The sequence below is a fragment of the Pseudochaenichthys georgianus genome, chromosome 19 (assembly GCF_902827115.2).
Source record: "Pseudochaenichthys georgianus chromosome 19, fPseGeo1.2, whole genome shotgun sequence".
Lineage (NCBI taxonomy): Eukaryota > Metazoa > Chordata > Actinopteri > Perciformes > Channichthyidae > Pseudochaenichthys > Pseudochaenichthys georgianus.
Window position 1 is genome coordinate 21,228,486 of NC_047521.1, and position 72,089 is coordinate 21,300,574.

Sequence of the window (72,089 nt, forward strand, 5' to 3'; positions counted from 1 at the left end):
CCTCTCCCCTGATGACAAAAGACTTTTAAGGAGCTATGGACAGGGAAGAGCCAAGCCGGACCCAGCAGACCCTTTCCCGGAGATCTACCTGAGCCCAGGGCTCGGAAAACTGACCGGCCCCCTGCTCAAGGTCGCAAACCAAGGACAAATGACCATCCACACAGTTGACAAAAAAACAATATATATGAACATTGTAAAGACGACCAACAGAAATGCACTGAAGGACAGGGCCTCCACTGTGTGGAGCACCAGACTGGGTGCAGGAAGCGGACCAGGCCCACAGTGGAGGATTTTATACAAACCTCCCATAAAAAAACGTACTGCCGACCTCCAGTGGAGAATTTTACACGGTGCCATCGCCTGTAATTCTTTTATCTCCATTATTAATCCTGCTGTTTTTAACAAGTGTCCATTTTGTGGTTTTAGAGAGACTGTTTTCCATGTTTTTACAGAGTGCAAGAGACTCACGGGTTTCTTCTCTCTTTTAACATTGGTTTTTAGTCTTTTTAGTATAGCTTTTACCGAGAGTGTTTTTATCATGGGGGCTCCATATAAAAAGACGAACAAGGAAAAGTGGCAGCTCCTGAATTACCTCTCTGGCGAAGCAAAAATGGCCATTTATTTAAGTAGGAAAAACAGGGTTGAAAATAAGAAAGGGGAAGAGGCAAAAGCGATCTGGCTGTGCAACATCAGAGCCAGACTCTGGCTGGAGCATCGTTTTTATAAACATATTGGAGACTTGGATGCTTTTAAACAACGTTGGTGTTATGAGGATATTGTGTGTTCTGTGGTGGATGAGGATTTGCACTTTGCACAAGTTTTTAAGACATAGGTTTTAATGTATTATTTTAAGTGATTTGTTAATTTTTATTGCACAATGAAGCACTTTATTGATCGTATGTAAATAAAGTGTTTTTGCAAAAGTCAAAAAAAGTCTTCTTCTTCTTCGTCTTCTTCGTCTTCTTTTTTTACCCATGTATAGGGCAGAATTAGGAGGGAATTCCGTCTCGTAGCGTTTGTGCACTGTTTTGAAATGCCGCTCCTAAATTACCCTTCTTCGATAAAGCCACGCTCGCATTGCAGACGAGACAGATGGACTTTGAATTGGAATAGATAAAAAAATAATCATCCTTCCACTCGGAGTGAAAATTATATATGTTGGGCTTTTTTGCTTCTGCCATAATTGCGGTCTTGTGTGTGTGCGGACTGGCACTCCTGTTGACACAGACAACGTCAGCGAAATAGTGCCCACTGCCCACCAGCCACGCCCCGACACATGGGGTCACGCCGGCCAATCACAAAGCTTTGATGCGTTCAAGTGCATTATTCTGGCACAGGAAGATTATGTTATAGGACATTAATGATAAAACTGAATATTGTTGTTCTATTTTTAGACACATATCGCGATCGACTGGGAATCTCCCCTCGACTCGAATCGACTGGTTGGGCACCCCTGGTCTAGGGCCTAGGCCAGGGATGGGCAAATGGCGGCCCGGGGGCGCATGCAGCCTCCACCTCCTCTTTTTGCGGCCCTCAGATTAATTTATAAACAACGTAATTAATTAATAAAAAAAATAATAAAAAAACCTGTAGTACTGACACCGTCCACTAGACTCCTAGTTACGTCGCGAGCTGCGTACATGATTTCAAATACCAGCGCTGAGGAACAGCAGACAGGTGTCTGTGTTGACATTCCCCTTATGGTGGAATAAGGGGAATGCAGAGACAGGCTACAAGTGTCTTAGGTTCAAGTTAGACAACTAATGTCTCGGTTAGTGTTCATGACTTCATGTTTATGTCATCTTAATGGTAAATCGATAGTTACGGCTGTAACTACGGTCTATGAGTCCCGGATGACCGCCAGAGGCGATGCTTTAGCACTGGATATGTCCATCGCGCGCATGCGCAGCTCGAGTACCAATAACAACAAAGTCACCTGTGACCCACGTGACACCGGCTATATCAGCCGGTATTGTCAGAGGATCTGTTCCCCGAATCTTCTCGCGAGCACACAAGAATTCTGAGTGACAGGGAACTCTGGCGGTCATCTGGGACTCATAGAACCGTAGTTACAGCCGTAACTATCGTTCTATTTTGTCCCTACTGACCGCCAGAGGCGGTGCTTTAGCACTGGATGACCTATACCAACAATGTCATGAAGAATCCAAGCCCTTGCTCACCACTGGAAGCAAAAGGACCACGCCCAAAGAATGGGGAGTGGCGACATTGACCTGATGACAACTGGAGAATGTGCCAGAAGACGCCCACGACGCCACGGCGCAGATGGCCTCCAGGGGCACCCCTCTCAGGGCAGCCCAATATGTTGAGATGCTCCTTGTAGAGTGGCATCTCAGCCTGGTGGCAGGGGGCGGCCACTGGCCCCGTAAGCCTGTGAGATGGTATCGACAACCCAGTGGGGAAGCCACTGGTTAGAGGGCCTAACCTCCTTTAGTGCCGCCAGGGCAAACTCAAGAGTTGCTCCTCCTGCCGTATACAGGCAGTAGCCTTGATATACGCCCTTTGGGCACCCCCCGGGCACAGCAACTTCGATGTGCCGTACTCCTGAATGTCAAAGCGTGCCAGCTGGGCAGGCTGATTGAAGTGAGTTTGTGGAAGGACCCCGGGCGGGAATGCCACATTTGCCCAAAGGGCAACGCCTGAGAGTCTCACCTCGGGCATGTATTGTTTATGGAGAGGACATGCAACTCCCCGACTCACTTCCCTGAGGCTATGGCAAGCAGAAATGCTGCCTTTGTGGGCAGCCACCTAAGCCCCACCTGGGCCAGGGGCTCGAAGGGAGGAGGTGATAGGGCATCCGGCAGCAAGGGCAGGTCCCAAGCCGGAGCCCTCGGGGTGCAAGGGGGACGCTGCCGTAAAGCCCCTCTCATAAAGAGGGACACCGACCTGTGGCACCCCGCCGTGGCGCCGTCGACCCAAACATGTTGGGCAGAATCGCAGCCACCTAAATTCAGAGTGGAGTGAGAACGTCCACTATCTAGAAGGGACTGTTGTCTAAGCAACAATGTACATGCTGTCCCCAAGGAACACGCACATTCTTGCCCCCCAGTTGGGGTAGAAAGTGCGTGAGTGCAAGCTGCACGGCCCGAAGCTCTAGCACGTTGACCCGGCACGCACTCTGCTGGGCAGACCACTGACCCTGAACTGTCCTGCCCTGCCGCACTGCACCCCACCCTGAGAGACATGCACCTATGGTGATGGTCTCCTGGCGGGATGGGATGGCGCCCATGGGCACGCCTACCAGAGATAGGCCCTGCCCCTCCAGCGTGACGGAGAGTGGAGCAATGCTGCGACACCCTGACTTCACTGTGCCTGTGCCACTTGGCGTCCAAGTGAAGGCTGTTCAGCCACATCTGCATGGGGCACAACGACAGCGGGCCTAAGGGCCCAGCGGCCGAGGCAGCTGCCAGTCTGCCCAAGGGCCGGAGGAACTGAATATAAGGCACCCTCTTGCCCGGCCCACGTGGAAGTAGGCATCCCTCGGTTGGGAACCACTCCACCTGTGCGTATGCAGTAGTCAGCATATAGAATGGCAGCACCTTCAGGAATCTGTTGATTCCTCTGAGGTCCAAGATCGGGCGAAATCCGCCGACTTTCTTGCTCACGAGAAAGTATGCCGAGTAGAACCCCCTGGCTAAGCAGAGGGTCTTACTGGGTTGATTGCGTCCTTGGACAAAAGGACGGACAACTCTTGGCCCAGAGGTAGGGCCCCTGCCGGATCGCTGACGACTGTCAATTAGACCCAGCCGAAGGCTAGGGGCCGGAGCTGTGGTCCGTACCCCTGAGTTAAGGTGAAAACCTTAACTAGCTTAGCCTAGCTTGGGCGGCACACTCCAGTGCCTCCAGGGCAGCTGATCTAAACAGCTCCCCTGGCTCGCGACGGAGGACTCTCCGTCAACCGGAGGAGGTGCGTCAGCCGAAGGAGGGGCGCCAACCGAAGGAGGCGCCTCTTGGCCCTTCAGCCCAGGCTGAAGGGCCAAGAGGCGACTTCATCATGCCCCTATCAGCAGCTAGCCGATCCACTTTAGAGGACAGCCTATTTCTAGTCCTTCTATTGGGGGGAGCACACAAAGCCATCGCTCCCTCAAGTCGCCGGGAACGGCCAAATTGATCTGGAGGAGTACGTGACAAGGAGAGGTGTCTGTTGGCTGCTGCCAGACGTTCCACCTCAGTGATTCGAGCCACTCTGAGCACCCGAGGCATGCAGCTACAGCTCATGCAGGCGTTTACCGTGAGAACCTCCCTCAGATGCTCGAATTCCGTCCCCACTGACCGCCAGAAGCGGCCGAGGCAGGAGGGGCAGCGGTCGTGGCCGTCCTCGGGCTCAAGAGAAACCCTAAAGGCGCTACGTGAATGAACCATTCTGTAGGTAGCCAGATGCAGCGTAGCCGGGAGCGGGTGCGGGAACACAGCCTTCACCAGCTACCTGCTTAATGGAAAGAGTAGAGCGTTGCTGCTACTCGCCGAACAGAAGAGGGATGTAATTACACCCACGTTACGGCAGAGGGAGCGGGAGCGAGATCACTGCCTTCACCTAGCTGGATTAGTAAATAAGGCAGTTTACCAAGAGCGGGGGCGAAAACACTGCCTTCACTGGCTGAGCTAGAGGCGAGTGCCAGATGCAGCGTAACCGGGAGCGGGTGCGGGACACAGCCTTCACCAGCTACCTGCTTAACGGAACCAGGCAGTTTAGCGTCTACCAGGAGCGGGGGCGAGAACACTGCCTTCACTGGTTAAATTAAGACGAATGCCAGATGCAGCGTAACCGGGAGCGGGTGCGGGAACACAGCCTTCACCAGCTACCTGCTTAACAAAATAAACAAGGCAGTTTAGCGTCTACCAGGAGCGGGGGCGAGAACACTGCCTTCACTGGTTGAGTTAGAGACGAATGCCAGATGCAGCGTAACCGGGAGCGGGTGCGGGAACACAGCCTTCACCAGCTACCTGCTTAACAGAAAAAACAAGGCAGTTTGGCGTCTACCAGGAGCGGGGGCGAGAACTGCCTTCACTGGTTGAGTTAGAGACGAATGCCAGATGCAGTGTAACCGGGAGCGGGTGCGGGAACACAGCCTTCACCGGCTACCTGCTTAACGGAGAAACAAGGCAGTTCCGCGTCTACCAGGAGCGGGGGCGAGAACACTGCCTTCACTGGTCGAGTTAGAGACGAATGCCAGATGCAGCGTAACCGGGAGCGGGTGCGGGAACACAGCCTTCACCAGCTACCTGCTTAACAGAAAAAACAAGGCGGTTTGGCGTCTACCAGGAGCGGGGGCGAGAACACTGCCTTCACTGGTTGAGTTAGAGACGAATGCCAGATGCAGTGTAACCGGGAGCGGGTGCGGGAACACAGCCTTCACTGGCTAAAATAATCGTTTCTACGATGCATTGCGATGCGGACGTGGACGATTCGGTCTCGATGCAGTGACGGAAGATAATCGGTTATAGAGTAGTAACGTTGCTTCCTGATTTTCCGGCCGCGGCTTTACTATAACGTTTTTTCTGTCACTTTAATATCAAATCGGTCGGTGACGCAGAGATCAGGGAACATACGTGACAGCGGCACAGCGGCACCAAACACGGAGCAGTCTGCTTTATCCACCAACACAACACCACCAGTCCAGAACCAAAAGCAGAAGGACCCGCTCTGGATCACTCCGTGTCGCTGCGGCACAGGGATTTATGTTTTTCAAAAATAATCGCGTTACAATCATGTCCAGTTTTTGGTGGATTTAATTAAGTCTTGGATTGCAAAGTATGAATGTCCTCTAGCAATTTGCAGACGATATATACGTGTGTAAAGTTTGTGAAGGCAGGAGGAAAAAAGCTTCCGCGATCACCGTCTCCTCTCCGTTCCTCCAAGCCCCGCCCCCTCCCTGAAAATAATGAGTGACAGGCTGATAGTGACCCGATAGAAACTTTGTTATTCACTTAATCACTGAGATATAATGAAGCTAACTTAGTCTCATACATTCATGGGATTTATGTAACAGTAAAACAGAGAATGTAAGTGTGCACCCACATGCAGTATTTTTGTTTGTATATGCTGTTGTAAATACTCCTGTTGTCTGCTGTGTTCAGACTCAAGTCCTGTGTGTGATGCCTCATTCAGGACCTTCAGTGTCCTTTTTTTAACAGAAGACCGTGGCTAGAAGCTGCAGCTAGACTGCAGAAGCATTAGCTTTTTGTTTTTGAGAATGGAACAACTTCACACACGGAGGCTAGACCTATACAATTCATTTATTTTGGTTTATAAATGAATGTCAAGACATTTATGTTATTGATTTCTGAAGCACTTTCTAAATAATAAAAAGAGAGTTCATATGTATTTACTGCATGTATGCATTGATGAAAAATAAGCCATGTGCAGTAATATAGAAAATTGAGGATGCAACGCATTGGTATGAATCGTGATGCACCGTGATGCACCGGGATATCGAACCGAATCGAAACGTTGACAGGATAATCGTAATCGAATCGAATCGTGAGACCAGTGAAGATGCACAGCCCTACCGGCTACCTGCTTAACGGAAAAACGAGGCCGTTTGGCGTCTACCAGGAGTGGGGGCGAGAACTGCCTTCACTGGTTAAGTTAGAGTCGAACGCCAGATGCAGTGTAACCGGGAGCGGGTGCGGGAACACAGCCTTCACCGGCTACCTGCTGAACGGGAAGAGTAGAGCGGTGCTACTACTCGCCGAACAGAAAAAGGGATGTAGCTACATCCGCATTACCGGTAGAGGGAGCGGGAGCGAGAGCACTGCCTTCACCTATCTGGGTAAAATAAAGAAGCTAACAGTATACGCAAGACGTTAGCCGAGCGGCTGCTGCTAACGATCAAGCGAGATCAAGTCAAATAACACACATGTTTAAGACCAGATAACTAGCTTCTAAAGAATAGAATAGCACAGAGCCGTAGTTACAGCAGTAACCATGGCCAGGGCTCACACGGCATCTAACCGTAGTTACAGTAGTAACTATGGCCAGTACTTACACGGCTTAGAACCGTAGTTACAGTCGTAACTCTGGCCAGTACTTGCACAGCTTGGATACTTACACAGCATAGAGCCGTAGTTACAGTAGTAACTCTGGCCAGTACTTGCACGGCTTGGAACCGTAGTTACAGTAGTAACTATGGCCAGTACTTACATGGTTTAGAACCGTAGTTACAGTAATAACTATGGCCAGTACTTACACAGCATAGAGCCGTAGTTACGGTATTGCCTATGGCCAGTACGTGCACGGCTTGGAACCGTAGTTACAGTAGTAACTATGGCCAGTACTTACGGCTTAACCCCGTAGTTACAGTATTAACTATGGCCAGTACTTACACAGCTTGGAACCGTAGTTACAGTAGTAATTATGGCCAGTACTTACGGCTTAGCACCTTAGTTACAATAGTAACTGTGGCCGGTGCCTAAAAGTGTCAGCCAACGGCTGCCCACTAGACAATATAATATTGGGAGGGTGAAATCCTCCTTAATGGCCATACATGCAGAGCACACGGCACACACAGTGAAGATTGTTCTCTGCATATCGTCCTAGTGCTAGGAGTCTAGTACTAGGAGCAGTAAATACCACGATATAGCGCTACTGCAACCATACCATGCGATTACCGGGAGCAGCAGCGAGAGCACTGCCCTCACCGGCTGAGTTAAATAATGAAGCTTAACCGTACATGCAAGGTGTTAGTCAAGCGGCTGCTGCTAACAATCAAGCAACCAAGTCAGAACACAATGTTAAGACCAGATAATTAGCTTCTAAGAAGAGAACAGCCCGCATAGAACCGTGTCTGGTTACAGTAGTAACCGCACATGCCGAGCACACAGCACCCGCCGTGAAGATGTTCTCTGCATATCATCCTAGTGCTAGGAGTCTAGTACTAGGAGCAGTAATACAACGAACTAGCGCTACTGCAAACGAACCCTATGCTACAGGGAGCGGGAGCACTGCCCTGAGTTAATAGTTAAGCTCAACAGCAAGGTGTTAGCCAAGCGGCTGCTGCTAACAATCAAGCGACCAAGTCAGAACACAAATGTTAAGACCAGATAATAGCTTCTAGAAAATAGAAAGTACTTACCTTACTTTCTGCATCTAAACGAAAAACGGGTTTAAAGTATGACACTCTTGGCTTTCCATACTAAATCGAATGAGGGACGCAGCCAAAGCTGGGACTCAAATGCTAATGATAGCTCGGGCACAACGCCACAAGCAGAACTTTCAAAAGAGCATAAGGGCAGCTTTATGGGAGAGGAAGCGGGAACACTGTCGTCACCAGAAAGTCTAAGCCACAACAATAAGACGGTAATCAGGACAACTTGGCTGGGAGCGGGTGTGGAAACACAGCCATCACCAGCAACAAGCTGACACAAACCTGTCTGTCGAGGCTCTGCACAGCCGGCGCAGCTCCTGGAGGACGCGTCTAACGACCCGTAGCCCCGACTGTCAGTCGCGAAGCTTCACGCGGCCAGCTGTTGGCAGAGAAATCCCTCAGATCAAACGTTCAAACCTGAACGCTGTAGGCTACGAAAACGTAGCCACGGTACCCTCGCGCAGCGAGAAGATGAAAAGGAACAGATCCTCTGACAATACCGGCTGATATAGCCGGTGTCACGTGGGTCACAGGTGACTTTGTTGTTATTGGTACTCGAGCTGCGCATGCGCGCGATGGACATATCCAGTGCTAAAGCACCGCCTCTGGCGGTCAGTAGGGACGAAATAGAACTCAATGCACACACATTTTCCGTGCTTTCCAATAGTTTAAAATAGTTTTATTCCTCTGTTAAATAACCTGTTCAATACAAACATGCCACTTGTAAAAATTAAATAATATTTCTGTGAACTGATATTTGTTTAGCGAGCTTATTAAAGGATGTTCCCTGAAAGATTGTAAAATGTCAATGAAGATGTCAGACTTAGTATTTGTTAATAATTACATACAATACATGGAATTTGTGTGTGTGTGTGTTCCAAGTGAATCTGCGGTCCCCTGGTGGCCAGTACATCAATTATGTGGCCCCCACCACCATCAAAGTTGCCTATCCCTGGCCTAGGCGATGAAGCAAAGTATTACTCACTAAATGATATGTAACTTCCTGATATTTCCACATGATGGTGCCATGGTGTCATACATGAATTCAGGACAAACAAACTGGAGACCATTGCCAGTAACTGAAAATTATTATTTTTTAAAAAGGGATTCAGCATATTCATCGTTATATTAATTTGTGCATTGAAACAGAACTGGGTTACACGCATTACATTTAATTGAAAGAGGAACATAAGTGCTATTTTAAATCATTACAACACTTAACATAAGCTCCTATCCCTGCTTGACCTATCAGTCATGTGCACTATAAATATTGGTATCAAGTATTAATGCATTTCTAATACAAAATTCAATTTAAATACATTAAATGTAGATGTGGTTTAAGGTCCCCTTGGCATGGTATTCTTAATTGTCATTGTAATTTAACTGCACAGTATCACCATTAAAGCTAAATGATTCTAGTTAAACTATAGTGTTTTATAATATATTTTGCATAAAGCATTGACAAGTCCAACTATGCAATAAACTAAGAATACAAACAATAAAAGAAGACTTAATGCACAGACATTGTTTTATATACAAGCAATATAATACACACATCAACCTGAGATAGCTATAATTCCCACCAGACAGTGCAATAATTGGTCAGTCTGATGTAAATTACCAAGCTGATTCAGTAGGCAAATACTGCTGCTGAACTTCATGGATAAATGCAGCCGTCTAATTGCAGAAGAATTCAACAAGACTGCAGTTCCGCTGCTCTGAAGTGTATCCAGTGTGAAGTATCAGTTTCTCTCTCTAAGCCAAAAAGGTGATTGTCTTTCAGCACATGACTCCCAGTATTTCAGTTATTTGTGTGTAGCTCAGAGCAGTAACCATACTCACAAAGTCACCGTCAACAACTGCAATACAATCTGTTAAAACAATGTCATAAATTAAGCAGATGTTAAAGATTTGGTTTTCTTTAGAGAGAATGACTGTGCTTCCCTGCAAATTATCTCTATGACTGTCTCTGAAGTTTGCTATCAGTAAAAGTCCCCAGATATTTATAGCTGCCCTACAAATCAATTCCCTTATCAGATTGAAGAGAAGGTTTGGGAGCAGCCTGTAAACTTCTAAAATGTATTGCACCATGACAAAAAAAGTCACCAACAACACGCTCCTTCTGGAGGGTGCCACAAAATGCCAGAATAAAAAAAATGTCTGTATAAATATTTGCTGTGGCAGTCATGAATATGAATGAAAATATTGCGGTGTGAAGGTATATATAATGTTCAACCGAGAGGCAGGAGATAAAAAGAGAAACTTTGGGGACTAAAATCTGTCACTTGAAATGTCTGCAGCCTACAGTGTCTAGATTAACCTTGTGAAATATGAAAGTGAAAAATGAGATAAGAAAAGTTAACATGACTAACGAGACACAGTGTAAGTCAGGACGCAATGCAATATATGCACACTGTATCCCTGACACTGTCCTCTGGGATCTGTCACTTCTTTAAAAACACTATAAGCTAGAATACTTCCCCTGCATGGCATATATTAAGTAACATTCTATTTAAATGTGTAATTGCAGACACTCCATTATAGCCATATCTTCACAGACTCTGGACGAATCATATTAGATACCGATGACGCTAACTGGGGAAAAGTTATTTTCATTATGCCAATGAATATTTATCTAATCACTATCTGAAACATTAAAATACTATTTGAGAAGCTAAACTGTTCAATATATTCTCTGAGAAACTTAATATACATTACTGCCCTTCACCATGTGTCTCTATTTCTTTGCCCACACACACTCACAAAATGTACTCTGCACTTGACGCACAAACACACAGATGCACGCACGCACGCACACACACACACACACACACACACACACACACACACACACACACACACACACACACACACACACACACACACACACACAAACACACTCATTACCATGCTCTTAACTTTCTTTGTGATTCCATTTTCTGCATCAGAGCTATTTTAAATTACTCTCCCTACTTGTCAGTTATGTGGTTTACTGCTCACCACTTCACTGCTCTGTTGCCATCACTATGCAAATAAATGCATGAGTATGCTGGTGTTAGACTGAAGTCATATTTCAAAAAATGTTTGAAACTGGATAGTAACAGGTTAAAAATATTTGTGGGGTGGACACTTGGTCACATTCTTTCCTAGAGAGAGATGTAAAGATGTATTGTCTACTCATCTCAATTCTGAACCAAGGCCAGAGGAAGGGCATTGAAACACATTGTTGTAGTGGCCAAATGATGCTATCACAACTTCCCATTGTCATCACCCAAAAATACTTGACATTGGGAAAAGACATCTGTAAAGCAGCATTTATTTAAGTTTGAGGTAAATCAACTTTGCAGTACTAAACACTTGAATATAACTCATTAAATCAGTAAGTCCAAACAGTGTTAAAATACGCAGTAGCCATTTCCAGTGTTATTTTCCTTTCTCCATTCTCATGACTGAGCTGAAACTAGCTGTGACGTAGTGTCTGGTTTTCATTTAAACAAACCGCCTCCAACACTGTATCTCATACTCTCAATACATTCATGGTCCAAACACTAAAAATCAACCACGCACAGAGAGGCAATTAGCTTACAGCTGAGGAGACATCTACTCATCTCCGTCCAAGTTTCAAAAGTACACATAAAAACACCTTTAAAGCACCAAAGTATTGTTAGGCATATCATTTTTAATGTTGTAGATAGCCAGGCCAGCTGTTTCACCCTGCTTGCATGTATATATTTGCATATAAATGCCAATTTTTATTTGTATTCCATTTTTTATTCCATATTTTATTCCTTTTTATTCCATACCATTGTAAATACTGTTATATTTATATTTTACTATATTTGTATAGTTTTTAATATTTGTTCTAGTTCTCTATCTGTGTTTTAATTGTTGTTTTACTTTTATGTAGGCACCACGACACCTAGTCAAATTCCTCGTAAGTGTAAATAAGGTATATGGTAATAAACATGTTTCTCATTCTGATTCTGATTCTAAATACAGACAACAAGCAATTGAGTGTGTTTCCCAAAAAACAAACTCCTAACACAATTGTAACTACATTCTTGTGACGTAGCAATACCACTCAAAATACTCCATCACATGCAATATACATTAAATATATTACTTTTGTAAAAGTATGCAAGTAAACTACTTGAGATTAAATGTGCTTTGTTATCTTCCACTACTGCAAAGCATGACAAGCTACATGCATGTGAGGGTGGAAAAGAAAGTTGATATTTCAGGCTTGCCTCTGAGTGTGAAGTGATGTGATTACTGTATACATGATCATGAACCATGTACCTTATAAATAGACGCATCAGAGCCCCACTCACCACCAATTTTGCTCCCTCTATGTATCACCTTCATTTTCGAGACATTTTGACCACTCAATATTCCCTAGCAACTGACAACCTGGCTTTGACAAATTCACACTTTCTACCCCATCAGCAGGGGACTCTCCACAGAGGCTTCAGCATTTGACATTACTGGTAAATCAAGGGGTAGCTGCGTCAACGCACGCCGCTGTGTACGGCGACGTGCGTTGACGCTTGGCGGTGGGCGTGTCTGAAGCTTGGGGATTTTTTGCGAGGTCGAGCCTCAAAAGTTGAACATTGCTCAACTTTTGATGCTCGCGATGCTTGCAAAGCCACGCTCCGCTCCCCACAATGCAGTTCGGCGAAGATTCAAAATCAACTACGTCACCCCATTCAAGTGAATGGGCGAAGCGTTGAAAGCATTTTTCGATGCCTGTCGTGTAGACGGGCCGTAAGTCTTGCTGTTGACAGTCTTTGTGCTACAAATAGGATCAGCTTCTTGTATCTTACATTTAAACAAAAATACTAGGACACTCAACTGTATTGGGTTAGTTGAAACAATAATATTAAGATTAATTCAAAAGGTTCAACTTAATATTATTGCATTAAACTAACCCAATTCAGTTATGTGAAATTTGTTCACATAGTACATTTAATTAAAGTCAGTTTCAGTATTCTCGTGTATAGTCAAATAATGCATAAAAAACACTTTTTAATCAAATTTATCTTTTGGACAGCTAGAGTGAATTGCTGCACACAAATGCACAATATTGAATATTTCATTTTTCGTCATGACATTAAATCATCACGTCAAATGTGATGTATTATTTACTCAATATAAGTAGGCCTACCAGCTCAATCCTCTTTACATATCTACTTTTGTATTAAAGGGGACCTATCATGCAAAATGCACTTTTTTATGTCTTTTATACATAAATATGTGTCCCCGGTGTGTCAGGGAACTCACGCAGCATCAGAAAATAAAACCCTCTCTTTTCCTGTGTACCCAAATCTCCAAAAAACGGGGCTACAACGGAGCTGATCTAGATTTGCGGCCGATATGACCTAATATCGGAAATGTGGACCCACGGCACTATCAGAAAGTTGCTGTCAGAAACAATGCATGACTGTTTTGGACGTAATATGGTCGGTGTTTACATTAGCATCGCTAACACTCAGAGCTAACCTGTACTGGAGAGCGTGTGTGTGAAGAAACAGGAAATAAAAAGGAACTCACCTTGTGGTATAACCGGCAAGAGAGAAAGCCTTTGAGCTCCAAACTGTTTCAGAAATAATCCTTAATAATCCATGATATGGCGTTTCATCACGGCAGTATTTAGTTTAGACAGTAGCTGCCGGGTCCCGCATGAGCTCAGCCCCCTCTTTTTTATTTTTATCAATTTTTTATAAAGCTTTATACCCAAAATCAGCACTTTTGAAACAGGAAGTGAAATAGAGGGATATGAGGCATGGCTAGAACGGGTGATCTGTTTGGTATTTTGAGCAAAACACTTCATAGACATGTTTTTCATATATATTGTTTTATATATTTGAGACCTATACTTTTGCCTAAAAATAGCATGATAGGTGCACTTTAATACATACATAATCAAACAACGAGATATATGCTATCATAATAAAACAATCACAGGGACCGTGCATCAACAAGATACTTTCCTTTACTCTACTTTAATCATATCATATTGATTACACTTGTTTACTTTGATTATGAGGTAGTCTTTTTTGAGGTTTGGAGAAACTAAATATGGCATTTTGGTTAGCTTTAGAGGCCTTTGTAGGCATGTTATGTTCATTTTGGAAAGTTCAAGGCTAACGGTTTCCCCTTGTTTAAAGTTGTTATAAGCTAAGCTATAAGCTAACCAGTTGCTGGATCCAGCTACCGTACATATCTAAGAATTATATCTGTCTTCTTCACAAACACCTCCAAAGAGCGAATAAGCCCATTCACAACAATGTCATATATTCTTTAGCTAAATATCAAGATAGATCATCAACATATTATGGATCAACATCTTTCAGAGAGTAAGAAAAACATACAATGTAATGTATAAGGCCATCACTTTAACTGATTAATTACAAAAATAATAGTTGCAAATAAAATGCAACGTTTGCTAACCTGCTCCATGTGTGACCAAATATTGTTATTGTCAAAAGGTGTCATGCATCAATAGCTGACAGTATTATAAACCCCCTTTCAAATACTTAGTTGTATGTCTTCTTTTTATTGATGTATTCCTAAAGCCAATGCAGTCCATCCTGAGGATTATCAAGTGTAGCAGTGTACTAAAAAGAAACCACAGAAACAGATATGCAAATCCTTTTTTTATGTGGGATATAAGAGGAGATGATCCAAAATTAGTGTCACACCAAAAGGCGCTAGATTATGTGTCAACAATTAAGACATTTGTGGATCATTAAAGTTTATTCTGTATTTCTAGAGCTCAACAGGGTTTTTCAGTCTATTAATCTCATCTATAATGTGTTGGCTTCCTTTTTCCACCACCAGCTCACCTTGTTGTCTCCTCTTACCTTAGCTCACTCTCACTCTGAGAGCTCCCCTTCTTGGTATCCTTAAGGGTGTCGTCAGCCTCTCATGCTCTTCGCTCACTGGAGGGTGTGTGTGACTTGAGTGCCAGGAGAGCTTTGAATAACAGAGAGCGGGGGAAGAAATAAAAGGAATAAGCACACAAGCCCTCAGTGTTGCTGCAGCAAAGAAGAGACACAGGGATAACCATGCCTGAACCAGTCCCTGAAGGTATGCAGATACTTTTTTGAGAAAACATTATTCACTGTAATTAGTTTGGAGACTGGCTTTCAGTGGAAATATTGACGCTTGCATTTGGATTGCCTGGTTTGAAATACATTTGCTTGTCAAACTTATAACATACTTTATGTTTGAGGATGTTACAGAAATGTATGGGTTGTTTAAGATATCAGATTTGTTTTAATTATTGAAAGATAATTATTTTATTTTGTTTTATGTCTAACATCAATTATTAAATATGCACTTTTATAATATTTAGTGTGTCATAAAAGATGATCTGATCAACAACAACAAAACATAAATTATGTTTTAATGAGACAAGATGTATTTGGTGAATAGCATGATGTCTATATACTGGCACCAGATACAAAGGGATGAGAACATTTGGTCGATAAAAGGTGAATATGTTATTGTTAAATTCAGGCTATTATACTGGGAGGCTCAAAAATAAGCATCAGATTTAAAAAGATAAACCCTGTGTGACCCACAGCAGCTGTTAACTGCGAAGGTGAGGAAAACACAAACTATCAGTTGACCTCATCGATTACTGTCATGACACGTGTTGAATTTCCTTATGCAGACAGTTTCACAAAATTCGACCTCGTCTGGGAGCAGAAGTGATAGGAGACTCATAATAAAATAACATTTTGTCAAATTAATTCAATACGATTTTATATTGAAAATACACTACTCAAGTTAAATCATGTTGAAATGTTTGTGTCAATATAAAAATGAAACAAAACATACTAAACACTTTAAATTGTGCAAAAACATTTTGTATACGATTTATAACAGTGTTCACTTGTCCGTTATAATAAAGAGTAATTCATAATGACATTACAAAGGCTAAACAAATCCGGCATGTGATGAGGACACATGTCCCTTATTGGCTACTTGCTGTTTTCTGACCACTAATAATACTTAAAATCACATAAATGATCACGGCCAGCTGCTATGACATAATCCGTATGTTACTGACTTCAGACCAGACAGAGCGCCATGCTGCTGACTGAACTGGAAAGTTACCAAAAAAAATACAGCAGATACAGCAGCTATATTTGTACTGTGCTGTATGGAGGTTGTGTTTCATGCTAGCTGCTGACACTGACATGCCTCACGTACTGTTGTTTACAATAGTTAAACTTGGTATCACTTTGAATACAATACAGTTTATACTGTAAGTAGGCTATTCTGCGTAAAATAACCCTGAAGCACATTTTCTTAATGTTTAATATGAATGATTTTTAAAAACACTTTCATCATACATAACAGAGAGTAATCTCATTTAATGTTTGCTAATTTATCTTGCTGTTGTGAAAGTCTCTCATTCTTGGGTGAACACTACTTTCTCATAAATAGTTTTCGTTCTTTTGTGGAGACACCCATCCTCCACTTCGACCGTGCGGGGCTCTAAATCACTGAATTGACGGAAACCTAAGCTTACTGACTGTCATAGCGGATGAGTCCATTATAGGAGCTGAGTTTTACTGGCCAAGAAGAAAAGTGTTGAGCCTCTCAATCTTATTTCTAAGTCGACAGTGCTCTGTAAATGAATTGAAAGGGCTTTGCTGGACTTATTAGCACTTTGCTACTCATTTAGCATCTGTCTCTGGTTCTCCTCACAAATCTAAGATAGGCTTTTTATTTTTATCTGAGGAACATAACTGGGCACTTCTTTAATTCACCATATATAGCCAGTTTATTCGTGTTATATGGATAGGATCCCACTTTCCTCAATGTCTGCACCTCCTATCTCTCTGTCATTCAAGGCCAAATTCAAAACCTTTGAGCATAAAGGTCGGTTTAAGAATCAGTCTAATATAATATATAACATAAATTACTTTTGAATTTACACTCGAGAAGAGTTGAAATGTTTTCTTTGCTGCTTCACTTCAGCCAGATCTCGCTCTTAGCTATAACCGCTAAAAATACTCCCTAGCAACCCCTGACCTTTTTGAGTCTGTTTTTTTGTATTCCCCATAAGTTCACAGAGTGTCACACATCCAAGCGTATCAAATGTTGGCTGTAAATCCTTTGCAGTCCCAGCTTGAATAAATCATTATGCAATATGTCACTTCCATCCAGAACGTTACCTGATGCAGTGAGTCAAGCACATGACAGTTTTGTGATTGTTGGTCGTAATTGCTTTCAACATTATGACCTGATGAAAAACGATGAAGCCAAAGTTGAACTGCTCTCTAAGGTTTAACTCAACGCTGTTTATCTTTCTGAGGATACACGAACAATGGCATGAAACGCTTTTTCAGAAAATAAACCATGGATAAAGGCACTATGTGAGATCCAAAATCCAGTCACCAGCCCACTAGATTTATATACATCTTTCAATATTATACTTTCAGAATAATAAGTGGTTCAAAGACACCTCAAATAAAAATGTTCCACCTGTCAATCCCTTAACTACTTCAAGATGTCTTCATTACATCTTTGCTGCATGTTGGCAACCAGAGATGTGAGATGAGTCACACTTACCTTAGTTAATGTCTGGAACATTACACACACTGTAAATCCAGTTGTGGTAAACACGGACATGTACACTAACTGTGAGGTGAAGACCCGCAGTACCTTGAATGACCCCGGATAACCAATAAAGATGGAGCAACAACAAATATAATACATATTCAGATCTGGTTATGCTTCCAGAAATAAATTAAAGGTAACAGTGGAAAAATACAGTACTACAGAGAGGTTGTTTACACAGAACAACAAAAGAAGGAACGCATTTAAAAAAGGAATCCCCCTAAGGAAACAAACAAACAAACAAACATATCTAATAATTATACATCTACAACCACTTTGACAACTTCGCCAATATATGAGAGTGCAGACAGTCTCAGAGGGGGACATTTAAACTGTGAGGAACAGCTGTTCAGAAAGTTGATTACCCCGCTTTATCACAAACTTGTTGAAGATGGTAGAGATTCTCACCCCAAGTGGATTGAGTTAGCAGATGCTGATGCAGAATAACACTCGATGCATGTGTTAAATCCTCTCACGGGAGAAATCAAGTATTTACACTGAAGTCATATAGTATGCACATTTTCTCTTTCGTACAGACAAAGTAACAGTCTGTGTTACATTTTTTTTTTATAGACTTATCCTTGTATGTAAGAAGCCATGTTAGCCTGGGTGTATTCAGTATTTAGTATGTAAGTCGCTTTGGATAAAAGCGTCTATAACAAGTAAAATATAATGTAAATGTAAAACATTTAATGTAATGTAATACAATGCTAATAAGATATAAAGTATGTATATAATTATAATACGAAACTATACACTTAAACTTCTCTAAAAGCCAAGTGGATACAATGTAGCTTCAATTTTAGCCGTAAATTTGGCGATCATAACCGCCTGCAAGGTCAAGTGGGTCTGACTATTCAAGGAACGTGGCATGACCTCAGGGTAATCACAAGACACCGTTCCTGGCCTTTAATAGCTACTGCAGTGGCCTCCAGGGAGACACTTGAGGAGTTTGGTATATTATACGCCTCTATTTCAGTTGAGAATTTCCTTTTACCAGTTTTAGGTCCAACAATCCCACCCACAGTGCGCCATCATCATATCATATTGCCTATTTGTCTCTCACAGCTCCAGCATGGCCGTAATACTATTTTCACAAATCGGTAAAGACGTTGCAGTTTATTTATGTATCAATGGGTGTTGAAATAGTTACTGGTTAAGTCTTGATTAAGGCTTCAGTTTAAGACTGGAAAGTATAGAGTTATGTTCTAAGATTACTAGCTACGCAATTAAACTAGATAAACATTCGATATACATTACATTATTTTAAATAAACCCATCTGTTTCAGACGAACATCCAGCAAAATGTAATAAGCTATAGGTTTATATAAGAGGCAAAACATATCCATAATTGCCTCAAATTATTTAAGATATAAAGGTCAACCCAATTAAAGTAAAACATATGTTGTTCATTTGTGTCTGTACGATAGTAGTTTCTAATTGCCTTCTTTTTCTGTTTCTCAGAGAAACCGGAGGAGCAGGGTAAGTTCACTCATCCACACCATTTGTCCACTGGCCTTTGGTGGGCTACATTATCACGTAGTGACTTGATTATAGCTCTCACATTTTCACTGTTGCCCATATAGGCCTATGGGGTTGGGAACCGAAACTCGGTTCCAGATGAGAACCGATAAGAAAATGCCGGGTACCGGGTACCCATACAAAATACACAAATTCGGTTCTGCTTAACGGTTCCTAAACGCGGTAGACCCTGTATTCCACCGGGTCCGTCTGCGCTGCGGTGACCCGGTGGAATACAGGGTAGGCGGACTGGCCATCTGTGTGTTCTGGAGAATCACAGAACGGCCGGTCGTCAGCGGGCCGTTGACGGCCGGCTCGGTACGCTGATGGCCGGCACCGCCCTTCATTTTGTCCTTCAGTCATTTTCACGGAGGATCTGTTATTCTGTACATTATCAGATTACAGAAGCTGTTTACTCAACTGTCTTCAAAGGTTGTAGCAACACAGATGGCACAAGAGGAAAAAATGCTTTGATTTTCACAAGCCATATTTGAGTGTGGTCATGTGATACCCGTCTGGATTTGATGTGATCCCCACCGATAAGATCTGTTAGCTCAGCTGTTGGAGTGTATATGTTTTTAAAAGCGGTGACCATGGTATACATTTTCATGTCTAACAAAAATACACTTATTTTAGCACCAGAGGAGCCAACTGCAGAGGGTGAGGGACAATTATATTAGTTTTTTCCTCTTTTTGTTACATTGAGTGATTTAGTGCACTCACACATTGTTAATATGTGACATGGTGTGGGATTGAGTTGAGTTTTGAGAAACGCATTTGGACTAATAAGTCCGGGTACTTATCTGAATAATACAGGTTTTGGTGTAAGTTGATAAATTGTATCATATGAGACAACATGGAGCGACTTAAGGGAGATAATGCAATTGTAAAGCTGCTTTGATTCAGCGTATTACCAATTCTTAGCTAGCCCACAGCATGTCACATATGAAAGGAATCTTGAGTGTGTGGTAACAGATTTTCTTTCCTTAGTGTATTTTTTAAGTCTACTGTCAGATATCAGCAGTGATGTCATGCACATGTGTGTATCGTGTATCACAGCATCATGTCTACCCTTTACTTTTTTCCTTGTGTTTTGGGGACCAATTTAATGGGAATTCATGTTTTTGTTTCCTATTTTTGTTGTTAAAATAAATGAGTTTGTGTTGTTTAGCATGTTGGCCCTTTTGAGTTTTAGATTGTATAACAATTTTCTTTATGTAGACAAGACAAGCGATTTGTGTGGATTTCAATATACACTGACTGACTGCAACTCTCTGAATTTCCCCCATCTGTGAACTTTCACATTGACCTTTGGGTCACAGTTTACTGCAGGCATGTGAAGCATGAACAGATATCTGCATCTGTTCTGTGTGTGTGCGTTTTGGTTGAGTTAATCCCGAGAAATGTAAACTTGTCCAGATGTCATCATCATTCCTTTTTCCAATCACTTAACCATGATTTTTATTTGCCCAGCTGAACCACAGCCAGCGAACGATGGTAGGCACCGCTTAGTGTCAGGAAATAAACCTTCAATTAACTTTCTCATCAGCTTCCTCAATTATGACTAGATATAATGAATATTACATACGGGGAGCTAATTGTTCCTTCATTTCCCATAGATGAACCCCCCGCAGATGGAGGTAAGGCAGAATCCTGTGCATTGAACGTCCTAGTTTAATATGTCTGTCAACATAATCCATACCATGTATTCACATAAAGTGCATACATGGCTTCTCAGTGTGGAAAATAAGTATCAGCATGACTCTTGTTAACTCTTGTTAAATACGATACGATATTACTTTATTTGTCAGATCAAGTCTGACATTTGACTTGCGTCACAGCAGCTCCATGTCCAACATCAACAGACAAATATCCAGACAAAAATACATGAAACACAATTCATATGCAAACTGAATATGATAAATATGTAAATCAATTATTGCAATATGATCCTTAGTGTGTCTGGTCCAATGTAGTAATAGACTGTAATTAATTACATGGAAGGAAGGAAGCAAAGGGAGGGAATCACATCAACGAAAAGAGGATAACCAGAAACCAGAAACTGTGGAAGGTCGTGCTCTGATTTTCACTCACGTAATTAACTTAAATAACTAATTTTGTCATTTCTGGACTGATATATACATATACTCCGAAGTATATGGTGTGTGAATTTGAGCCTGGTTTGCTTATTTGTTGCTCGTGCAACATGGTCAGTTTTGTAACAATTTTTTTGTTTAAGTGTACAAGTGTATATTGTACTTTACATTCTAGTTTCTGTGCTTCTAGTTGTTATGTAATTTCATGTATTTCTATTCATCTGTGTACATTTATTGCATGCAGTAACATTAAATATGTCAAAGGAAAACCCTGAAATCTGATGGTGCATGGTGCTTCTGTTTTCTGTTTGTTCATTGGTCTCTGTTACAACTGTACGTGAAATCACGTGAAACAAGCGTTTCCTTCCTAGTTGCTTTTTTCAGTTAAGTTTGCTTCCTTGTCTGCAACAGATTCAGATGCTGATGGGGATGGTAAGGAAAGACTGATGTTTTTAGTGAAGTGCATACTGAAAATTAACTTTTGTCCATTCAAAAGTATGGTTTGAATGTTTATAACATTTAGTAAGATGTTGGTGTTATGTGCTAGTCAAGATGTCACATAATATATAAAGTGTTGAGTGGACCTGAGTATATCTTATTATTTGAAATCAGTGTGATTTACTTCGATTTGGACTGAAATAACAACATTGTTCAATAGCTTTTTACGATTCAAGCAACCGTAGTTGTAATCGAGCCATCTTTGACTTATGTTCGAAACACGGTTCTTATTTACCTCTGTAGGAAACTTGTAGATTCATGCAGTGTGGCTCCACTTGGTTCAGCACTCATATCTTACAGCTCCCATGAAAATCCCCCTCAGAGCCTGCAGCTTCGTGCAGCTCTGCAGTAGATACCCTCAGAATAAGCCACACCTAAGGTCTAAAATTTACCAGATCCTGGGCCGTGTTAAAGAGACGTGAGGGGCTGACTAAAGTGTTACAATTTGCTGTTCAGTGTGTGCTATGAGCCCTGTTTCATTCACTTCTGTCCTATGCCACTGGAAACCCTCACTGACAAATGATAGTGTTTATGTTCTTTCGATTCAGAATGTGTTTCCCCATGTGCAGAGTGTTGCACATCCCATCCCATCTGTGAGCTATGATACCAGCTCCCCTTTGCCTTTGTCCCTCTGGCAATTTTAACAATGAGAGTGGAAACACAGCTGTGCTATATGTGTCACAGTCATCGACAAACCACAGCAGCTGTTGCAGTATACAAAGTGTCAGCTTATTAAATGACACTTTTATTAACATTATGCTGTGCTAGGAAATGGCAATGAGAGCTCAAGAAGTGAGCTCATCCAATATATCATAGCCAGCACATCAAAGTTATGGCTCCAAACTGCTCACGGAAAATACATGCCAGTGCATGTCACATCCTATATCTGAAGGCCCAAGGCCTCTTTAGGGTCTACTCACCAAACCAAGGTCTTGTATCACAGCCTTGCAGTTGATCATAAGTCAGAATGTTGGGGTTGCACTACTACTCAGGTTTTACACTTCAAGAGCAACATGAAAGATTAAAGCTATCCATGTCTGCCATGGTCTTTCAGGGGCCCAGCTCCCAAAGTGTAGTGGTTGATGTCTGCTCTGTCTGGACTGATCAGAGTAGATGATGGAGAAAGGATATGGGTAACAGGATATGTAAAATATCCTTTAACTTTTGGCTTAACCGTGCCTTTATAGCAACTAAGACGTCTGCTATCTTCTGTGCAGATCACATTGGGACATGTTTAGGAGAACTGTGTAGCATTTATCAGCTCTGCAAGTCTCGAGGCGACGTTACCCCATATAGCCTGGCAGGCCTAGAGGATTGTTAAATTCTCCATCATGGCTGCTTCCTTGATAGGCCAGTTGACACGTTTGGCAAGACTTGGGTGATGGACTTTTGAGGTATGCAGGGGAGAGGTGGTAGGCACAGACCCAAATAATGGCATTGCTGCTTTATGTCCTCATAACCCGGCTGCTATATATGGGGAGGGGGAGTGACTTGAGACCAACAAATTGCCCTGAAATATGGCCTGTTGACGTAAGGAGAGGTTAAGTTAAGGTCATTATGTTGGGTTACCGACTTAAATTTTACAACCGTACATTTCTTGTGGCATGGGTCCTGTGATGCTTCTGGAAGCTTCTTCCGATCCGTTTATCTCTTTTTTGCATTTATGAATGTGTATCTCATTGTCCTTCACGCCTGGCATAAATGTCCATCAGTGAATATTGGACTCAACAAGCTCCTTCTGCAGTAGAGTACCATTGGTTGCCCAAAGGGAAGAAATATATACCGTTTGGCAGCTGTTCCAGGGGGAGCTCAACATAAGAATTGAAAAGAAAAGACAAGCAAGTGTGGCAGTGCATGATTAGGGACAAACTGGAGCATAAGTAAAACGGCTCAGCAAGTGAAAAGTCTGCACAATAGAAACACCTTGTGGTTCTCACAATCAGCTTTGTGCTTACCCCAATGGGAGAACTCTTTCTCTTGGGCATGCTAGGTTCAGCAAAATGCTAATTTTACATGGTGAAGAGATTGAATTCAACATTGTAGCCGGCTTGGTAACATGGCTAGCACGCTAGGCCTAATCCAAAGAGAGCAGCTGAGGAAAGTTCAAAGAGAAACCTGAGGAGACTTTTCTCTGGTCAGAACTCGTGTTTCGATGCCATGCAATCCATATCCAATTTTAGCCGCTGGAACAGGCTTACACTAAGACCAATCTGCCATTTACCTTAGTTCAATAACATTGTGTTAAGTGACTCTTGGGATACGATTTTAATGAAAAAGTATATACACCCTGTGGGAGGAAATGTGAGATACACAGCATATATTGGTTTCGGTTTTATTTTTCATGTCTAACATTTGTTTCCTCGGTTCATTCCCTCCGTGTTTATCAGAGAGAATTTCTGTGTAGGAAGTGCTTATCATAGCAAGGCTGTTTCAAGCCATACCCATTGGGGGAATAATTTGTGTGGGAGGGGATTACTAATAGTTGGCCAGTTGCGACTGATTAGTGGCACTTGCACCAGTATTGGAAACATTTTGAATATTTTAAGAACATCCTGTACAATTTGCCCAGAGTTGTATCTTATGGTATCTTCAGATAAAAAATGCGACAAACTTTGATACGAATGATTATGAAATGTATTTTGTGTGATACTTGAGTGGTAGTAGCGGCCAATGTCACAAATGTTCTGTATGTGGTCAAGTCAAGTAATGGCCTACGTTGTGACGAGTATCCCTGCAATATCAGTCCAAAAGAAGTAATCACCCCGATTTCAATGTATTACTAGTTTGGTGATTAAAAGTACAGTAATCAACTAATTTGATTACTTTCTGTTTTGATTTGATAATAACAGTCACGATCTTAATTCTTAATTGTTACCACTGTGTGCAATATTAATGTAATAATTCTACAGAATTGAAAAGTGTTCTCTTCCCTTGGTTTGCATAAACCTATGGTACAGTATAACTGCAAATTGTTATACTTCCATACGTTTTTTTTCCCCTAGCTGAGGCAAAGAATGCAAAGGAGGGTAAGGGCTAGCTAAAGGCACTGAGTGGGACTGTAACCATCTAATGCATGCAATAAAATGCAATGAAAGCATATGTATGCATGTGTTGTTGAGTGTTATTCAATATAATGCCAAATAATGATACAAACTTATAATCAAAGTCTTAATCAATATACATTATTGATTGATTTGCACCTTGAATGTCAAATGCAATGTTTGTTTTCTGTAGAAAGTGTTGTACTGTATCGCTGTCGACCGGTGTAGATGTTTACTGTACCTAGCAAAGTCAGATTCTGCATTCTGGATCTTCTAATTGGTAATGATACCAATTAGTTTGTGTCTAAGTACGGATAGCTTCGACAAAGTGCTGATTTGTGATATGATCGGATATTTCGTAATGATTATTTGCAGATGAAGGCCTTTTTGCTGTACATGTTTTTTTCCTTTAGTTCTTTGAGCCAAATGCTGTTGGTTGGTTCAGTGTTTGCTGAGTTTCATTATGCTGTATGTGCGCAGTCTGTGTATGTAGGTGTGATAAGAACATGTTAATGGTTCGTAAAAATGTCCAAGTTTTTCAATGTGATCGTTGCACTTCGTTTTGTTGCACACTGTGGACATTGTTAATGCCATTAAAGGGCTTTTTTGGTTTTTTAAAGTCTTTTAAAACCTTTTTCTCCTTCTTTCAGAGTCTGGGAATACCTCACTCAGTGGGCTCTTCGTCGAGAAGCCGCCAGAGGCTATAGTCGGTGTTGCAGGTTAGAAACGTTAATTGATGTATGAGAGAAAACCGTAGCAATTCATAATGTGTCAACTTGTTAACATAATGTTATACGAGTAAATTGTTCATTGTTTGTGAATTGCAGGATCGGATATCACTATCATCGCCAAGGTGGACTCGACCACCCTGACAAGAAAACCCACCATGAAATGGCTGAAGGGCAAGTGGATGGACCTTGGCAGCAAAGCTGGAAAACATATGCAGTTCAAAGAAACCTATGACAGGAATACCAAGGTTGGTGTCGAACAGGAAATCGTATCCCCTTATCTAAAAAAGAAACAAGAAACTAAGAAGTAATTAAGCAAAGTTAATTTCATCCCCCAAGATCTATACTTATGAAATGAAGATCATCAAACTGGTCGCTGGAGATTCAGGAGGCTTCAGGTGCGAGGTGACGGCAAAAGACAAGTGTGACAGTTCCACATTTGAGATCTCTGTTGAGGGTGAGTGAAAACGGACTCTAGCCTGCCGAGGCGGCCACACGTTCCAAACATGCTGATGTTTTTATCTGATCCAGCCTTAATGTGCGCTCTCTGCAACTTCTCTTGTTACAGCTGCACAGCAGGACACGCAGCAGGCAGATATCTTGTCAGCCTTCAAGAGAGCGTAAGGGCACAGGGGCTTGCATTTCAACCTCAGTGGTATTAGTGCGCATGTGTGTGAATACACAAGAGTGTAAAAGGATGCATAGACTATTTATAACATGTGTGTTAATGTTTCTTTCAGCACCAGTCAATTTGAAAAAATAGTACATCTAATGTGTCATTGTCATGTCATTAGATGTAAATTGTATGCTTTGTATATGTGTCTTTCCCTACACGCAGAGATGGTGGAGAGGACGACGGAAATCTGGATTTCAGTGCTCTGCTGAAAGCCACTAAGTGAGAAGCTGAGCGTTGTTTGGTTTGCAATATTATCAAGTACACAGAATGATTGTTCCAATTTGTAAAGCTTCTCTATTCCAAATGACATATATCCCTTTCCCTTTACTAACAGGAAGAAGAAAAGGATAGAGAAACCAGAGATAGACGTGTGGGAATTGCTTAAGAGTGCCCATCCGAGCGAGTATGAGAAAATCGCCTTTGAGTATGGCATCACCGACCTGAGGGGCATGCTGAAACGTCTGAAGAAGATGAAGGTCGTCGAGCCAAAGCACAGCGAGGGTAGGTTAAGCAGGAGTGGAAGAGAGGGGAAGTAGTAGAGGAGTGTTAATTCATTTAATTAAGGGGTGAGGGTTAACCTAAGGAGAGATAATAGGGTAGGTTAGCAGGGAAGGGAAGTAGGCAAGAGCAAGGGCACCATGAAACTGGACACAAAAGAGATGGGAGGTTTTAACTAACTGATGAGTTGCTAATTCTTAAAATGTTTCTCTTTTTTCCTGAATTCCCAGCTTTCCTGAAGAGGCTTGATTCTTGCTACTCAGTACTGAAAGGCAAGAAAATTGTCCTGACGTGTGAGGTGATGGACCCCAACGTCCAGGTCAAATGGTTGAAGAATGGCCAGGAGATCAAACCCTCAGCCAAGTACACACCAAACCACACACACACACATCAATGTATTTCACGTAGACCATTCCAAGTGTCTTTTGTGACCTTATAGAATCCATGCAAGACATTTGCTTAAGTTTGGGTGTATGACATTAATCATTGAGGTTAGATGGACTTGAAAGGCAGCGTTTTAAAAATACTCTGCTAAAATGATCTGCGCCAAAAGTCATGCTCAGAAATGACGCTGCCATCAACACGTTTTATTTTTAGGCGTTCATAAGGATCCTCCCAGAGGATTAAGCAGGTCTCACTTCCAAGACATCTTATGCCTCCTGTAAACCAAATCTAGATACACCCCCCAGGATAGAAACACCTAAAATGTTTAAATTGTAAGGCCTGAATGTGAGCCAAATCTATGGCTTATGTGAAAATGCATAAACTGGGTCTGTTAGACAAAAGCCTACTCTTTCAAAAATAATGATCAACATGAACTTAAGTAACATCACGTTTTTTATCATTTCAAAACATTTGTACTTAAACATGTAAATTGTTTAATAAAAGAATACTTTCAAATGATTTCAAGGTACATCATGGAGTGTTCAGGAAACGTCAGAACCCTCACCATCAATAGGACGTCCCTGGCTGATGATGCTGCGTACGAGTGTGTTGTTGGAGAGGACAAGTGTTTCACAGAGGTGTTCGTCAAAGGTACATTATGTAAACATTGTGGCATTAACATTGAGTTCCTGCTGAATTTTTTAATTCTAACGTCCATCTCTGCCCTGCCCAGAGCCCCCTGTGACCATCACCAAACTGATGGATGACTATCACGTGGTCGTCGGAGAGAGAGTGGAGTTTGAGATTGAGGTGTCAGAGGAGGGAGCCCACGTCATGTGGTCAGTATATCTGCAATTTAACAATAAAGCCTCGACAACTTTACGACTTGATTACATTTAGAACCAAAAGACAACTTTGCAAAAATCAACTTGTTTTTGTACTTTAGAATCTGTCATTGTGCATGTCTCATATACAATTGTTTCACGTAAATGTCATCCCCCAAATATATGGATATCAAAGTGTGAAGTTCTTTCAACAGCGTAATAGAGACACCAGCATCATTGTGGTTCATTTGAATCCTTTCATTTTTTAAACAACTGAATTCTTTCAATTTTCCAAATGTAAAAAAAACGTTTTATATCATCCACCGTATTGTATATGAACACTTCCAACCCAAGTCTAGATATGGCTTTTGTAATGTGACTCGGCACAATTTCGCTTTGCAAGTATACCTACAAACTGAAAGATCAAATAAATAAGGGGAATAAGCACTTAGCATTTTCACAATGCAAAATGAGAGATTGATTGAAAGATTTAAGTGTGATGGAAGATTTATGTTTGTGTGTATGGTTTGTATTACTTAATGTGTATGTGTTTGTATACTGGTAATTATGACATTATGGGGACCACAGTCTGTTTACAGAATGACGTCCAAAGGGAGAAACCTTTCAAATGAATACAAAACTCATTCTGATTGTGCCTTTGTTTCATTGGACATTTTCATCAATATGTCTATCTGTTTGCATGGAATTTGATTTAATTGATAATACTAAGAATAATATAAGGAAACATAGTATCTTTTTAAAGGTGGGGTAGGTAAGTTTGAGAAACCGGCTCGAGATCGCTAGAATTTGAAAATACACAACCGGAGAAAATCTGCCTCTTCCTTACAGAGCCCCTCCTCCAACACACACGAACGCGCACATGACCAATGAGGGCACGAGATAAGTTTGTGCCCCGATGGGAGGCTGACAGGCAGGTTGTACTTTTTACAGTATTACGGCTTCTACAGATGACATTTTTTTATGGATTTTTTGTCAAAGCACTTACGATATTCATTGCTATCGGGATGTTAAGAGCATTCCATGGAATATAACAAAAAGTGTATCTCGAGCCGGTTTCTGAAATGTACCTACCCCACTTTTAAGAGTCCAACCAGTACACTTTTTCCTTGATTAATCCAAAACCCATTCATGCATTCCAAAGCAATCTTCAAGCAGTCACAGAATGTTGACAAAGCACTTCCTGAAATCATAAGACTTGTGCTCACCGTTATATTTAGTATTAAATATTTAGCAGTGGCCTGTTTCACATATTTTCAATTTTTTTCCAGGTTCTTTGAGGATATAGAGCTTGTCAAAGACCACGATTGCCCAAACTTTCGCTTCAAGAAAGATGGAATTAAGCACACTTTTATCATCCTGGAGGCGACACTGAATGACATTGGAATGTACCATGCTTGGACAAATGGGGGGCATACCAAAGGAGAGCTGGAGGTGGAAGGTACCAACAAATAATGTTCTTCTGAAAAATTATATGAGTTTATAAAATATAAAAGGTAGTTTATTTTTAATTATATTGTTAAAATAATAAGTGAACAGACTTCATTCTATATAGATTATACTGTATTTAGTCTCTTATTTAAATGAAGATGCAGCTGAATTTAACTGCTGGCTTCAGGGCTTAACGCCTCTCTTTACAAACAAACTAACAACGCATGGCAGTAGGTGTCAAGGTGTTGCCATCATGAACCTTGCCCTCCCTCCCCCTTTCACCTTCACGCACTCTTCTCCACCGCCTGAGCTGTTGTTCCAATGTCTTGTTTAGAAAAACAACTGGAGGTGTTGCAGGACATCGCTGATCTGACAGTCAGGGCAACAGACCAGGCTTTGTTCAAGTGTGAGGTTTCCGATGAAAAGGTCACAGGAAAGTGGTTCAAGGATGGAGTGGAAGTCGTGGCAAGCGACCGCATCACAATGACTCACATCGGAAGGTAAACCGACATATGATTAGATTTAAAAGCCTTGTTAGATGTGTCATCACTGTGATGACACATCTTCCTTAATATTGTCTTTAGATTGTGTTTTCTTTACGCCATATTTTTCTCTCTTGCTTTTTTCAGGTTTCATCGGCTGCTTATCGATAATGTGAAGCCAGAGGATGCCGGAGACTACACATTTATTCCTGATGGATACGCTCTCTCAATTTCTGCCAAACTCAACTTCTTGGGTGAGAAAGGGTGATTTCAACGGTGTTCACGGATGCATTCATCTTTAGCAGCCTATAACATTCTCAACATGTTTTTCTCTCTCTCAAAACAGAAATTAAGGTCGACTATGTGCCTAGACAAGGTAGGTAGCCGTTAATTATCTCAGTTCACAAATACGTCAAACTTAATCACAATATCTCAAACCTAAGTCCACATGCACTCTACCTTTGCATGTTGTACATTCGCCAGATCCTCCAAAGATCCACTTGGACACCACCGGAAACATGGTCTCCCAAAACACCATCATTGTAGTGGCAGGCAACAAGCTCCGTCTGGATGTGGAGATCACAGGAGAGCCAGCACCCACCTGTGTTTGGACGAAAGGAGATAAAGTAAGAAGTGAAAGTAAAGGGTCAGCGCACATTTTGAATGGCATAACTTGTCAGTATTGTGCACATGTATCAGGTCCAGAAGGCAACACCTAGCTAACACAACAGATTTCCTCAATAGGAAATCATGTTACAGAAATGACCACTTCATGAACATGACATCCATTATATTGTAAGGTCAGCCTAATATGTGTGTGCTGCATTACCTGTTATTTTGGTTTGTCCTTACTCTGCCATCCCTCTGGGCCTCTGGGCTTCAGTTTAATGCTAGCTCACCAGAAAACAAAACTGCTGCTCGGTTGAGATTCAATTCGACCCAACCCCTGGGAATTATTGTGCCAGCTGGCAGTTAGGGCCAGAAACGAGCTAATGAAATAGTCTGTCCATGATATTGACCTATTTCAGAAACAAGATATGCTTGGGCCTTAATTAGATAACCTCATGCCACTTCTTTGGCCTAATGTCACATACATATAATACTTTAAAACCACTGGTAAGCTGATGTGCTGACAAAGTGCCCCTCTGGTGAAATCAAATGACCCTCTCTAATTGGTCCAAATGCCTCTGTGATTTACCCCGAAAGCTTTTCTTGTTAGCAGGTTAGCCGCGCTAGGAGGCATTTAAGGTCAAACCTGCTCCAAACCGTGCACATACTGTAATAGAGGTGGTTTTCATCCTGTTTTTTTAAGTGTCACGTTCAATGCCACCCAAGTTTGTTAAAATAAAAGTGATTCTAAGTAACACTCGACCCATTTATATTTAGAGCCAGATGTTGTTTTCTCAAGATTAAATTGTGGATTCCATCTTCAGAAAGTCAGATGAACTGTGCCGGTTTGAATTACTTGTGCAAAGTAAGGCACTTAAACACAGAATTGTTTCTGCTTGTTAGCAAATCACAGAGAGTGAAGGGCGCATCCGGGTGGAGGCCAGGAAAGACCTGAGCTGCTTCATCATTGAGGGCGCAGAGAGGGAAGATGAGGGCAACTACACCATCTGTGTGACCAACCCCGCTGGAGAAGACAAGGCTATGATATTTGTGAAGATTGTGGGTAAGTGATTTTGTTTACAACCATAGTAACGCATTTGCAGAAATGTGGTTTACAATTTACAAGTTTTCAAAGTTTTAATCTGTGTTTTAAGCTTTTCGGTAACACTTTATTTTGATATAGTTAACACTCTACAAGTCATCAGTTGACATTCAACAACACTGTTTCAACAGACAAGTAACATGCATTTAACTAACTGCCAGTAGAATATAAGGTACATCTCAAGTGTTGATCTACAGTATAGATTTTACAAAAAGTGTCTGTTGACTGTCGACAGGTTTTTTGCAACAGCTTATTAACCGATATGCAACCTTACTATCTGTAGATTGTGAGTTCTTGTGAAAAACCTTTTTTTCTCAAGTGAATGCATTAGGCTTCAGTATTTATCTTATAAAACAGGAACAGGTGTTTCTAACTCAAACATTACATACATAATGAATAAATAAAGTTTGTGATCAGTTGTGCAAAACATTTCGCTTTATTCCCATGTCTGTTGCATATAATTAGTGGATGAATGTATGTGTTCTGTTGATAGGTTATAGACTTTCTACTGTTCTCAACTGTGTTTCACTTTAATTGGATAGTCCTAACACATGCCTACAAACGCTTAGTGGAGAATGCCTACTAAAGGTATACTGATAGCCAACTCTAGATTAGTCAACTAAACTCTAAAGCTGCTTATCTGTTGATCATCAACTAATGCCTAATGTAATCTTTAGTTGACATCTTGACTCTCAACAGATTATCAACAGATAGTCAACAAACCCTGTTGACTTTCAACTGACAGATTGATTTTGAGTAGTTGATTGTCAATTTTGAAGATGTTGACACAATATACAGATAGTAAGGTTGAATATTGGTTAATACGCTGTTGACATGCTACTAAATGTCAACTGATGACTTATAGAGTGTTAAATATGGACTATCAAAATAAAGTGTTACCAGCTTTTCTGGTTTGCGTTAAAACTACAGTAACTGTGATCTTATTTAAGATGTGCCCGACCCCCCTGAGAATGTCAGATGCACATCAGTGGGAGAGGACTGCGCTACCATCCTTTGGGATACTCCCATATTTGATGGCGGTGCACCACTCAAAGGTAAAGGATGGATTTTAATATATTTAATTATATTAAACGGCCTGGCCGTACAGAATGTATTTTCACTGCTGTTACTTGTTTTAAATAATTATTCTGCCCATTATGAATGTTTCTCTTTTTTTCCCTCCATCAGGTTATCTCATGGAGAGGAAGAAGAAAGGTTCCTCCAGATGGACAAAGCTTAACTTTGATGTATATGAACCAACTACATATGAGGCTAAGAGGATGATTGAAGGTGTTTACTATGAGATGAGGGTGTTTGCTATAAACAGCATTGGTTTATCTCAGCCAAGTCTCACCTCCAAACCCTTCATGCCCATTGGTACGTAACCCTAACCTATTTGCACTCAATCTTCCTCAGCTACTTCCCTTTGTGCATCCTGAACCTTTAGTCAACTCAAGGACCCTCCTAATCTTCTTTCTTTCACCTTTAGCCGCAACTAGCGAGCCTATTCGTCTGTCGGTGCACGATGTGACGGACAGCACATGTACCCTGAAGTGGCTCGCCCCAGAGAAGATTGGAGCTGGAGGCCTGGATGGCTATATAATTGAATACTGCAAGGAAGGAGGTGATGACACCAACCATACTGCTTACAACAACATGACAATAACTGGACAATTTAACAACATTCTCAAATTCAGTCATAACTTATGGACATATTTGACAGCTCAGGTCAGTTTTAAAAATGGCACAGTACACAGTCATAATAAGGGAATGAAGGTCTATAATAATCAATGAAATGTTAAATCTTTAAACCTACATAAAATAGTCTATTAAACATAACAAGTCACCAGAATTGAATCCCACGCACATTGTGATTTACTTCATGTAATTCTCTTTTATTTCAGATACTGAGTGGGTGGTGGCAAACCAGGAACTCTGTGAGAGGCAAGGATTTGTGGTGCGTGACCTCCCCGTGGGAGAGAAGATCGACTTTAGAGTGGTGGCAGTAAACATTGCTGGCCGCAGTCCTCCAGCTTCACTGGGACAGCCCGTCACCATCCGAGAGATCATGGGTGAGTCAGGACAGGTTGTGAACAAACAAATCTACTTGTAGACCTTTTTTATCGATTACATCTCATATTCAGTTAAAGTATTTGTAGGCCTTGTCATGGTATTTAAAGACACATGCTTAGTACTATCATAATATCATAACATGTTTTTTAATCAAATGTATTGTTCTGCTTTAGAGTATCCTAAGATTCGCCTCCCCCGCGATCTGAGAACAAGATTCATCAGGAAAGTTGGGGAAAAGATCAACCTGACCATCCCCTTCCAGGTTAGAAACATATACGAGCTTTTAGATTTAGATACGTTGCGCAAAAAGCTGTATGAAGATAAAGACCAGTGGTAAAATTGTGTGAACTAAAACTATTTGTAATGTAATGTAATGTAATGCTTGACAGAGGTTGGAAGTATTTGAAATAATATAATAAAAGCATTTTGTGGCTCAAGAGGGAGCTGAAAATGTATCTCTGGTTTTTCTGCATTTTTTTAACTGGCAACGTTTCGTGCCATCATCAATCTTTTTCATCACCGATGAGTTATGAGCAAATCCTCTTCCTGAGCAGTGGGTCGTTTGTGTGTCTAATAGGGTAAGCCTCGCCCTGTCGCAACCTGGTTCAAGGATGGTCAGCCCATTGACCCCACTATGGTCAGCATCCGTAGCTCAAACGTGGACAGCATCCTCTTCATCCGTTCAGCAGAGAGAGAGCACACTGGGAAATATGAGCTGGTGCTAAAGATCGAGAACATGGAGGACAGAGCTGCCATCCAGATCCAGATTGTTGGTAAGTGTTGTCTGGGCTACTTGTTAAATGTTGTTTGAAGAAAAACACACATTGGATTATCTCAAATTTGTTAAAACTAAAATTGCATTTCAAATCTGACATTTATTTCTTTAAGATAAACCTGGACCTCCTCAGAAACTTCAAGTGACAGAAGTGTGGGGCTTCAATGCAGCAACGGAGTGGGAGTCCCCAAAGGACGATGGCAACTGTGAGATTACTGGATACACCATCCAAAAGGCAGACCTGAAGACTAAGGTGTGAGAGGAAACGGGGGTAGCGTTTAAAACTTAAAACTCTATGGCTGCTTGGCATATTCTTTATTTTCACACTTTTGTCAAAAACATTGTTTCTTCACTGTTTAATTCTGAGAGTTTGGGCTTTTGTTCTCATGACATAACCTCTTTCAGACTACTGGAAAGAAAACATACAAAATACAAAATTAGGTTTTATTTTACAACAATTTGTATCAGTTCATTTCTCCTAAATTCAGCAACAGTTACAATTTGTTTGTAATAATGTAGTTTTTTTTATTCTTAATGGAGGATTTGAATCAATTGAACTTCTTATCATCACAAATATGCAAAGCACAGAACACAGTGAAATGTAGACTCAATTAAACCCATGACAGTATCAAGATCCCTGGGCAGCTACTATACAGCATCCATTGAGTTTCCAAATGATCATTTTTTAAGTTACATTTTTGTTACCTGTAGTGTCTTTCAAAATACACATCTTTATAGCCTGTTGTGAAAAATAATAATATTGTTCTTATAATGTAATCCAGAAATCTCCACTACTTGAATATACCATACTTTACAAATGTATCTATATTCTAAGGGTTTTAAAGGGGTGTGTTCATATATCATTCCTAGCCTAAGTTATCATGTAATTCCTAAGATATACAAAATATTAATTATTTATGGATTTCACAGTATCTTTAATGGACTGAGCAAAAGAGAGATTTCAATTAATCAACCAAATAAAATAAGAATTGTCCTCCTTGCATTATCCAATGTTCGGGAAAGGTATGCAAATGATCACATACATATTTAGATGCTGCATATTTAAACATCACATTTTGGAAAAACTGCAATAACTAAAATAGTGCCTTCTCTAAATGTAACTATAACATATGTCTTTCTCCAGGAATGGTTCACTGTTTATGAGCACAACAGACGGACAAACTGCACAGCAACAGATCTGATCATGGGCAACGAGTACATGTTCCGCGTGTACAGTGAAAACCTCTGCGGCCGGAGCGACGATCCGTGCTTCTGCAAGAACACGGCTGTCATTGCAAAGACAGGTGTGTTCCCGTACAGTATTTACAGTACCATGGTGTGGATTCCATTTGACACCCAGTGGAGTCAAGGCATTTGGACCACATTTCTGATTTATGGGGTTTAAATAAGTTGTCTCTCCTTCCCCCAAAGACCTGGAGATCAAGAGAGCACCCTACACGAAGAAAGACAAGTCCTGTGCGCCCAAGTTTACTCAGCCCCTTGTCGACAGATCTGTAGTGGCCGGTTACAGCACCACCATCAGCTGCTCCGTCAAAGGGTACCCCAAGGTAAATATGCATGTTAAAAAAGACTGTGGAGTGTGAAAAGATGAAGGAGGACGGTGCCTGTTTTCATTCAAATAACGCTCGGAAGTTTGCTGTAAGTAAGACTTGTATGCATATCTACCAACGATGTTAGATTGAAAGCAGAGGAGGTTGGGCCCAAATGCAGGAAGTACAAGGTTTGAACAGAATGATACCCTTAATTGCAGGTATTCAGGCTGAGCAGGGCCTTAACAAAAGTAACAAATCTCTCCAACACAAAGAAACTGAACGAAACTCTCCATTGGACATGAACAAGGATCTGACAACTACTGACAAAAAACCACAACTTAAGTTCATGCAAGACACAGCTGGGGTGGGAAGGCAAATCACAAAGGCACCAGGTGAACAGGATCAGGTAATCAAACAGAAGGGAAAACATAGGAAAAAACAGACACAGCGGGGGCGAACACTATTCAGAAAATAACAGGAAACAAGACAGATCGTGAGAAACAATAGGCTTGTATTGTACGAATAAGATGTATTGCAACATATTTATCATGTGACTTTTTCTCAGCCCAAGATTGTCTGGATGAAAAACAAGATGATCCTCGGTGAGAATCCCAAGTTCCTGATGCGAAACTACCAGGGAGTGTTGACCCTCAACATTCGCAAGCCAGGCACTTTTGACTCAGGGAAATACTCCTGCATTGCTGTCAATGATCTGGGCAAGGAAGAGGTGGAGTGCAAGCTGAGCGTCAGACGTAAGAACAGTGGGCATGAGAGGGGGGGAGGGGGTTCTTTTGTTGTGTTTACTGATAATTATTTGTTAGTTAGTTTTGATGATGTAATACACACTTAAATCTGAAGGCAGTCTATTTTTACAACTGCAGCAGAAGTAAATAGTTTGAACATGGAAATGAAACACAATACAATTTGGGCGTATAACAAAATCTCACTCTCATCATCTGTCCTGTCATTCCACAGTTCCCATAGACCCCGACAAGGTGCAGGAGGAGTGAGAACCCGATCAGCAAAGAATGTGAAATGATATGAACCAGAATGTGGATGTCAGTGTGTGAAATACACACTGTCACAGAGTGAATCTAATAAAAGCTACTGATGTGTGCTATAAATAATGTTTATTTTATATAGGCTTCTTTCTCCTTTTTTTCATGTTTGTTCTTTCACACAAACAACATGTATACAAGAATAAGTTAAAGGGTCACGAGCCCCTGCACAGGATCAGAAACTAACAAGGCACATTATTGTTAGAGAGGCACCTTTCTGTATGTTTGGGATAAGTGTGACAGTCTTCTGCACTACACCCCCCTGGAGTATTGAGGTCTCCTCCTGCGGACTGCCACCACTATGCTGAACAACAGCGCCACTGCCAGGAGACCCACGGCCACTGCAAGAGCTGTTATGACACCTGTGGGAGACAACGATCTTGTTTAGGTGAATGTGAAAACTATTTTGGAAGATTTCCAGAATCCTTGATATTTTTAAACCAGACAGTCTGTGCTCACAATCCCCCACACTGGTCCCTTAAGTGAATACAAGAATAAACATAATGCAGCGAAGCGTTAACGGTGGCAAAATATGTGTTGAAACAGAAGTCAGTGCGAGCATGAGAATCAGAATCTAACACAGAAATCCTTTATTCGTCCCACAGGGGGAACATTTACATTCTTACAGCCCAATGGAAATGGAGACAAGATGCTAATGAGTACACTAACATAATAAATTCAAAGGCAAAGCACACAATATTTACTCAAAATGTATATAGAAATAGTAGAGTAGCAGCCAGTTATAAGATTAATAAATGTATACATTACACATACTTATTTAACAGGCGTTAAACAGGCGTGTTTTAGTCTGAATGTGTGAAGTAGCAGTAGCAGTATATAACATTAATTGTAAAAAAATAAAAACAACTTCTTTACCTGTGCTTGACAATTTTGTCCGAAACCCACACTCAGCGTCCCAGTTCTCTGACACCACGTCCCGGACCACCTCAGTGAACATGGACAGAGGGCAGGGGTTCAGCCCGTTGCATCCTGGGACAGGGTTGGGGAAGGGGTCGCGCCACGAGTCATTCCGGTAATACAGCTCCAGAGAATAAGAACTGGGGAATTTTTAGAATGAACAGAATGAGATGACACACACTTGTGCTAGTTGTTTGGTATCACTCATTACATGGTAGATTGATAGGTAATGGGTGTTTTGTTGTAACAAACAATCAAATGACAATTAGTAATGTATGATTTCCCAATTTGCACAATTAACATTATAAATATAAATAGACAAGATATTTGTGCGCGGGCTTTGTAAAGCATCTTTAAACATATGGTGTATAATCTTGTGTGTGAAACAGTAAAAAAAAGGGAGCATCAATTATAGCCCTAATATAAAAAAAATTGTTTGTTACAGTAAAACTATTTACTATCTACAATACACTCACTGCAATTTGAAACTTTTGAAAGCTTCACAATGTCAACATGGCGAAGGCAAATAGCAGCTAACTGTGGCGTGCTAGCTAACAGCGAAAGCATTGCTAACATTAGTGTTGACTGAGAGGAAACCGGGGCACGTGGTTATGTTTCTGCCACAACATCATGGGTCAGGACGCCTTATCAGAGGTTACTGCCATATGAGCACCGCGCAGAGTTTCCGTTATTAGGTATAACAAAAAGGATTCACAGGCGCTAACAAGTTTGCAGCCAGACCGGCGCTAAATGTAGCCCACAGAGAAGCTCAGTTTACAACACACACAGTTATTTGCTTTGATGCTCCGAATGCGGTTTAAACTTGTAATGATGGTTGTTAGCTGTAAAGCGTTGCCTAAATGTTTTTTTGATCATGTTAAATTGCTTACTGCAGTCCTGGGTCGATATTAAACGTTACAAGACAATTGTCTTATATGGTTTGGTGCTGCGAAACAGTGGGATGCGAAATCTGAAAAGTGTTATGCTAATTATGCAAAGAGCAGGCGGGACGTCGTTACCCATCATACTCCTGGTAGAACTCAAAGAGTTGACAGGCGGCATAAGGAGGAAGGAGGCCGTTGTACACGCCTAAAGCCGCCTGCAGCATCATGAGTGTAGAGTCATGCTGGAATGACAAACATCAAGGCGGTGAGAAGATGTGAAACAGCAGTTTGCACGAGACATTCAAAATGTGTGTGTATGTGTGTTTGTGTGCCCAAACGTTGAACTTACAGCTGAGTACATAATGAATTTGAGAGGACTCCCTTGCTCTACAGCCCTGGAGAAATTCTTCAGGATGGCATTCAGCAGCACCCCTGATAAATTAGCACATCAGTGTCAACAGTGCAAATGAAATTTTCCCAGACAGCAGCGCAATCGTTTTGATCTAACAGAGCATCTTGTCTTAGCGCTGTAATCATCTCTCTGCCATTAGCTCATATGTGCTTTTCGGAACCACTTTACACTGTCTGAGACATAAACAAGGCCTCTTGCCCACTGCACATTGTTGGATGCACTGCTGTAATTGTTTCTCTCTCTCTCAGAAAAGTGCTTTTAATGAATTATATCTTGTGTTAATCCTCACCTCCCGAGAGCCTGGCCTTTTCTTTCCTCTTGTGACTGAGGATGCTGTACATGACCTCAAATGATGCAATTCTCCTCAGGGTGTCCAGAACATCTTGGGTGGCCCAGCGTGGGAGAGTCAAGTTATGGATTCTCTGTGCAAGAAAATAGTATTCATTACCCTGCATCGCGCTAATAATCACATTACACAACGCACGAATCGCAACAAAGGGAGTTTTAAATGGCTGTGTTTCATCGTTCATATTATTCCAGCTATTTTTAGCACCGGTCTGAAGATAACAGATGCTCATTTTGCAAGTGTGAATGAGCTTATTCAACCTGGCCTAGAATCCACCCATCTCATAATGCTTTAATTATGATTTCAATATGTTCTCCTATTCATGTCTTAGTGTATGTATATAAATTATTTCCTCATGCCCCAGCCCCCTCCTCAACTCTCTGCAGGCGTGTTGAAGGAAACAGATCGCTTCTCTTCTCCCCCTTTCTGTTTCCATCTCACTGCTCTGCAGACGGTGTTTGGATCAGTAATTGAAGCATTTGTAAACTGCAGAATACAGCTAGATCAATTGTGTTCATGTGTGTGAAACATCAAGTATACCTGACAGGTTAGAGTGTCGTGGACCCTCCATATTTTTTTTCCAACCAGTTTGGAGACGGGGTAGCCAGTGTGGTTGGAAAGTCCTTCAACAAAGAACTGCAACATGCAGAAGAGAATTACAACATTACATGTAACCAGTGGTGGAAGACATATTCTGATCAATACAAGTTATTAGAAATATAATTCATTAGAAGTAGCATTTTTTCCAATGAAAATGGCCCAAAGTAAATATTTTAAGATGTGGCATTGTCTTGTATGTCCATTGGGATCATTCTTGTTATCGAAATGTCTCGGGAGCACCTTTAAGGAATCTTTTGGAATCTGGAACAAACGTCCACTTGGCTACAAAGCACTTTTATTTCCATAATTCAAGAATCAATAATGACAATTTTCTGACAAATGTGGATGTTAAGTTCTGCTTTTCTGTCATATGTTTCATAGATTTACCCCATTAAAGGTGGGGTAGGTAAGTTTGAGAAACCGGCTCGAGATACACTTTTTGTTATATTCCATGGAATGCTCTTAACATCCGATAGTAATGAATATCTTAAGTGCTTTGACAAAAAATCCATAAAGAAATGTCATCTGTGGAAGCCGTAATACTGTAAAAAGTACAACCAATCCGGGCCGGCTAAACGGATTGGATTGCCGCCTTGTATGTCAGCCTTCCATCTCGTGCACGCACAAATGTATCTCGTGCCCTCATTGGGCGTGCATTGCAGCAGTACTTCAATGACTCGCCAGCAACAGGCGGCCACTTTCACCAGTCTGCTGACATGTGCGCGTTCATGTGTGTTGGAGGAGGTGCTCTGTAAGGAAGTCTGAAGGAAGGGGCGGATTCTTTTCGGCTGTGTACTTTCAAATTGTAGTGCACTCGAGCCGGTTTCTGAAACTTACCTACCCCACCTTTAAGTAACTTAAATGAAAGTTGGCCCTTAACTATTAATTAATTTTATTATTTTAACATTTCCATCTGATTTACTTCCATGAAGGCAACATTACAATATTTCCCACTTAAATGTTGTGGGATATTAGTACCATAAAATAAAACTCAAGTTGAGTTTAAGCATCTAAAAACTGCATCAGTTATTGTAATCACAGCATTCAACTCATTCTTTATCATAATGTCAAAGAATATAACACATATGTTTGTATATATGGGTAATAATGTTTTTGGATTGTTTTTGTAGATGCACTGATAAATTAATATTGCAGACGATGAATTGATGAATTGGATTGGTTATTATTTCAGTGATGGTTGTAAATGCAGCCTTTGGTCAGACGGTGCAGTGGAAAATGGCACCATTTTTGGTTCATGCATCAAGCTTGCAGGTTATGTGCCTCCAGCAGAGGGTGTAACAATTCAACGCAGGAGGCCCCTTCCTGATCTCAAACAGCACCTTAACAGGCAGCACATGGGACTCTGTTTAATTAAAACCATTTCATTGTAATTCTTAATCTAATTCAATCCAACCGTTAATTAGCGTCTCTGAGAATGTGAGAGAAATTGCACTGTGCAGCTTTTTCTCAGGCACGGGAGTCACCGTGCCTGAGAAAATCATCATGTCTACAGTATAACTAACACATCCACTAGAGGTGCGGGTAGCATTGGCACCAGATACTGTGAAGTATGGATATCACTTTTTTATACGAATGTGCATTTCACAGTGTTTGTTAATTTACAGATCAAGGCAGATAAGCAGAAAAGAAGCAGCTGATGTGAGGAAAAGTATTATTTACAGCAGTTCTGGTTATATAATTCTGATGATGTAAAAAACAACAGGGAAACAAACACGTTGTTCCGTGGTTAACAGGCACATGACTCATAGCAAAGTGATGTTCAACACAGAATGAGCTGTGAGCACAGCGTCATTGAACAGATTACATTGCAGTGTTTTTCTAAGTCTGTCTTCTTCTGTGGTTTGTCTCACCTGGTGAGCCCTGAGGAACCTCTGGTAATGCTCGCTCTCAAAAGTCTCCGTCATCAGCGCTCTAAACCTAGGACAGTCTTTGCCCGGAGACCTCAGCAGCTTGAGAAATCGAAAACAACAGCACAACATCAGTGGAAATAATGCACGTTTACTGCAGGTATCGCTAGTCTTCTGGGCACAATTATATGTGCATTTCTCAATAGGGAATTTCAGCGCTGCAGGTTCTGAGCTGAGGTGAACACAGAGAGCAACACAGAGCTGCAGAGAGAGAGACTCAAATTGACTTGTACAAGTTCCTATTCGGGTGTGTATGGCTGCCTTGTGAAAGGAAATAGGTATGTGGCTCAGCAGCCTACCTTGTCCTGTGCTCTGGGGGTGGTGTGCACTGGAATAGGACGCCACTGTAACTGGGGCATGATGGGAGCCGGGCGTCTGGTCAGGGGGAACATCCCGGCGAGGCACGCCTGGGCGCTCATCAGAGTGCGGTCGTAGTCAGTGCTCCTCACGTATAACTGTGGCAAACATGAAGGGAACATGATATTAAAATGCATCCATATGGTAGTACTAGACATGAGACTGATTCCTATAGTCATGCTTACTTTTTATAGAGTGGGAATGCACTTGGAAACTAAAAAGGATTACATCTGGAAAGTGAATACTTCGCTTTTTAGTCACGTAAGATGCAAAAATATATGCACCCAGCAACGCAGCAGTGTATCATGACACATCAAAGTACCTGCACTCCTCCCAAGTCAACTGAGGTATTCCCTTATCATGAAGAGCAGGGGAGTCAGAAGAGATCCAAATGTATGAGAGAGAGATAGGGAGAAAAATATCTGTCTCACTGTGATCTCTTCTGACATCAGCCTTCGCTCGTCTATATCTCTCTGTCACGCCGTGTCAGGTTTTTGCTCACAGTAAATCACGCTGATAAGGTTGGATGTTCCTGTGATGCCCAGGATGGCTTTTTGTCTGCCTCTTTGTCAAATTAAAACAGACATGGCAGCGCGTGGAAAGGTACGGTACAAGTTGACAGAGACTTGGGCGACAAATGGCCAATGACAGGTACTGAGAAGAGATGGTATTTGTGTGGTAATAATGTGTTATTAAGCAGAAGGAGAAGCTAGCTAGGAGCCATGCTGGGAGAGAGAAAGAGAGGAGGGGTAGACAAATCAAGGGGAAGAGGGGAGACAGTGAGTGGGGAAAAGGAAAACAAAGCAGAAATCAGACCTTTATAATGACAGTGTGCTGAGCATGCAGACCAACATGCATGCTGCCAACTGCACATGGAGCCCAGGGGCCAAATTACCCCACATGTTACAGCATATTACAAGGCCACGGCAGTGATATCACCAGTAGGAGCCATGCTAATTACTTGGTGTATGTTGTAACAGCTCATAAAGACAGTGGCTTAACACATGATTTCACATGTTGGGCCAAGGGCACCCTTGACAACAGCATAAGGTGGTGACACTGAAGCACACAGGCTCACAGGGGACATCAGGGGGAAAAAGGAACTCACAGACATACACACATACGGTTTACACGTACACATACCTCTTTGTTATTGTAGTCCTCACTGAGGAAGTTGCTGTAACGCCTCCTTAGAAACCTGCCCAGCTCAAACTGTTGCTGCATGCCCAGCTGAAAGGAACATTGGCAGCGCGGTTAATCTTTGTCGAATCTGACCTTTTTGCTGTATAGATTTGGCAGATTTAAGGTCAGATTCAACTTATTTACATATATTAACACATTTCACCCATGGCCTTCTATAGCCAGAAATGATACGTCTATTCACTGTAAACCAGCTTATTGTCTTAGAGGGAAATGATATCACAGTCGGATGGAATTCAATTAAAAGACTGCACACTTTATTTCAAGGCTTAAATTCAGCAGAAACTGATCTTACGTTGTGCCGATCATAAATGTCATATACTGTTATTTTTTATACCACATCTAAAGCTACATTAATGCAGCTTTGGCTTTGTACTGTACATGCAATTGTTGTATAGGTACAAAACTAGCCTGGACTACAAATGATTTTATATACAACACATTTGCATTATCAATTACTTTTACAGGGAAACATTTGAAATATATTTATTTTGAACCAGAGCAAACTTAATTAAAACTAACTTTCCTTCATCATTAAAATGTTTTTAGCATTTTGTTTTCTGTTGTGTTTTATGTTTTTTGTTTTCTGTAATGTTGAGTTTTCCACTTCAGGGCCACCGTACTTAAAACACCCATGAAACGTAAGGACATTTATAGATTTTAGTCACTTTATCATCTTCACCTAAAAGCTCTTCATTCATGGTTGTGTTGCTTGCTAAATTCTGCTTGACAAAATTATAATGATGACACACACAGACACACACACACACACTAACACACGCAGAGTACCTCAGTCAGCTGTCCGAAGCCCTGAGCCCACACTTCCTCTCCATGAGGATCCCTGGGATACGACTCAATGGGAGATCGATCTCCATGTCGAAACACCTTAAAAGTCATAACAGATTATGTCACACAAATTCAGACGCCATGCTGCTTTGCCAGCCATTACACCGTGTACTTATGGAATAAATACATTATGAGACACGAGTCAGAAATAGAAACCTGTGTTATGGAAGAGTTCAGTCTGGATTAGCTAGAACAGTCATTCTGATGACACAGATAGTGGACCTGCTGCGTTCGTATTATTAACCTGAGGACTCACTTTCTAAGCAGTTACATGACACACAGGTTGGTTACAGTGGCGTATAGACACATCTGAGTCACTCCTGCTATAGCACCACAGTGGGATGAACTTTACCAACAATCTGGATGTAAGACGTCAAGGAAAAGCGCACCACAAAGTCAAGTCACGAAGGTTGAGGTTTTCTCTTGGAGACAATTCTTATTTCCAACACGTTCTTGATCCAAAACACCTTACGACTAAATACATTTCATTTCATTTGTATTTGTTCCGTTCATGGTATGCACAACTGAATGTATAATAATTGTTAACATAACATGTCTCTGTAAACACACCATTAACCGAAAAGGAGCAGGGAGAAGATAATAATCTTATATTACCTGCACCTTTCTAAAAAAAATATATAAATAGATGGTCTGTCTTTCATATTTCTTTTTCACAGCCAAACGTATTCATAGCCAAACATAATGTACAAGGAAAAGTGCAACACCCTCATCTGAGTCCTACTGGAGAAGAAGGTGGAAAGCGGCGCATAATAATACATGCTGAAATAACCCAAACGAAACTGAACTCCACTGAATTGTAATAAAATAGTTGGACATTAAATCAATGAAAAACTAGCAAACATTACAACTATACAATAAAAAACAGACTAATACAGAAAATAAACAAACTAATGCGACTTTAAACAATAAAATAAAACTACTAGATAGTAAGTTAGCAAGCTTAATAATTGTTTTGCTTTACTTTAGCTAAAATGGTAATTGTATATTAAATTGTCAACTGTCAATGTAACATAAACCAGTATACATATTATAATATTATTATAATAAAATAATATTTTAAACTATGTGTGTTGGGTCATGACACTAGTGTTGTCACATTGTAGGAAGAATATTTGATGTTCCGTCCATTGTCTTTTATACCATTGAACTATGGTGTGAAAGAAAATGTGCAAAGAGGTTTATAACGGAGCAGCAGTGTCCGGGGGAGATATGCATGACACTGTTGGAGTTTAGGCTCAAAGTAATCCTTTGTCACATGGATGTGTAAATACAGTAATGCTCAGTGAGCAGAAAAAAACTGTGTAATCAGCAACCATGCACAATGTCATATCAGAGTCATGTGATCTAAAGCGGCTTCCAGATTATGTTAAAAGGTTGTAAAAGAGCTTAATGTTAAATTCCAATACTAATGTTCAAATGTTATCAATATAAAACACACACACACAAAGAAAAAGGGAACAGAGTCGACTTACAGCCACGACAAACTTCAGCACCCGGCACTCAGTCGAGCAGATGAGACAGAAGAGGAAGAGACAGCCCAAACTTTTCTGGAATATGGACATCTTTTTGACTTCTCAATCTCTAACTTCTGTTTACAGGAAGGAGAAAAAAAATGCAGACATTTAAATTATAAACTAACATTAAGAGCAGAATATGATAAACACTTTTTTTGCATTGCATTTAGTCAGGCAAGTGTCATATCACATTTAAAATATCTATGCATGGCCATTTTTACATTTCAGTCTACAGTAGTATTTATGTCAACTCGATTTAAATATTCAGGCTGTACAGTTGAGTACATATGCAACAAAATGTCAAAACAGATTACGCAGATGATGGAAATGAACACTTGCACTTACCTCAGCAAACTTGTTAACACATTTAGCTGTTTAAGTCAAATGAGTTTCAGACAGAGGAGGACTGCAGAGCATCCCCAATCTCCAGTCAGACCCGAGTTGACATTAAGTACATGTTCCAGAAGAGGAGGCAGTGCTTTTATAGCCCTCCTACCTGACCTCGTCTCTCTCTCTCTCCCCAAGGATTTCTGATCCCAATCTACTTCATCGCCGCCTGAAGTCCAAAATCACTGTCTCTGCCAATCCCCTGCTGTGCGGTGACACGGCAACCCCCCCATCGGCTGACATATTTGAGTCATCTTTTGAACATAAGGATACATATTTAGCCCCTCACTGCCCCAACTCCACTTTAAAGTCTTACATTCTTAAGGACTGGGGAACAATATAAAAAAATAAATGGGTTAAGTAAAGACAGGCTTCTTAAATTGAACTCCTACGAGCATAAAAAACACACACACACACACACTCTTACACAGTGGCTCGGGGCCACAAACACTCATTATAACTAGCTTTGTCATCCGCCGTGGGTTTGGCCCTAAAATTACAGGGCCCGGAGTGTTTTCCCTGACTCGACACACATGTAAGTATCTGTTAGTATCAAAGCAGCTTTATGGCATACAATGGGATTAGTGAGTGTGAAGATTTAAAGCTATACAGCGTTGACATCATATTTGATAATGGTAAGATAGGATCTGTTATACTAAGTGATACAGTATTAAGAGGGGTGGCATGAAACATTAAATTAAGACTTAATTCCCATTGATTTTAAGTAAAAGAGCATCCATTGTCTCCCACATGAAAGTATACTGCAATGTAAAAACCACACCATGAATCAAAATGTTACTCCCAGGGAAGTCTAGTGGTATTTGATCTTTTTCTATTGTCAACAAATCCTGTGTTGCCCAAAATAGCGCATTCCTCTGTGCAATAGACATCCAAAAACTATTAATAATACATGAGTAAACCACAACAGTGCACTGGGTGACATGTTTCTTTATTACAACAAACAGCGGCATTGTAGTTTTTTGGAGTCAATGCCTGCTGTAAATACTCAATAGAGCACCAAATCTGTGGCTGAAAATTGTTTGGTAAAAACTACAGTTCCCGCTATTAAGGGATATCATTCAGACTTTTTTTATGAGTCCAGTTTTGAAAGATGTGGTTTTTCACTGTGAACTAATGGATATTGTGTTGAGAGCCACAGTTTTGGTCCTGTAATGGAATTTGATGAAAATCACAAAATGATGTAGATTATCACGAGCCTTATGCTTTGAGAAGACGTACAGTACTGCATTACTGTTTTATAATGCATATTTTCTGTTCTTAAAACATACTCATTTTTTAATGTATTGCAAATGTTATGTTAAGTGTTTAAGTATACTCTACTGTATTTATAAAGGCGCTACATTGCTAAAAACACGTACAGAAGAAGAGAAACGTGCTGCACTTTTGATGCAAATATAAAAATACAAATGTGCCAAAACACACACTTCATTATGTTGTGTTGGCTTGTTTAACAATATGATCTCTCGATTCCTTGCAATATTATTGCAGATCTGCTGTAAGCTAGATAGCTAATGTAACTCGTTTTAAATATACTTACAAAATATTTTCAATTTTGAAAAAGATTAACTCTTTATAACACTTTATAACCCTTGGAAGGTTCAAGTTCAAGGCTTGTATTAGTCATACGTACATAGCTACAGTGTAGTTATGACGATGAAAATCTTAGGTCCCAGGCTCCTCCAACAGTGCAATGATGGAATCACATTGTTATAATTAGCCAAAAAAACGTAGATTGTAAGTAAGTTTCCAGTGACACTGATCGTTGGCCAACTTCCCTGAACGCCAACAAACGCTCTTGTCCCAGCTGTGCAAACATTTTTAGTGTCCCTGTTACTGTTGTTTTTCTTCATTTGCATGTGTTTTGGCACTTTGTGTTTATAGATTTGCATAGTTTTTGAGTGCAGGGCATTTCTCAAAATGTAAATGTTTTGGGCCGTTGTAGCGCATTTGCCACCATATAGTAAGTAGCACACATTGGAAGTAATAAAGTAAGGTTTGAGTACTTAGTAGACTTTCTTCCACTGTGAAGATCTCTCATGCCCATCTGTTTTACTATCTCTCTATATCCCATCAGTGCACAGTATTGCTCTCACTGTCTGTAGCATACACACACACTACACACGCACGTGGTACGAACTGGTACAGGTTTGTTTTGAACAAACACACGTGTGCAAATGGTTCAGTAAGTGCACCTGCACTGACTTACAGAACAACATACTCAAGGGCCTGGGTGGCGGAAAGAAAAGAGTTTCACCATATAAGGCAAAGAGACATACTGTAGGCACACATGCGCGCACACACACACACACACACACATGCACACACACACATGCACACACACACATGCATGCACACACACACACATAATATCACACTGTATGCACATTGAGCTACTCTTGATACACACCAGTTCATCGAAGGGTCACTAAACACGCAAGCACAGACTCACACCTCTGAATCTTTCTCTGTGACACAAACACACACACACACACACACACACACACACACACACACACACACACACACACACACACACACACACACACACTGTCCTTTTTCTACCTCCCTCTCCCCAAGTGGCTGTAGGGTTTTTGTCTTTGTTGAAATAATTGCAGTGATTTTCAAGACCGTTGTCATGGCAACACAGAGGTGTATGCATGTTGACAGAATCTGTTGCAGGGTGACCGAGAGACTGAAAATGAGAGATAAGAGGTGGGAGGAGAAGTGATGTGTGTGTGTGTGCGCACATATGTGTGTGTCTGTGTGTGTGTGAAAGCGATGATGGGGACTGTTGGGAGGGTGGGGGGGGGTTCATGTGCTTCAATCCATATGATGAATGGAGATGAGCAGTATGGGACATCTCGGCCCCGGTAGAAAGAGGCCCAGGATCAGGAATGAACAGTTATGAGTGTATTGTGCGCGGTGGAGAGGGAGGAAACTGGGGGTGCTATTTCAGTCCGGGCGTTGTCATGGAAACTGCAGCTTCACTACAAATGGAGACATCCAGCACACATGGAATCGTCAAACAAATGGCGTGCGTAGGGCCCAGCGTGAAGCTACGACATGGCTCTGCGACACGGTGCCATCTCAGTCAAAACCCACCCCCCCACCCCCCTAGTCAGATAACAGTGGCGTCTTCTTCACCACAGAGACTGAATATCAATGGGAGGGTAGCTTTTAAGGGAGTGAACGAGCGGTGGAGGAGGGGGACAAACGCTTGGAGTCAGGAGGCTAAGTGACAGGCAATGGTGTCCATTCAGGCAGTGAGTCACAGCCGCTGGCTCTCCGTCTTTTAATTAACAGTCCTTTCCACACTTCCTTCCCTTCCCTCGTCTCCTCGCCTCTTGTCTCTTCTTCTTCTTCTGTCTACCCCTTTACTCTCTGTCTGTCTCCCATCCTCACGCTCTCTCGTTCTATCTCTCTCTCTCTCTCCCGCGCTCTGAAGGACGGAGGTATTCCCACATTTCTCCGTTGCTATGGCAACACCGCAGCGAGAACAGGAAAGAGAGAACGCAGGGAGGAGGAGGTGAAGGAGATGGAGACGTGGTGGTGGTGGTGGTGGGGTGATGGGGGTAAGAAGGGAGAGGGGGGAGGGGTGTGGTAGAGGCCTGAGATGAGGGGATGTGTGAACAATGCTAATGCTAACGGTAGCAGCGGCGACGACAGAGCAAGTGTTGGTGAATTCCCCTCTGGTCTCATCACGCTGGGCGCAGACTCGCATGTCACATCAACATTTGCATAATTGCCAGTGGGAATCTTTCTGCTCTGTATGTTGTCATTGACATCTCCCACAAAAATGATACACAAGACCCATGTCCGATTAGCCATTTGGCTCTTTTTTTTTCTCTGTGACATTGACTAACACTGCAGAGTTTGCATTTAATTTCTCGTGCATGGTTTGGGACTGAAGGGGAAACCGACTGGTGTTGAGCTGTGAGCTTATCTTCCAATGATTCAATCACCGCTAACCCATGCAGGTCAAATGACCCACCAGACAAGGAGATGTATCTATGTGGAATACGAACCGAAGCCATGGGAAGAGCTATTTCATATCGATGTCATCATCCCGTTCAATCAGGACAGATCGCAATTATCTCATTATCTTCACGTATATATCACAAGGCGTTTGTACAAAGAAGTGTTGCATCAATTTCCCAACATGTTAAGATATGTAGCGAGCAGCAAAGAGGCCTCCAGAGGAATCTAACACCCACATCCTCCTCTCTCCTCGCTACACGTGTTTGTCTGGTTTGACATGTTGTACAAAACTCACTAGATACATATCAGCCCAGACTGAAATTATTATTCCTTCATACATGCCACATGTACACATATGAATGCATAAGCTCCCCGGTACTTGAAGTGTTATATGCTGCATGTCAACTGTCTCCCTGTCCTCTCCTCTGCCAATTAATAACTCATCTCTTGACGTCAATATTGTTATCCCCCATGGGACAAAAATGTCCTTCTTTAGGACAAAAGGAGAATAAGCAAGATGGGAGGAAGGGGATATGAAAAATAGGAGGATGAGTAGTTTCTACTTTCATATGTCATTGCCAGGAATGTCCATGACTTTCCTTTGTCTTCATCAATGTCTTTTAATTACTTAATGCACTGGTCACGTGGGTAGAGCAAAGCCGAAACAATGTTGACAGACAGTGACAGGGCAGTTTTTAGAAATGTTGTCACATATACTGTAATAAGTGTATTGTGAAGCCTTTCCTGTAAGGCAGGGGTGCCCAACCAGTCGATCGCATCGACCGGTCGATCGCGGAGAGATTCCCAATCGATCGTGAGATGTGTCTAAAAATAGAACAACAATATTCTGTTATCGTTAATGTACGTAAAATAATCTTCCTGTGCCAGAATAATGCACTTGAACGCATCAAAGCTTTGTGATTGGCCGGCGTGACCCCATGTGTCGGGGCGTGGCTGGTGGGCAGTGGGCACTATTTCGCTGACGTTGTCCGTGTCAACAGGAGTGACAGTCCGCACACACACAAGACGCAATTATGGCAGAAGCAAAAGAGCCCAAAATATATAATTTTCACTCCGAGTGGGAGGATGATTATTTGTATCTATTCCAATTCAAAGTCCATCTGTCGAAGAAGAAGGGTAATTTAGGAGCGGCATTTCAAAACAGTGCACACTAGAGATGTTAAGATTCACCGATTCGCATCGGTGCACCGGCATAAACGTTCAAGATGCGAGTGCACCGGTTGAAAGAGTGCACATCGGCTACAGTTTGGGTTGAACTCGCGATGCATCGATTGTGTAGCGTCTTTGCATCGGTAAAAAACCGATTCATTCATATAAAATCCCCTCATCTTGTCAACGCTCAGCAGAGACGATCTTTGATATTTGCTTCGCCACTACGGAGGCCGAGAGTCTCAGTTATCAACCCACACGGAAGTTGAGGAGAAAGAGAAACACAGCGCACCGAAAAATACCTACAAATCAAACGTTTGGCAACACTTCGGATTGTTCAAGAAAGACGGTGTAATAGTCCTTTATGCTATATAGCTGACCGCAGGTCATGGAGAGTAATAAAGTATCCGTAGACCTTTGTATGAGGTATCTTTATTACTTAACAGGTCTACAGCCATGATACATAGATCCGTCCTAGATGCGGGCTTGCATACACACAGTATCACTCCGCAGCCGCACCCCATCAGTAACGTCCTGATGGTATATGTGCGCGGCACTATATACTACAGACGGTCAACTTGAAAGATCGCTCGCAAATTGTTAACGATGCCGAGCCACTTTAAAGTACACAAGTAGTACGAGGAACTTAGCGACGCACATAAAGAGGCGACATGGGGTCTGCGGCTGAAAAGAGAAACCTGAAAGTTAGACATATGAGTTCAATCACTCAGTGAGGTGTTCTGTCAGAGAGAGTGGTGTTTAGTTTACAGCAGCCTGTGACGGCCAATAATAATTTAAATGTCTTCCTTACTATAAGCAGTTATGAAATACCTGTTTGTGAAAGGTTATTTATATTCTTTATTGTTATAGAACCCACTGGTGAGTTAGCCTATGAGTGTTCAGCACATCAGGCTGGCAGCTGTATGGGCATGGCACCATGGTAGCTGTTATTTGTTAATCATGAGCAATGCATCCTTACATTGTTTAACTGTGAGGTGTTATACAATTGTACTCTGGAGAGCTTTTAAAGGTAAAAAAATAAACGGCATGATGGGATGTGCAGTACCAAATATGTAAAGCACTTTTTTGTTAATGTATGATTTGCTGCATATAAGGAATAAAACAAAAATCCTCTGTCGTACCATATTGAATTATCATTATTTTTACATAGTGTTGAATCGCATCGTATCGCACCGAATCGCATAATGTTGAATCAAATCGTATCGAACTGTATCGCATCGAACTGTATCGCAACAGGGGTGAATCGTATCGTATCGCATCGCCTGGTGTTTCAAATGTATCGTTAATGTATCGTATCGTGGCAACGTATCGAGATGCGCATCGCATCGGCCTCAGTGATGGAGATGCACATCCCTAGTGCACACACGCTACGAGACGGAATTCCCTCCTAATTCTGCCCTACGCTCCCAAAAGGGGAGGGGCCTGAAAGGACAGCTAAATGCACAGCAGTCCATTTCCACCAGGCCCAACAACAAGAGCAAGGCTGCTACCATAGCATCTTATCGTGTCAGTCACGAAACACATGAAGTCTTTCAAAGACGGCGAAGTTGTGAAAGAAGCATTCCTGGAGGCTGCCGACACGCTTTTGGGGACAGTAAACAACAACAATAACAGTAGCATTTCAACAGGTTTTTGATATAATAAAAACTCAAGTTGGATACCGTTATTAATCAGCTGTGAGTTTTAGCTTGTTTGAATTTAGTCATTATAATTATTGTACAAAATGGTATAAGAATGCAAACTTAAATTGATTAGAGTCTATTATCAATTCAGGTTAAGAAACTGTTGCTTGCATCCTATTTTAAAGGCATTTCTTTTTTTTATACTCTACTAAAATGCAACAAAAAAGGGTTTGATTCTATTAATTTTGTCTTTTTTATTGCACTTTGGCAGCAGATTCCTGTGTAGCTTCAGATCTGAGTTGTCTTATTAGTAAGCCTCATTTATACTTTTGTAGCAACACTATTTTTATATAATGGCAAAGAGAGGGTTCAGAGTATTTTCTTTTTTCCTGTGTTATATGTGGCAGCACTGTTCAATGTTTCTTGAAAACATTACCCACTGTAATATGTGACGTGTGAATAAACTCCAACTCTGTATCAACAACACTGTTGTGTAACTTCAGTTAAATACTTGTATGTGTGTAGATTAGAAAGAGGTAAGATAAAGGATCTGCAGTATTTTATGAGGTATTAATCGTACAAAGGTCAGTTGTATACAAGTAGAAGTGTGTATTTACCAGGGGGGTATACTGCGAAGCAGGGTTTTCGCTTAGCCGGCTAGATTCAGGGAAAACTCCGGCTTTCCGGTCATCCGAAGCTGGTTCTCTTTTTAGCAGGCTAGATCTCCATGGTAACTTATGCTAAGCAGCTAACCTGGTCGGGACCAGGTGAGGTTGCAGGCTAAGAGCTCAACTCAGTGAAAGCACTGCCTGCTGACCAATCAGAGCTCAGTGTGCGGAGTTTAAAGCGATCAAGTCATATTACAGGAGAAAGGAAATACAGAAAAGCTGCCGTCGCAGGAAAGACGGCCGGCAAAAATCACCGACTGTGTGAACGTGAACATTAATAGAATATCACCTCCATCTTCAGAGCAATCTGACTATTATAACATTAGCGTTGAGAAAGCTTACTTAAATATCGGCCACAACATAAGTAACCGGAACAGAGTACATTAAGTACAGTCCGCGGCATATCACTTAATAATGTATCATATATCTCCTTATCTGAGTCAGCTGAGCCGTATCTGGCCGTGCAACACTCACAGTGTCACATACTGGATGCAGAAGTATTATTTTAAGCAACACATTAAGTTGACGAAACACTCGAGACAAATGTAATGAAAGTCAGATCGTGTTTTAGAGACGGGGCAGTGATATCATAAACCTGTTAATGTACGCATTCAAACACTTTTTATTTTGCCAGCTGTATTCACCTTGCAGGTGCAGCTATGTGGCTTTTATCCTGGATAAAGTGTTTAAGTCATGGATGTTTAAAGTTTAACTTCTTCATTTTTGACTAGTATTAAAGTTCACTTTTCATTCAGGAAGTATGACACGCTGCGCTGTCAGTGCGCTTCTCCATGTTTGTGATTGGTCGAATGCTCCAGATACCACCCCTTTCATGTGAACGCGCACCTAACTAGATAGGACACGGCTGGCTTGAGCGATCCACTTGATAACCCGCGTCGTAGTACAGTTTAGCGAGAGCGCGTATGTTTTGGATTAGGCCAACCGGCTAACTCAAACATATCCAGGTTAGGTTGAACCAGCTTCGTAGCATAGGCCCCTGGTAGTAGGCTGTCAGTAATGGCTACGCCTCTCTATTTGGACTGGTAGATCTCGGCAGACTGGCAACTTTAAAAGTAGCTCTCGGGTCAAAAAAGGTTGGGCACCTCTGCTGTAAGGTATAAAGCAGGGGTGGGGAACCTCCGGCCCCCGGGCCGTATTGGGCCCGCGAGACCATTTGGTACGGCCCTCGAGGTAATTTATAAACATCTAGACCGCAAAAAAAATAAACAAGCGAGTACCTGTTTTTCCTGGCCACGGTCAGGGTCCTTGAACACAACACGAGCCTAACGTTTAATCACGTGGTATATGTCTCGTCTGAGAGGGGTGCACGGTGCAGTTCTGCCGGAGAGCACCAGAGTGACCAGAACGCCGCTCCGCCACTTCAGAAACTGCAGTACCCATAAGGAGCCGTACACGTGCCGCAGTTTTTGCGTGGCTGTGTCTTTAGTTGAAAGCCCAGTGGCGATCTGTTCATCTGTCATACTTTTCATACAGGCAATGCCTTTGTTGGCGGCAATCCAATGTATGTCAGCCTTCCATCTCGTGCACGCACAAATGTATCTCGTGCCCTCATTGGGCGTGCATTGCAGCAGTACTTCAATGACTCGCCAGCAACAGGCGGCCACTTTCACCAGTCTGCTGACATGTGCGCGTTCATGTGTGTTGGAGGAGGTGCTCTGTAAGGAAGTCTGATGGAAGGGGCGGATTCTTTTCGGCTGTGTACTTTCAAATGTTAGTGCACTCGAGCCGGTTTCTGAAATGTACCTACCCCACCTTTAATTTCAATATTTAAAAAAAAAATCTTCCCCCCAGAGGAGATGAGGTCTCCCCTAGAGGAGGTTAGCCCCCCCCCCCCCCCATAATGCACCAAAACTCAAATGTAAAAACATTTTCTTTTTGTTTAAAGGGGAGTTTTGTGTCGTAACTGAGTCCTGCATGGCACCAGTTTTGCAAACCAACAATTGTTACCCACATTTATCACCAAGTAAAATCCGCAGACCTGACTCTCGAAAAACCCACCGGCTACACTTTAAAATACTCTCTGCTTTTATGCTGGTTCTGCTTTCTTAAATCACACATCTAGACGAGGAAAAATCTCTTTGACTGGATGCACTCAATGCCGGGCTGGCAAGCACCTTTCCCGCAATCAGTGCATTAGCTGATTTCAATGTTAAAAATAGCCTATTGCACAATCATTCTCATTTCGGATTCCTCCCAAAAAAACAGCAACATATTTCTGTTCTCACCTGCTGCACTCCAGCATTTTATTATTTTTACCGAATGTATGTAACTGTGTTTTTAACCTGTTACACAATGGGTAGTCTGGTTGTCTTGTCATCACCGTGAGGTTGAGACAATGTGACATTACACTTTGTTTTTGTAAAGCTGACACAAATGAGATACATATTTTTGATGAGGTGGTGCTGGTGAATTAAATGTCAGTCTTTAGCTAAGCTCATCTGCTGCTGGCTGTAGCTTAATTTCCATAAATGTGTTCAATGATCTAACTCTCAGCAAGAAAGCAAATAACTTCCCAAATGACAATTCATTTAACAATTAGTGCCCGAGCTGACAATATGAATATTACTGAAGCATCAACAGGGTAAGGAAAAGTCACTATATAATTCAGAGTGCAATAAAAAGTAAAACCCCAATTACCACACATACAACATTAACCAACCACGGAATAAACATTACCCTATCTGCAGTTATGGTAAATCAATACTCAAGTAAGTGTAATAATCTAATAAGAACATCAGCTCAGTGACTGAAAAGTGTGTTTGTGTGTGGGAGTGCATGCACTGGGGAACACTTTGCTGCATACAGTACCTTCGTCTAGTAATTACACAGGAAGTTGCGGTTTATAATGTATGCTGGAGACAAAGAAATTCATGGGAAAGTAATTACATTAAATATCATCTTGTACTTTGGGCCTACAGTGAAACAAGCAATATTTTCTGTGAGATAAATGCTTTGTTTTTTTGTCATTTCTTGTAACTTGTCATTAGATTAGGGCGCATTAGAAAGTAGTTAATTGTACAGTGTTTCCACATCACTAGATATTTGTGTTAATTAGTGTGTAAAAATTCAGACCAATATTACCAAAATGTGCTGCACTTTTAACATGTGTAAGTTAAGGGGAGACATGTATTTCCCTGTGTATTATTAACATGCACATACAGTAAATACAAACTGTTGAGTATGGTGCCACTGTACCAAGACATAAGACAATTCTGTCTATGCCTATACAAAATGCAGCTCCATCCCACGTCCACTTCAGCAGCGTTTAGTGGGAAGAGACGCAAACAGATATGTTTTCTGGGTGACATGTCTTGTTGGTCAGGTTGAGTGTTTTATCCCCAGAAGAGGTGAAGAACTGTCTGAGGTTACAAGGGCTCCTGAGTGCTTGCAAAGTAAACACACGCCAATACCGATAAAGCTTTCCGTTTGTGAATCCTCTCTCTCTCAGGATTATTAATTGAGATCTTTGGGTGAGCAAGAAAACAATATCCCCAAGGATCTGCTGCATGCCTCTGAATGAAACTGGGAGAAGAGAAGGAATCTAAAAATAGACTGAAACAAAAGCAAAACATGTTCAGTACAGTATGAGAAAGCCCTCCGAGAACATCAGAAGGAAGCTAATAATTCACCAACATAGTTTCGTGTAATAACAGTCAAAGACTGAATCTTTAAACAAAGAGCATACTTTAAATCAAAAGGATTCTCATTTCCCTTTTATCCATCTACACAAAGTAGGTCCAACTGGGTCGTCTTTTTCTCACACTTTCTATAATACTTCTCAGACTAAGCTAAGCTAATAGTTCTGTGTAGTCCATCCGTATATAAAGAATGCCTAAATAGGTCACATCATTTTTGTTTGATATGACTGTAGGCCACGCGGTTGCATTAACACACTACACTCGTTTTAAACACATGTGTTTTTTCGCTGCAGCCTTTCGAGTGTGAAGAAATAAAAGGCTGTCACATTTCCATGGCTTCTCGATCAGCAGAGATGCAGCCCACAGACTCTGACACCTCTGCTTCACAGTGGAGTATATGTTGTGTCAGGTTCCCTACAGACTCTGCAGTCTGTCTGTGGGCCAGGGGAGCTGGGGAATCCCTGGAGAAACACACAGCTGCGAGGTTATTGAATTTGAAGGAACAAGACAGCATAGGGAAAAGGAGAGGATAGTGCTGGCAAAGTGGATTTCTAGAAAATGACTGCAAAGGGATTGGCAGATGCATTGTTGCATTTTACAAACAGAAATCCGGGTTTCCTCTGTTCTTTTTAATACACAAGGAATTACAGCAGGGAGTTGGTGTAGATAAACACACCTCATGTGAATAGGTTTGCTTTATGCTGCAGGGGAATTTATTTTTTCAATTTGAAAACTACCCTTCTCCATCACAACATTCACCCCTATCACATAATGCTCTAAATGCTTGAATTTGAGCATTTCTCTTTCATCTTCAGTGCATATTAATGTATTCTTTCTGCTGCACACACACTCTGTGCTCACTTCACACCCCCCTCTTCATAGTACCTCGTGCAAACATGCAGTAAAAAAGAGTATATGTTTGCTCATTATGACCACAAGCTGAGAAACAGCAAAAAAGCTGCAAAAGACAGATATTAATAATCGGCTCTAAAATGCGTCCCCCCAAGGTGTTACAGAGCCTTTGGTTTCATATCAATCCTCTGCTTTGTGTTACAGTCTTGAGAAAATACTACAATGTAACCGTTATATAGTGCAGCTGTATTCTCTATTGCTATTTCAGCATACAGGGATGTAAAAAAATGAAGTCTCATGGGGACTGAGCTCTCTGGAGACCAGAGTGCAAGCCAAGTACAATTACATTCAAGAAAATGACTTTACTTAGTGCCCCCTAAGACACTACAAATACAATCTCTGCCGTAAGGCCCAACATACTATCTAAACATATCATTCAAATTCGCTGTCATGCTTCGTGGCTGATGCATTTGTTGTTACATGAATCCCCTGAGGGTGCTGTTTCATAACTCGGGTTGGACTAGTACTGCGCAGTGGACATCTGTGATAGTCTATACTGTTCCACCTAACCTCGGGGTCCACAATAAGTTTAAAATTATAAAATCTGGAACAAGCAGACAAACTGCAGAACAGAATGCAGAACGCAGCGAGGCAAAGCCAAAATGTAATCGACCCTTTCAAGGTAAGAACTAGTGATAATGATGTGTTAATGAAGCTCTGCACATTCATAGCCTTCATACAAAAATAGGAAGTGCGCTTCATATTGAGATGTGAGCAACATAACCCAAATTCACTGAATTGCTTTTACACTCGCCTTGTTTGGGAAATGTCTCACTATTCACTTAAATGATCTAATTTGTTTTTGTTTACTTATTTGTCAGATTTGCAAACTCGCAGCATATGCTAATAATTAAAATTGGCATTGCGGGTGTATGTACAATTACGCTAATGTAACATGATGGACCGCATGATTTATTAAGGCAGTTCCCATGCGGCAGTGATTACAGGATGTAATAGTGTTGTGTTGAATGGCTGTACTTCTACAGCCAGCCCTCATAATCAATTAGTCAATTAATAAGTTATTCAGCAAGATCAAATACGAGCCTTCCGCAATATAATACAATTTAAAAAATGTGTGTCTTTTCTTTTTTTACGACAACAGCTATTTACGGATCAGGTTATCATAATGTTATGTATTCATTTATCTGTGAAGTTCAATCGTTTGTTAGCTGCTAGCACTTAGCTGCATTTGCTCTAATCCAATAACCTTTGCATGGAAAATCATAAAACCATTTACCAGCTGTTACAATGTAATTGTGCACATAAAACTGGCACAAGAGGCCATTGTGTCCAACCGTGTTGTTTTGATTAATCAATATGAAAATGAAAAAAGTGAACTAATAAATACAGTGTAAACAGAGTCATTTGAAGGACCTTTTTTTTCAATTTAGTTTTATAAAATGTCACGCAATAACTTATTTGAAACATCATTTTGTTAAACTTTTTAACTCATATCTCATTTAGTTAGTTCTGGTGCGTTATAATTTCAAATCACATCAAAGAATGAAGGTGGCACATGTTTCTAACAGCTGCTTACAGCGGGCCTAGATTTGAATTCACAGAAGTAGCAACGGGTGAAATAAAATACCTCTCAGTCATTGTATGACAGTCATTGAAGAGCAAGAGAAGTACACGTTGAAAGAAGAAATACACTCTTCTGCCACAAGTTGCACCTGGATGAATGCGTGAAAAAAATTACATTTAATGACAATACCCAAATTGATAATACCACATACTGGAGATACAACCAACAATTCGGAAAATGAAAGAGGAAAAAACAAACAAACACAAAATGATATACTTTTTCTCGTTATTCTGTATTAAAGAAATCGAATTTTTTTTTTAGAGCTTAACATAGTTCTTTCTCTCTTTTAAAAAAGCTTTTAAAACAGACCCAGGTTATTTTTCATATTTTTTTTTAACATTGTTTATCAAACAGAACAGCTTACCTTTAAAGGACCAAAAGGTCAGTCCATTTTCTTGTCCTGCAATTTGGTGTCTCAGATATGATAATCCAATGCTTAAAACAAATCAAGAAATGTCATCAGGCCTGAAGCATCCATTGTAAGCAAAGAATGGAGCCGAGGATACACATATGCCAATACGCCATCTGTAGCCAAACTGAATCAAATCACCGCTATACAGGCCTACAAAATACAGTGAGGTACAGTTGCCCAATATGCACATATTCAGAATCCAGTCTGAAGCTTGTGTCTCAAACATGTATTAACATTCCTGCTGTAGAATGAGCCTGCTTTTAAATCGCATCAGTATGTACAATGGCAGCCACTATACTAAGATGAAACAAAGCCATTCTGCATTTCCTCCAAATGTTAATAATAATGATGATAATTGTGCAGGTTGCGAATGTCCAGAGGAACTAAAGGAACATTTCTGTGCTGATAATGTGAGTCACCATCTTAATAAAACATTGATACAGTAGCGTCAGGTAAGAAGATTTGTTCCACGGTTAACTTGCAGGAAAGCACCCTCGCACACAAAGCACACAAGGAGGTATCTGGTATGCTCTTTGAAATCTGACAGCAGAGCCACCAAATGTAGCACATCAAGGGAGCGGCCCATATGTTGTGTCTTTAGCCTTCATTTATATTCCATTTGTGTCTCTGTGGGGCTACAGTTGAACCCTGCCCACAAGGTCTGTGGGTTGCAACACAGTGACTTTTACTATGCTTTTAAATGAGATTCGCGAGCACAAATAAAAAACGTAGAATATACATGGCTGCAATTTAGACAAGTTTGCATTATATAATTGTAGATACTTTTTTTTTAAGAATGGCTTGAATGCTTGGCAATAAACAGGATGAACGTGATGTGCATTGATGCAGAAGATGTTCCTTTCATGGATTAACCTCTGTGCAATCTGGGAGGGTTTTCTCTGATACTGTCACATTATCATCACTATTATCATCACTATTATTATGGTTCCTCAGTGTTCCATTTACTCTAATAAGTGTGGGCACAATGCTGATAAGAAATATCATCATAACTCACATAAAACAGCTCGCCGTTTATATTTATATATATAAATATATGCAGGTCTGAGGGAGGGGTGCAACAGAAAGAAACAGCACTATCACACACAGAGCTGAATTACAGTCGAAAACCTTGTTGATATGATTTTGCTGATAATACTATCTCAGGTACATTAATCTGGAATTACTTGTCCAGTTTGTGCTCAATTGCAACAAACATTTTAGATTCCTGCTGAGTAAATATCAAAAATGATCTATTTAATGGCCTTCTTTCCTTAAATGTTCTTTCAATTTACAAACTAACATGAAAGACTCACCATGGGAGAATAAATACCGAGATCTAATTTCTAATTTCTAATTCTGTTAAAGACACTCATTTTGAAAAACCAGTAATGTCTATAGGCGAGTGACTAAAAGCCTGTCTGAACGTGTTAATAGTGCAGATGGCACCTATTATTACCAGGAGGACTCATGGCTAAACCACAAACCATACATTCAATCCAGGTTTAGCACATAGGCCTGCATAATGTCTCACTCCTCATCATGTGGTTGCCATATTGACTCGCCACGACCCAATATATGATTGATTTATTTCACACGTAATGATACATGGCTAGACAACTGTACACATTATATCAAACTAACAAAAATAAAGAAATACATAGTTGAAACGCAAGAAGCGTAAATGGCATTTAACATATGAAAGTTACACTGTAAAAATGTGGATCTTACAATTGTCATACAACCAGACATTATTATTATTAATATACTGTACATTTCCATTCATTCCAATCATCATAAGATGGATGTTTAATCCCTTTTTGAATGCTGCTGCAGATAGATGTCTAATCATCATCCTAATCTTATGACAGCATTTTATGGCATGATTATGGTAACCATGAGCAAGGAGGTCATATCAAATTCCTGTCTAAAAGCAAATATCTGGCTACTGATCTGGTTCAAATAACACATTGTCAACACTTTATTTTACCCAACAGATCTTCGCAAATACCTTTCTGTGTGTTTTATGGAACATTATTTTAACCATTATTTGATGCTGGCATTTAAGTATCAGAATTTTCAATTCAAATACCAAGTAGCTGGCTTTTACAAAATACATAATACACTCTCAGAACACAAAAGTTTGTAATGATTATTACTGAAGCAACAGAAAAAGTTTGTCAAACAGAGATCTGCAATTACTGTTCTACAACCTAAATTGACTTTATGTCACAAAGCCAATTCAAAGATTCACAATGAGTGTTGCAATTGAGCCCTTATGTTTCTGAGAAGTAGCCAAACTTAAAACATGTATCATAACCTTCGCTATCACCGCCCCTGATTATCCACAAAGAAACAAACTATACCAGCTTATACATCCACCCCAACATATCTCTGCATCGGAGTCTGCAATGATACATATTTAAATGAAAATATATTTATATAATTTGTGGATTTTTCACAGTAGTTTGTACTGCACTGTACCTTTTTGTCCATCTATTTATGCCTACATAATTGTCACCTTGAGGGAGTCTGTTGAGTCACTTGAGAGAGAGTGTGGTTTGTGTTAAATGTGGAAGAAAAATGTCTCTTGGATTTTGTTCTGTAATATCTCCGATCTTCAGTGTGGCAAGGGCTGTGAATGTCTTTCATCTCTGCTGGCCATCAATGGTTTCGGGAGTTATTTCTCTGAAAGGCTAGTTTTCCCTATATGAGAACACAGCTTGTAGAAACTGCAAAAAACATTTGCTTTGGCACAGATTTACATTGTAGCAATGTCCATTCCTTGATCTCCATGGCCATGATCGTTACCACAAACACAAGTGGCCCATTGTGGTAATCCTTGGCTCAGTAGACTGTCACGGATAAGTCTATGTGTTGGTGTATTGCCGTGTCAGTCTATCCTTTCTCCTGGTGTAATGTCAATGCACTCTAGTGTCTAATCATCCCGCGCAATAAACCCAACATCAATCCCCTCTCTGTCTCCCAGTCTTGCTCACTCTCTCTCTAAACTCTCGCTTTTGTTTTTAGATCTGAGTCTCTTGGACATTTTCCTTTGAGTTCCCCTTGAAGAGAAGTGGCTCCATTTGGGGATTCTGGTGTTGGCCCATGAAACCCTTGATCGATCCATGTAAGCCCATGGTAGGCATGGGGAGAGACATCGGCAGCGGTGGAGACATAGAACAAGGGTTCATGTTGTTGCCATTTCCTGATGAGCTGAGCATATTAGCGGTAGAGATTGGGACTGAGGTACAGGAGATGGGGATATCGTGCATTTGCTGGTTCTTGCTATTGATCATCATTCCTTGTCCCATCCCGTCGGAGCCAATGCTGAGACCCATCACGTTGTTGTTGAAATGATGGGTCTTGTAGTAATGGTTGAGAGTATCACTACGGCCAATGTTGGGGAGGTTGACTATTTCTGGATGATGGTGTATCCTTAGGGTTCCTTCTCCGCTGCCAGAATTCATCGTTGAACCCCCTGAGATGCCGCTCCCGGCCCCAGCTCCGATCTCATCTTCTACATTGACAATCTCTATGGCTCTTGCGGGGCCATGGTGCTTGTGTAGCTGGTGCTGCTTCCGGAGTTTGTAGAAGACCACCAACATCACAGCTGCCATAAAGGTAATTGCGACAAAACAACCAATGATGATCTTAGTTGTTTTCATTACATCATCCAAGCCTGGAATATTAGTTACATCCATTATTGACACAGTCACAGTATTATCAGGACCTTTGTTGGCTCGTGGGGACAGTGAGGAAAGAGAGGAGAGAGAAGGCGGTATAGTGATTCCTGGTCGGCCCTCTAACACCCCTCTTCGTCCCGTAGGATTAGGAAATTCTATGAAGGTCATATTAACATCCTGTCTTGCCGAGTTCTCCTCTCGATCTCTCACTGTATCTACTGTTTCCACGGTGACAGTGGTGAAATAGCTGTAGGCGTTGCTGGGGTCTGAAGCAGACACATTGAGCACAGCGGTTGCAGTGGTGTTTCCGGCGGAGTTGGTCACCATGCAAGTGTACTGCCCCGTGTCTTGCACGGTCACGTTGGTGAAGTTCAGTGTTCCGTCATGAAGCACTGAGATCCTCACTCGGTACGATCCGTGGGTCATCAGGGTGCCATTTGGAGTGAACCAATTCACAGAGGTCATCGAGGTTCCTGTACGACATTTCAGCTCAGCAGCCATGCCCTCTGTGACATTAAGATCAGTGGGTGGCTCGACAATCACTGGGGCATAGCAGGTGAAGTGGCTCTGGTCTAGTTCCCCAATGTATTTGCCTTTTATACCTGGGGGTGCATGGCATCGAGCACAACAGGTGGTGTTGCTGGGAACAGTCTCTTTCAGCCACCAGCTGAGCCACAGAACATCGCAGTTGCACACCCAAGGGTTGTGGTTGAGATGTACCCTCTCCAACTGGTGCAAAGGGGTGAAGAGGTCATGGGGCAGGGAATGCAGGGAATTGTGGGAGAGGTTGAGCTCCTCCAAGTTTTTGAGGTCATCAAAGGCATTGCGTTCAATGACTGACACTCTGGAGTGCATAAGCCACAGCTTGCGAAGTGACACCAGGCCCTGGAAAGATCCAGGCCTGACTATCCCCAGCTGGTTCCCTGACAGCTCCAACTCCTCCAGTCGCACTAGTGGGGTGAGGTTAGGGATATCCTTCAAGCCGCACATGCCAAGATTCAAGAAGCGCAAGTTGACCAGACCTTCGAAGGCCGCCTCCGAGATGAAATCCAGTTTCCTGAGTTCCCCTAGATCGAGACGGCGTAAAGAGGGAACACGGTGAAAGGCAAAGGCCGGCAGTGTCTCGATGGGGTTGTTCCGTAGCCATAATTCCCTTAGCTTGCTGAGGTACTCAAAGGCTTGTGACGGTACCACTGTGAGACGGTTGTCAAAAAGCTCCAGCGTGTTGAGGTTGGGAAGGCCATTGAAAGCTCCCACCTCAATCTGCCGGATGTGGTTCTTCGAGAGCTGGAGGATTTCCAGATGCCGCAGGTGCTTAAACGTGTCAGACTTGATCACCTGGTGTGAAAACAAAAAACATGGAGGCATGTTGAAAAAACATTAGAATTACATCTGTCAACATATTTGTATCCAGTCTGATTGTATGCTGTGTTTGTAGATGAAGCCGTATTTACCTGAATAGTGTTCTCTTGTAGATTGAGGTATCTTGTGTTCTCTGAAATACTTTCCGGGACTTGCTCTAAACTCTTCCTGGTACAGATGACACGGCTCGCCTGATTGGAGCACGTACAAGGGTTGGGGCAGGCGGGTCCTGCCTCTGTCAGCTGGGGTCCATGGTTGTGAAACCACAACAGAATCTGGACCAACCAGAGGAGGGGGGAAGGGGAACAGGGGCTGGTCACCATGACAACACGCATGGCAACTGAGTCATGACCCGCCCCTATTGCTATGAAGTTAATAAGTCACCTCCAAACAGGAGACCTTAAGTGCTTATCTTTATGTTCATATCGTAAGCTACTATTCTGTTGTTTTTTTTCTCTCCTTCAAGCAGTCACTTTAAAAATAGGGAGAGGGAAAAGTGTTATGATATATATTTAAGACTGTTTATCATTAATAGATTCTTATTTTACTTTGCTCATACTTCTTTGAATATCAAACACCTTTTCCTTTTCAACAAGTCATTTTAGGGAATTCTGTATTTTTTGTTCCCATGACAATTTTTTTAATAGAAAGCCAATTTTGGGCAGGGTATGCTCTTCAAAGTGTTGTCTCTGTGGAGGCTGTTGCTTCTCACTGTAGGGGAAAGAGAAACAAGGAGAAAGAGAAAAGAGGTTGAGTAAGTGCACAGAGCAGTAGCTTTAAGACATCAGCCTAGCAGCACAGACATTCATGTATTCCCGGATCTGGATTTAAATCTTGAAATATTAAAATCCCCAGTCGCCAGAGTGTATGACAAGCTGGGTCAGGATTTTTTTGTAAAGAGGTGGCACTCAAATTATGGCCTGTAGTCTAACTGGTGAGTCAGCTGCCATTTTCTTCATAGGTTGAACTTAACATCTGGGTCATGGTCTGAAATGGCCACAAATCTCAAAAACCACAAGATGGGTTAGGACCGCACCGCAGTCACATCGTCTAATTATCCTTCGATTTATACAGACAGCAATAGAAATTTCACATTTAAAAGAATGCCAAGTTGTTGAATGCAATTACCACTGCTTTCAGTATTCATCTAGACCTAAGGTTAATGCAGACATTCATGCAATCCATCATGAGGCAGCAGTAATTTAGCCATTAAGATGAAGAAATGATTATTGACTCCCGAAATGTTACCGCAATGCACATGCTGTGTACAATAAGCATGCACGATAAGACAAGATCCCTAGCCACCAAAGTTAATGAACCAGACAAGAAGATGACAACTACATTGTGAACAAAGGAAAAAAATATGGTGCAAAACACTTTCAAGGGCTTTTGTAATCCAGAAATGTGTATCTGTGTATCTTTTGTTAAGAGGGTTTCACACAGAAATGGCCACAAGCATCAGCAGCAGACTAACTACATTTAGAAAAGGTTGCACTGTTTCACTAAATGATTAGAACAGGAAGAAAGTGTTCATTGTTTTCTCGGGCAGGTTATTTTCGACACCATGACTCTCGCAGTCACAAGCCTATGCTGTCGTTGCAAAACAAATAAAGAGATCTCTATCAATGTCACTCACATGGCCGCTGTTACCATTATTACAATTTCATTTAGATAACTCTCGGATGCATTTTCCTAATATGTTTACTCTCTAATAAACAGGTTATTTTTTAAAGGCTCCATCGCAGTCCTTAGCATCTCCTCTCCTATGCAGCCACGGTGCATGCGCTCCTAGAAATACCGTTGCTGTGGCAACCTGCTCACTCACCATCTTGTGTTTTTACTGTCCAGTGCCCTATTCCACATTACTGTGTTTAGCAGAGCCTGATAAACATGAAAACTGATCAGCAGCACCTTTGTGATCTAATTCTACTTATCTTTCGACTTAAAGATTAAGGTTCAGTCCCTTTACAGCGTTTGCTGTTACACAAGACATACGTCTTTTACTAAGATACCTTTATCTTGAGAAGTAAAAACTGAATATTTACTCAAATATACATTCACATAAGTGCCGGGAGACCCAAGTTAGCGATGTGTTTAACCTTGGCCTTCAATATCACAACAGAGGGAGGTGGTTCCGCATGAATCCTAATATCTACAAGGTCTGAGGATTAGGTCAACATCAGTCTTTATTAATAACATAGCTCTGAGAACTCCTAAAGCAGCTATTAAGAAAGCTCATAAGGGAATGCATGCTAAAAATAGACCTTTTTCACATCCCACAGAGTCGCTTTCTCTTCAACACACAAATATTATTCACACGTCTATCTTCAACCCTTCTAACTGTAACTGCCACAGAGGAATAACAAGACATTAACCATTAGGAATAAGAAAATGAAGATTTATGAATATAATGCAAAACCTAAATGTTATTGCATGCAGCCCATTTGCAGCACTCCTCATTATGGCCTTCCTTGCATTGCGTCCTCCCTTGAAGAGTCTCCTTCTCATCCCCATCCAGCAGGTAATTATGCATTTCAATAATTTGACTGACTTGAAAATAAAACATATCTCCCAGGATGTATGTTATCTCGAATGGTGGTTTGATAGTTACAATGTTTTGCTCAACGGAAAATGATTCACAGAAGCATCAAAACACAACATCATTCCCTTGTCGCATAACTGAGCATACCAGTGCTTTCAAAACAATGTTTTCATACACTGGAGCATCATTATGTACACTAGTGCTTTTCATTTCTGTTTCCTTTGGAATGGGGCTGTTTTAAAAAGACGGTGAATAAGAATTCAAAATGGCCATTTTATAATTTATCCTGCCACTGCCGTAATTTTTTATATGTAACATTTTAAGTAATGGAGAAGTTTGTTTTTCAAGTATTTAGATTAACAACATGAGTTGTATTCACCCAAAAATATATAGTGATATTGCAAATAACAGATTATATTACTTATCACACACTTTTATGTATTGTGCAGTTGTATTTGTGTATGTTTTGTTCTGTGGGTGTTTGCCCTCTACCTGCAGGGACAACATATGTCAATTAGATCTAACTTTGTAATGACTTGACATTCTGAGCTGCCCCTGCAAAACAATAAATGCAGAACAAATAAATGAAAGTACAAACTTGTTACCTCCATAGGCTTAGGAGAAAGATTAATTTCCCATTAGACAAAAGCCTTTGGTAGTTGTATTGTATTGTATTTTTCTCAAGTAGACAAAACAATATCGAAGGAATTGAGCTACACTTTTTCCTTTGAATTACGTGGCAAACCCACAGGGGAGAGTCAGTGAAAAACAATCAATGTAAAACACCTCACAGGGAAAAACACATCTTATGGATGGAGAGACCTTGAATCTGACAGCCTGTTGCCTTGACCTCCCATCTTCAAGTTCTCCTCAAGAACAACAGCTCACTGATGATGATCTTTACTTTTAGATTATTGCACCTTGATACATCTGCGGGCCAATTCCTTTGCCAGCGGCCTTCATCCTTCATCCTTGCTGCAAAATGTGTTTTCCCTTGGATTATGACATGGTTGAATTTTCGGCCATTGTGGTTTTTTTTCTAACCAATTTCACTTAAAAAGGTATTTCTGTTTCTTGATCTTAGCCGTTGTTCCATGTCAAGAGCAGATTGCAACCATGTAGATATTGATTATTCGATCAGGCCTGAGAAAGCGCTCAGTCGTGAAAAGACAAATTAGCTGCAAGCTGCTGACCAATTGCTACAAACCAATCACATCATCGTAAGCGCCTGATTGTATCAATGCCTTGCTCTCTACAACAGAGTCATTAAGGTTTGTGAAGAGGCAAAAATATGGTGTTGTTTAATAAACACCAAGGCTGTGGGATGCTTCCTGTATTCCTACACAAGGCCCAATTAGACCTCATGTATTTACAGATGGTCGAGATGAACACAAAGCGACACAGGTGCAGCAGGGCCAACATCATCTGCTGTAACTATGACAACACTAGATTGATTCAGGACGTGGGAATCAGGGAAGGATGAGACGCAATTCACCAGTATGGTAACAAACGGTGCATTTGAAGAGAGGAAGATTGTAGGTTCATGCCAAATATTTTCTCAACTTTTAACTCATGATGACAGTTTTATTTCCCCATTTATCTGATATCAACTCGTGAAAAAAAGGGGAAAAAAGCCCACAGCCTGACCATTTCTCCTGCAGTCGCAACCTCTAATCTGCAATCTCTCCTCATTATATAGCCTCCAGCATAATATCTCCTACAATCTAACAGAATGGCCTTATTCATCTATGCAGCTGCACTACGGCGCACCTTCTCGGGAACGCAATTGAAATTCTGAATAGGCCTAATTCTGCACATGCTGCATTACAAAATGGCTTGCATCCATTCTCTCTTCAGGGTAATGACAACATGACTGCACCCAAAAAACAATCCAACAATCATATTTCTTCTTTTAAATATGTGTAGACATGCCAAACACACAGGCTTACATAAGAAAACATGTTATTCCAATTCATTTGTAACCGCGTCTTTTTTTCGTATATGACATCGACTGTATCTTTTGCTGATATTAATTATTTACTTCAATCTGTGCAACCTTTACACATCGTTGTCAACTGTTTTAGTCGTCTCTTGTCTGATTTCAGAATCCGTGCAGATTAGGTAACATATGCAATAATTACGCCGTCCATTTCAGTCCCTTCTACCTGTACAAGCAATAAACACACGTACCTTAATGTTTCAGCGGCGTATGGTCGATGTTTTCTCTCTACTTGTCCCTTCTTCAGATTGCCAGTTTTCCAAACCTGGCTGTCTATCTCTCCTTTTCTCTTCCCTAAATTGATCCGCTTGTTTCCACGGCTGTGAGCTGGCTCTTGTTCTTGTAGGCTATTCCGCAGCGCCAACGCAACGCGGGGGGCTACAGTGATGGCAGGTTAAAGATGAACACAATCCACACACACACGCGCACGCACACAAACGGGGGAGAGGGAAAAAACGCAGACGGAGATCAGATTATAGGTCGTTGGAGAAAATGAAGTTAGTATTATCACATTTCTGGGACGAGGTCTGGGACGAGTGCATCCATGCGCCTTATCATCCTTGGAGAGGAACGCAGGCAGCAAACGCGACGGCGCCCGGTGGGCAGAGCATTTTGCGTCCAGCATAAGCGGGTTTTTACGCACATTCCGTATGTCACAGTCTGAATCCCACTAAGACATCATTAGAATAAATGAAGGACCCACGACTCATGGATGCACCTGTTTTCTTAAGAGCATTTAAACTTACGTATTGCTCTTAATGTCTGGTTTGTTTCAGTCTAGAAATGTTGTTTTAGATCCCTGGTGCATCACAAGCTTGTAATGATGAATAGTCACATATTCATTAATATGACTCAGCAGCACTAAATGATCAGCTGGCTAATTTGAGTCAGTGTGTTTCTCTGCTGTGAAATATTGTGCATTTTTTGCTCAGTTTTCAGTATTTATATCTATGTATGGACACCTGTTTACTGTTGAGCCAACAGGCCAAAACATCTGCAGTAAGACACATTTATGCACCATTGAGTCTTAAAGAGTGGTGTAGGCCTATAATAATGTCCATATTCATAATACATGTGCAGTGCCAGCACATGCATGTTAGAAAAGGCCAGCGTATATTAAATACAGCAAACTAATGAGGTCTGTATTTTGCAATCTTTGCATATGAGTATGTGTTCTTTCTCTCAGTGGTTGATTGAATACATGAGGAATTCACTACTTCTTGCCCTAAGTGACATGTAGAGAAAACACTGCAGCCATGTGAGGTTTGGACATTATAAAACACATACCGTTAGATATTTCTGAAGCCTGAAAATGTGAGTTTTTTTGTGAGCAGGCTGTTGCATGTAGTATAGTGGGCTGCAGCATGTTTTAATTAATGAATTGTAAAGAACGCCAGCAAGTTATTAGCCAATAAAAGAAGCTCAGTCCGTCTTTCTGTCTAAGTGGCTGCCTCACATCGATCTTTGCCATGGGTATGTCCACATGTGTCAAGGGTATGTCCTACATCTTCAACATCCCCTTCACAAAACATTTATTGAAGTTTAGAATGTGTGCAAATTAAGGAAACCATCCCTTACTGCATGGTGGTTTGAATCCACTATAAGACTGGTGTAGGTATACATAAATCCCAACCTGATCTCACCAGAATGCGTGACTCCACCACGACTCCTTAACACCGCATTCCGTGGTGGAGTCACGCACTCTGCTACATTTACGTGTCGGCACCACGCAAAAAAACCCAATAAGTGAATGAGGCTCTTTTGTCGTGGTGCACACACGCATTCTACAACGTCCCGCAGTGAGCTTTTATTCTATAAAACGTTTTTTAAATCTACTTTATAGCTTGTAGTAACTCACGGGAGGCTTCTTTTATTTTATTTGTATTCATAATAATTTTTATTTTTCGTCAGAATGTAAAAATTACATTAGTTAC

General features: G+C 41.3%; 3 protein-coding genes across 16 annotated transcripts in view; 1 reads left to right on the plus strand and 2 right to left on the minus strand.

Moving 5' to 3' along the window:
• Positions 1 to 15,073: 15,073 nt before the first annotated feature.
• On the plus strand, positions 15,074 to 37,188 carry mybpc2b (myosin binding protein Cb). Of its 12 annotated transcripts, XM_034107306.2 has the most exons (33): positions 15,074 to 15,194; positions 19,206 to 19,223; positions 19,899 to 19,922; positions 20,736 to 20,759; positions 20,882 to 20,902; positions 21,770 to 21,790; positions 24,859 to 24,882; positions 25,548 to 25,616; positions 25,725 to 25,873; positions 25,965 to 26,082; positions 26,194 to 26,245; positions 26,464 to 26,520; positions 26,636 to 26,802; positions 27,030 to 27,162; positions 27,710 to 27,834; positions 27,917 to 28,022; positions 29,297 to 29,466; positions 29,791 to 29,956; positions 30,086 to 30,192; positions 30,285 to 30,314; positions 30,422 to 30,564; positions 31,451 to 31,610; positions 32,600 to 32,704; positions 32,838 to 33,026; positions 33,139 to 33,273; positions 33,554 to 33,721; positions 33,896 to 33,984; positions 34,300 to 34,495; positions 34,611 to 34,750; positions 35,642 to 35,801; positions 35,929 to 36,065; positions 36,616 to 36,802; positions 37,026 to 37,188. In XM_034107306.2, the coding sequence occupies exons 1-33, from the start codon at positions 15,173 to 15,175 to the stop codon at positions 37,058 to 37,060; spliced, it is 3,447 nt and encodes a 1,148-aa protein (XP_033963197.1). In that variant the 5' UTR covers positions 15,074 to 15,172; the 3' UTR covers positions 37,061 to 37,188. The 12 variants fall into 12 exon arrangements, with proteins under 12 accessions (XP_033963197.1, XP_033963199.1, XP_033963198.1 ...); XM_034107308.2 differs by lacking the exon at positions 24,859 to 24,882; XM_034107307.2 differs by lacking the exon at positions 21,770 to 21,790.
• Positions 37,189 to 37,295: 107 nt separating this feature from the next.
• On the minus strand, positions 37,296 to 46,182 carry LOC117464727 (testicular acid phosphatase homolog). The gene is made up of 11 exons (XM_034107353.2): positions 46,093 to 46,182; positions 44,543 to 44,638; positions 43,697 to 43,783; positions 42,496 to 42,651; positions 42,140 to 42,238; positions 40,209 to 40,304; positions 39,612 to 39,744; positions 39,260 to 39,342; positions 39,046 to 39,152; positions 37,985 to 38,166; positions 37,296 to 37,470 (listed from the first exon to the last, which is right to left on the minus strand). The coding sequence occupies exons 1-11, from the start codon at positions 46,180 to 46,182 to the stop codon at positions 37,361 to 37,363; spliced, it is 1,239 nt and encodes a 412-aa protein (XP_033963244.1). The 3' UTR covers positions 37,296 to 37,360.
• A 13,800-nt stretch (positions 46,183 to 59,982) lies between these two features.
• Positions 59,983 to 72,089, minus strand: part of lrrc4bb (leucine rich repeat containing 4Bb) — a 21,902-nt gene continuing 9,795 nt past the window's right edge. For 2 of the 3 annotated variants that reach the window (XM_071206680.1, XM_034107335.2), the window contains 2 exons: positions 65,707 to 66,325; positions 59,983 to 65,590 (listed from right to left, as the gene is read on the minus strand). In XM_071206680.1, coding sequence (XP_071062781.1) covers positions 63,593 to 65,590; positions 65,707 to 65,949 — 2,241 coding nt within the window. In that variant the 5' untranslated portion in view covers positions 65,950 to 66,325 and the 3' untranslated portion in view covers positions 59,983 to 63,592. Of the gene's footprint in view, positions 65,591 to 65,706; positions 66,326 to 70,346; positions 70,740 to 72,089 lie in introns of those variants that run through there. The other variant, XM_034107333.2, reaches the window with a different exon arrangement.

Coding starts and splice junctions, on each gene's coding strand:
- mybpc2b (XM_034107306.2), top strand. CDS start 15,173: ATGCCTGAACCAGTCCCTGAAG. Junction 27,835..27,916: donor CACAGAGGTGTTCGTCAAAG/GTACATTATGTA, acceptor TGCCCTGCCCAG/AGCCCCCTGTGACCATCACC. Junction 29,467..29,790: donor AGGAGAGCTGGAGGTGGAAG/GTACCAACAAAT, acceptor TGTCTTGTTTAG/AAAAACAACTGGAGGTGTTG.
- LOC117464727 (XM_034107353.2), bottom strand. CDS start 46,182: ATGTCCATATTCCAGAAAAGTTTGGGCTGTCTCTTCCTCTTCTGTCTC. Junction 43,784..44,542: donor GCTTCGGACAGCTGACTGAG/GTACTCTGCGTG, acceptor TGTTCCTTTCAG/CTGGGCATGCAGCAACAGTT. Junction 38,167..39,045: donor TTCTACCAGGAGTATGATGG/GTAACGACGTCC, acceptor AAAATTCCCCAG/TTCTTATTCTCTGGAGCTGT.